This window comes from Pteronotus mesoamericanus, unplaced genomic scaffold (genome assembly GCF_021234165.1).
Source record: "Pteronotus mesoamericanus isolate MK-2021 breed Mesoamerican mustached bat unplaced genomic scaffold, CSHL_Meso_final contig_66, whole genome shotgun sequence".
Lineage (NCBI taxonomy): Eukaryota > Metazoa > Chordata > Mammalia > Chiroptera > Mormoopidae > Pteronotus > Pteronotus mesoamericanus.
Window position 1 is genome coordinate 262,037 of NW_026555230.1, and position 71,636 is coordinate 333,672.

At 44.6% G+C, this 71,636-nt stretch overlaps 1 protein-coding gene, 1 long non-coding RNA gene and 1 pseudogene across 2 annotated transcripts; 1 reads left to right on the forward strand and 2 right to left on the reverse strand.

Annotated features, from left to right (window-relative positions):
- Window positions 1-7,850: 7,850 nt before the first annotated feature.
- Window positions 7,851-8,940, reverse strand: LOC129077414 (melanoma-associated antigen 8-like; annotated as a pseudogene).
- A 5,375-nt stretch (window positions 8,941-14,315) lies between these two features.
- On the forward strand, window positions 14,316-17,124 carry LOC129077424 (uncharacterized). Its single transcript, XR_008529857.1, has 3 exons — window positions 14,316-14,369; window positions 15,144-15,301; window positions 16,854-17,124. It is a non-coding gene; the product is annotated as an uncharacterized LOC129077424 (long non-coding RNA).
- Window positions 17,125-31,909: 14,785 nt separating this feature from the next.
- Window positions 31,910-53,405, reverse strand: GABRQ (gamma-aminobutyric acid type A receptor subunit theta). Its single transcript, XM_054581797.1, has 9 exons — window positions 53,043-53,405; window positions 50,854-50,942; window positions 45,015-45,082; window positions 42,927-43,147; window positions 41,124-41,206; window positions 40,424-40,561; window positions 39,679-39,831; window positions 38,137-38,372; window positions 31,910-37,539 (listed from the first exon to the last, which is right to left on the reverse strand). Exons 1-9 carry the CDS (start codon window positions 53,189-53,191, stop codon window positions 36,757-36,759), a joined length of 1,920 nt encoding a protein of 639 aa, XP_054437772.1. The 5' UTR covers window positions 53,192-53,405; the 3' UTR covers window positions 31,910-36,756.
- Between the last annotated feature and the right edge of the window lie 18,231 nt (window positions 53,406-71,636).

Sequence of the window (71,636 nt, forward strand, 5' to 3'; positions counted from 1 at the left end):
TTCTTATTGGGTTGATGGACATGTTCTAAAACTGACTGTAGTTATGTTTGCACAACTCTACAACATACTCAAAAACACTGAGTTTTATACTTTATTGGATCAATTTTATGGTATGTGAATTGTATCTCAATAAAGCTGCTTGTTTTTAGTATATTTTATTGATTATGCTATTATAGTTGTCCCAATTTCCCCCCCTTTGCCTTGCTCCACTTGGTACCTCTCTTCCCTCCAGTAATTCCACCCCTAGTTCGTGTCCATGGGTTGTGCATATATGTTCTTTGGCTTTTCCATTTCCTGCACTATTCTTGACATCCTCCTGTCTATTTTGTATATACCAATTATGCTTCTTTTTATTTTATTTATTTTATTTTATTTATTTGTTTTTAGAGAGGGGAAAGGAGGGAGAAAGACAGGGAGAGAAACATCAATGTCTGGTTGCCTCTTGAGTGCCTCCTACTGGGGACCTGGCTTGCAACCCGGGCATGTGCCCTGACTGGGAATTGTACCGCAACCCTTTTGTTCACAGGCTGGCACTCGCTACACTGAATCACACCAGCCAGGGCCCAATTTTCCTTCTTAATCCCTGCACCTTAATATTAGTAATATGATGTGACTTATGTAAATTGATGAATGGTTGGGAGTATTAGAAACTTTTCATAAAAAGCTGACTTTTGTATGTTATGAATTCATTACTAATTTAATTCAGTGATACACATCCCCACTGACAGCATAATTCAATTCTGTGAACAGGTGTGCCTTACTCCTGTGACAATAGAGCATGCAGTGACCTTGGTGGCAACTCTAAGTCTACCCCCTACTGTACAGGTGAGGAAACTGAAACCCAGAGAAGGGATGTAATTTGCAATTTAGTAAGTCAGTGGCAGAGCAGTGACTACAATGTGAATCTCCTAACCCCTTGTCCAAGGCATTTACCCCTGGAAAGTTTTTCATTAACTTTATTACTTCTTTTTTCTCCGCTTCCTTCCTGCCCACCCAACCCTCTCTGAAAAACATCTCTTTCAATTATTTGCTTCATGGATTTAAAACAATTATTTTCCTTCCTTCCCTCACTTCCTCCTTTCCCATTTTCCCTTCCTCCCATCACCCCTTTCTCCCCCTGCCCTTCCCTTACTGTTTTATAAAATAGAGCTACCATTTTCTTGGGGAGATAGTTCAACTAGTTCTTTATAGTCTACTGTAATTAAGGCCAGGCTTTCCCTTCAATGCTCATCATTCCTCAAAGTGTCAGATTCATTCTCTGGGGCTTACTTTAGGAGTTCCCTGAGCAGTGAGGATTGCAGAACTGGGAGAGAGTGGGGGAAGATTGTCACACAAGAATGGGGGCTGAAGAGGGTTGTTAAAATCATCATTCCACATGGGTCTGAGGCTATGCACCTTCTAGTTGAGTGCCTTCTTTTCTTAATCTTTTCCTTTCCTTCTCTCCTCAGTGTTGTTGTGTATCTTTGTATTCAAACTGGGGTGTATTCATTTAAATCATTCTGTCTGGTGCTTGGACCAAGGATCACTATTTTTTCGCTTTAATAGCCTATCTTATATTTGCAGCTTTTGTTTATGATTGTTTAGAGGTGACTCATGTCTAGCTGTTGGAATACAGGAAAGAGGAGGCCTTCAGCAGCAAGTGAGATGGGTAGGAGATACGGGAAAACTCATCCATTAATTCCTGAAGTCTTGCCATCGTGTGTGTAGATAGTTCTAAGGAAGCAAATGAAGCCTTAGGTAAGGGTGGGTGCTCTGCAGGATGATATTGCCCCAATAGTAGTGTTTTCTACAACTTGAGGGATGTGTCCTCTTCAGGAAACCAGGTCTGGGTTGACTACCCAGTTCTAATTTTTCTGCTGTCTCTCTGTCAGACATCCTCACTTTTTCTTTCACAGCAACACCAGAACATTACTAAGTCAGATTTCTGTATTTGAAATAAAATCTCAGCAGACTATCGGCTCCAGCAACTTCCTCTTACACACAAAGGGATTTCTTCTTCTTCCCTTTTTTTCCCCAGTGCTTCCGTATGTCTGGTCTATTTCTGTAGTCTTGATATTCAGCCTAGAGATCAGGTCTACTTTTCATTCCTCCTCTCTCTTCCCATTGTTTTCTTTTCACTATTTTGCCTGGAAAATGACTGGAGTGGAGGCTGTGGCTGCAGTGGGTCCAGAATGGATAGAAGTGGAATACTCCAGAGACCTTGCCTTAGTCAAGGATCAGGCCTGACCCTGACCCCCCCCCGCCCCGCACCTCTAGCAACTTTGTTTAGGCAGTAGTTAGAGGCCAGCACGCAGTGGGGACTGGACACAAATGTCCTTAGTTTCCTTTCTGGTGCAAATACTATATCATGACTCTAACCTCTAACTTCTATGGTCTCTTTAGAGGGTGAGGCATTTGTCACTGTGGTACCTGGAAGAAACCTCTGGTAGTGAGGGAATAGCCTAATGAAGGCATCAGGCTCATTTGCTAGCTTTGCACCCTGCAGGCCTTTTCATGTCCAGAGCCTGGGAGGAGTCTGGGACAATCCCAAGGAAACTGCAAGTTCAGCAAGGCTGCAGGATACAGGATCAACTGATGAAAATCAGTCATATTTATACACAACCACAATAAAAAATTAGAAACCAATAATTTAAAACTTACCATTTTAATAGCTCTAAAATGTAATACGTATGTATAAATCTAACCAGACATGCACAGGATCTGTATGCAGAAACTACAAAAGACTGATGAAAAACATCAAGACCTAAATAGAAAGTAAATAAATAGACATACTGTGTTTGTGGAATGGCAGACTTAACATAGTGAAGATGTCAATTCTTACTAAATTGATCTATACATTCAAAGTAATGCCAATCAAAATCCTAGGTATAGTAATCAAGACAGCACAATATTGGCTAAAGGACAGACGCATATATTGATGGAGATGATTAGAGAGTTCAGAAATAGACCCACACAGATGTTGCTACTTGGGTCTTTACAAAGGACTAAGACAATTCAATTGAGAAGTGTTGGTCTTTTAAACAAATGAATTTTGTTTTGTGCTGGTCTCAGTCTATCAATAACAAATGTGGTGGTTGGACTGGCCCTTGTGGTTTGTATTAAGATCGCAAGACACCCTTCAGCAATGACCATTAGGAAACTGAAAAAAAGAAGGTTTATGATTCACAGGAATTCAAAATTACAAAGCACACCTGAAGCCACACAGCAAATTTGGGGAGTATGAGAGAGAGAGAGAGAGAGAGAGAGCAAGAGAGCAAAAGAGAGCGAGCACACAAGCTCACAGGCCTAGGGTTATGCTTTTATTGTGGTTGATAGCTGGAAGGCCGGGGATTTTGAAGACTCACTCTTACTTTTTATTGGTGAATTTAAAACATAAGGATGGAAGTTTAAAGAATGGGAAGAAAAAACAAAACAAGTAGTCCAAGTAGTAAGTTACTGAAATCAACCGAGATCTCTAAAACAAAGGAGCCTCAGCAAGGGGAGGGAAACTGGCTCTTTATCTAGTCCTCTTGTTACTGGACAGAGGCCTGGCCCTCAGTGGGTCTGCCCAGGGCCAGCTGTAGTGTGTGGGTTCTTGACTTCATGTAGGAAAGATTTCACAACACGAGTCCAGGGAACTATGAAGGTACACTTATTAAAGCTGGAGACAGTGAAACAAGGAAGGGCTTAGCATACAAGAAGCAACAGGAGAACCTAGCTGGGCTGCCTTAGCTCACTGGGAGGTTAGAGAAAAGGAGGCTTTGGGGGCAGGCTAAGGAGATTAGCCTGGGACAAGCTGCCAGCTGCCCATTGCCTTAGAGTTTAGGAGACTCCTGTGAAGAAAGAAGTGGGCAGGGAGGCGGGAGAAGAAGAAAAAGGAAATGGCACAGGGTGCTCCCCAGAGGGAGAACACTCATGCTGGGACCTTTGTCTTGAGGCTTTTAACTCTTTCTGGCAGGCAGGAGTCTCAGGGGAGGGTTTCAGCAGAATATTCATCAGTTCTCCAGGTATGCCCTTTCAGGGTGATGGTCTCCGTTGACTTATCAGTGGCAGGGCAGGGGGTCATAAGTCATTCCTGTTTGTTCTGGCATTGCCCACCTGGTTTTGCTGCTTTTCTGGGCCTGGAGCTGAAACACAACTGAGGCTTAGATGTTTTTTCCAGGAAGGAAGGGCCAGGGGAGGAGAGGTTACCCTCGGGTTGAGGTCCTTGTTTTCCCAGTTTTGTCCCCTGCCAGGCCCTTGGGGCCTTCGACCCTGGTGACCATCTGCTCCTAGCTGTAAATTGCTTAGCCATTGGTTTAGCTGTCTGTCTCAGTTTCCCTATTCCACTTGCCAAGGAATTTTCCTAGCTTCTCACTATCCTGTTTCACTCTGGCTGGCAATATGTTTATTCCAGATAGCCTTGTTTGAAGTGGATGCTTCTGCAATCAAAGCTTAAGTCAGATGCTTGCATTAAAAAAAAAGAAAAAAGAAAAAATGTCAGGGCTGACAGTATAGTATTGGAACAATTAGACAGCCACCTGGTGCACTGGCTCTGGGGCCTCCCGGGAGGTGCAGGTCAAGGTCAGTTGCCACCTGTATTCTATGTGGAGCCACCTGGCATGAGCTACAAAGTGATATGCAGACGGTTGCTACTTGTGCTGGTCTTGGAGGTGCCCAGGTGAGGCCAAGCTTCGAAGCAAGTTTGGCTGCCACTAGTGCCAGGCCTGGAGCCACTTAATGAGAGGTTCAGGGCACGCTTAGGCCAGATGCTGTCTGAGAGATTTTAGGGATGTCTGAAGCATGAGCCAAGACAGGTCATTTTTATGGAAAAGTCACTGGGAAACAGCGTGGGTGGGCCCACAAGTTGGATGGTACAGGATCTCCAATATGTCTTTCTTATTAAATAAACATGAATAGTTGCCCTTGAATTCAAAGGCAACTATTCAAAGATGTTCAAAGATGCTGATTTTGGTTTTATTAATTATAGCAAAGAATAGGAAACAGTTCTTGTGTCTATCAGGAAGAGAATGGTTTAATTAACTATGGTATATCAATGCTTTAAAATTTTAGGAAGAAGTTAAAAAGTGAGATAGATTTCTATGTGCTGTTATGAGAAGAACCTGATCCGTTTTATTAAGTGACAAAGGTTAGTGGCAGATCAATATGTATCTAATTTACCGATGTATATTGAATAAAAAACTGTATTTTTATAGTATACTTAACTATGAAAAACCCAATGGAAACCTTTCAAATAATGCACACTAGATTGTTAATTGTGGTGACCTCTGAGCAGGAGGCTGAATTGTGAAACTTTGAAAAAGGAATGTTGTGATTTATCTGTATTTAAATTTTTTTGCAATAAAAACATATCTACTACTACCTTGGTAATTAAAATATTTACATAAACCTAACAATGGAAAAGTGGCTATGTCAAAGTAACTGCTAGTTGATGCAACAGACAAACTCTGAGATTTGAAAAGCTAACACAGCAAAAGTGTGTTTTTGTACACAGAAATTCTGATGCTGCTTGGCATGGGCCCCTTGCTCTAGGTGACCAGGGATCCAGGCTGCTCCATATTGTGGTCCTCCCATCTCAACATGGAGTCGCCGTATTTGCTGGCGAACCGAGGGAGAGATCATGCAACTGGCATACTGGCTCTTAAATGCGTGGATGTGATAAGCAATGCTTTTGCTCGTGTCTCAGTGGCAAAGGGTTGTCACATGTCCCTTCCTAACTACAAGTGGACTGGCAATGTAGTGTGCACCGTGTCCAGGAAGGAGAGCAAGAGAAGAAACAGGTGGGCACTGAAGTCCCTCCCATGCACCATTACATTGTAGGTGCTCATAAGAAAGCAACCACCATAATTGGTTGTGACGACAGCCATCTTCACTGCTTGGAGGATTTCCTGTGGTCAGATTTCTCTTGAAATTCCCTGAACTTTTAAGTGCCTACTATGTGACAGATGCCTTCAAATACAGAACCACATCTAACTGTAAGAGGGTCATGTAAATCTCCGCAGGCAGAGTTCCCCTTTTTCACTCAATAGTGCCTTTCTGCACTTCCTTATGCAATACTGTCTATAATGTGAGTAGGCTGAGAATGTTCTCCTCCCTTTGGACGCATGCGTAAATGTTTAACCTGCGAATCTCTGCTACCCTCCATATGACTGAACTTGCCTGAACACCTGCACAGATGCATTTAGACTCACTGAAAGCCAGGTCTTTCCTGTGGGGCAGGGACCAGACAAGAGACAGAGAGAGGGTGGCTAATTGTTATTTTTTTTCTTTTTAAATTTCACCTAATATGTCCACCAAGGAATCATTTCTTACCTCCTAGGAGAACTCCAGGGAGGGTTTAAAATATTTTTTTAAAGAAATTTGGCTTCAGTCCTCATCTATCATTTATATTGAGGCATTAGTTTCTGACCAGCTAAATAAGTTCTTTAATCCGTGCATGTGTTCCGTTCCCAGCTTCAAATTAGAATCCCATTACAGTCCTACTGCAAGTACCATGGTGGCTTCATAAGTCCTCCGTGTATCTTCAGGTTCTATCGCAAGGCCCAGTAGGTTATAGGCACAATCAGACTCTACTCACAGCCCATCTGGAAAACAGAGAGTGTGTTGGAGGACTCCCAAGGAGAGATGACTAGGTGTCTAAACATCAGGGTCTAAAGTAACACTTTCCACTTAAAGGGCTGTGGCTATCAGACTGGATCGAGGGTGAGCTATGGGAGAGCAAGGGACTCCTGCAGGGAGTAGGAAGCCTCTGTGTCAGGACGAGGGCAGGAGATTCTGTGCAGCCTTCAGAGGAGACAGCAGTGATGAGCAGGTCAGCATACCAGGTTCCAGTGTTGGTCAGGAGGGCACACAGGGGAAGACCAGAGGAAGGTGCAGGCATGCGGGAAAGTGCCGGGACTGGGCAGAAATGCCGGCACCAGGCAGACTCAGCTCTCAACAAACCTCAGACAATCCTCGAACTCTGTTTGATTCTCATTGCCAACTTCCTTCCTTACGCATGCTTTTACTACCTGGGCCTCAGGGTCCGGCCACTTGTTCTCTTGAGAGACGTCATGCATAGTACTGAGAAGAGAAATGAACTGAGAGGTAGAAGGTGGGCCATGGGCTGGGGAGGATGGGAGTACCATGGACTTAGGGGACACCTCATCACTTTCCTTCTATGACTGTGCCTCCAACACTGTCATTCCGTAGGTGGGTATGTCCTGCTTACGCTAGCGTCGCTGCTATGTACACAGGACCTTCCAGAGGACAGAGGCTGAGCGAATGTCTGAGGAATGAATGAACCACTGAGCAGGGGTCATCTTTATTCAGATGAAATGTCTCTACTTTTTCTTTCTTTCTTTCTTTCTTTCTTTCTTTCTTTCTTTCTTTCTTTCTTTCTTTCTTTCTTTCTTTCTTTCTTTCACTAATGAATTAACTAACTAACTAATTTTATTGTTGACACTATTGCAGATGTCTCACATCCCCCCTGCCCAGAATGAACCAAGCATATCCAAGGATACTTAAATAATTTGTTTCAGAATAACAGACGAGAAGGGATAAGAAGCGAGAACTAGCAGCCCTTTGCTTTTATTTCTCTCCTTCTTGACCCCATTGATTGAATTGCTGAGTTCTTTCCTATTTCCACGGAAATGCTGTTCTAATGCCATGTTATCTAGTTCAGGATCACCAACCAGGACAAGTACAAATACATGTGTGACCAATGCCATTCACAAACTTGAGTGGTGAAGCTTATTAAACCTTCTATTAAAAGGAACGGCATATGAAAAGTTCCCAAAGGATAAAAAGATCAAATTCTAAGCCATTACAGAGAACAGAAATCAAATGATGCTGCAGCCCTTATTCCCCCACCTCGCCCTGAGCCTCACTACCTAGAACTGCTCACTCCTCAAACGCAGAGTGGAGAATGAGCCTCGCTTCACACCGAGCAAGCGAAGCTACTGAACATGGGCCTGAGACGTGCCTGGATGCAACTCTGGCTCTGGCCCCCTCTGCCTTATCACTCTCAGACTCTTCAGGCAGAGATGGGAAGGAACTGGGATCCCTGGCATTAACCCTGACCAAAGACTTGAGGGCTTTCAACTTGCTGGTTTCAGCATGGGCCCCGGGACCCCACAGAAACTTGTAGCGTGCAAGATCCCTATTGGGTACCTGCCGGTACACCAGGTACTGTTCCTGCACCCAGACTCTGGGGATGAGCTCCCTGGGCTCCCCATAGATCCAGTGCTCCTTCCCGTCATGCTCCCCCGTGACATCCAGCGCCTCCCAGAATTCCTCCTCAGTGGCACAATCGCCCTCCATGGCGATCACCCACGGAAGTGTGACCAGGAGGCCAGTGTTGGGAAATCTGTGCCCATCGCTCACCATCCCATCACAGGTGAGGCCCAGGGTGGTGACCAGGACATAGGAGTGGTCATTGGGTCCACTTCCTTCACATCAATGCCAACTACAAGCTGCATGCACTGTGAGGCTTGGCTCAAGATCTCAGGGAAGTGGTCCTGGTGCTCTCTGACAATGCGACTCAGCATTTCTGCCTTTGTGGTGGGCTCCTTTGCACAACACTTCAGGAGCAGGAACTCCACCATTTCTGTCATCTTCAACTGCTGGACCTTTTTGACCATGGAATTGGCATCTTCCGGGACCTCCCACCGGCTGGGCACCTCCTCTTCTTGGCTGCTGGAGCCCTCATCTTCAGATTGGCTCCATGGAGGGGCTGCCATGGCACAGCAGGGGAGGGCAGGCACCCTGAGGGCTCTGGAGAGGACTTGGTGTCTTAGCAGCAGCCACCTCCTCCAGGCTGTCTGGAAACAGGACTGAGGGGGAGGAAGCTAAGGAGGAGGGAGACACGGCCTCCTTCTCCCCATCCCCAAACAGCTGCGCCTCCACCAGGCCCTGGGCCTCTCTTGGGTCCTGGTGGTCTTCCTCAAGCTTGCAGAGCTCACGCATCTGATAGCGAGGCATGGTGGCTCTTGGTGGGACAGCTATTGGAGTGTGGGCAGGAGGTGGACGATGGGGACCCACAGGCCTGCGGGAGAGGGGGAGTGAGGGAAGCGTCACCTGAGAAACGCACCCTAGGCGGCCCTGACAAAAGCAACTTACAGGTCCCCTCTTTACCGGTGCTCTTGGGTCTCACAGGGGTCACTCCTGATCAGCCTGTCCACCAAGAACCTGAAGTAGGAAGTGTGATGACTGCTCAGAGTACAGAAGGCAGAGCCCACGGTTCTGGGGCTGACGGTGAGGTATGGAGGTGTCAGGTGCAGCGGGGTCCCCTCTGATCTGGGGTGGGGGGGACCCCAGCGTACATTTTCAGGGTGGGCACCTCGCCTTTACTCCCGGCACTGCCTGGCCTTCCACTGCTCTGTGACCCGAGAATATGTAGCTCAGACCAAAGCCTTAGCCTCCTGGAACCTGGAGCCCCTGTAAGAGGAATCGAAGGGGCACCTCAGCATGCTGATGGCAAGCACAGACCCGGGACCACAGTGCCGACAGGAGTGGTGGTGAACTCTGTGCGGTCCCCTCTGTTCTGGGTGGGTGGTCCCTTCGTTGTGCACTCAGGATCCTCACCTTTCCCCTGCCAGCGCCTGGCCCCTCACCCGCCTCCCGCGGGCCTGAGGCTCAACTCTCAGAATAAGACCACACATCCTTGACCCCGAAGAGAAGAAAATGAGGGGGCTCCACTTCTGGTCACACTTGCCCAGGGCCTCCCATGGGATCAAGAAGAGGTGACCGAAGTTTTGGGTCCATCTGCCTTGGGCTAAGGTTCCAATCGTTTCCTCACCATGACACCCTGCAGGGCCCCGGACAACTCACTCTGCTGAGTGAGCCCACTCTACTTAGGCTTAGGATGCACCTCCGATAGATACCAGAAGAGGAAGAGAGCTGAGCCAAACCATGCACCATTCTGAGTTTCCCCATGGCTGACAGAAGGGGCAGGGTAGGTCTTGGTTCTCATGTGCTCTGGTTCCCCTCATTCTTCACCTTAATTCTTGGCAAGCCCTGGAATCCCGCCCCAGTTGACCTGAGTCCAGACCTTCAGAACACAGCCCCCCGGCCCCGAGAGCGCTGATCTGGAAATGAGAAGGGGCTCCGGCTGGGGTTTTCAAGGCTAACACTCAGAGCAAGGCAGATACCATCTGTGGAGCCCACTTTTGTTCTGAAAAGTGGGACACCCCCACTCCTCCCTCTGGGCCCTCACCTTGATTCTTGGCAGGATGTGGGACTCCTCTCTCTGTTGACCAAGTATATATCCCGGGGACATGGTCCTCTCAGACTAAGGACCTCACCTTCCTGAGAGCTCTGAGGCAAATGGGAACAGGAGCCCCACCTGCTCCAAGTCTGCCCAGGTTCCCCCACGACTGGCAGCAGGGCCTGCGCCCATCTGTTCTGAGTAGAGTCCCCTTAGTCTGTCCACGAGATGCTTGCCTTTCTTCCTGGCTAGGCATGGACAGAACTCCTGTTGACCTGAATTCACCCTGACTAGCTGTCCTCAGTGAGAAACCCTCACAAGAAGCAAGCATGTGGAAAGGGAGAGCATGTCCCACCCAGGCACCCTGCCTGGGGACTCCCGATGGCGAGGACAGGGGACCGATTGCTGCTGTGGGGTCTCTTCTTCTTCTTCTTCTTCTTTTTTTAAAGTAAGCATATTTTATTTAAATAAATCCACCAGTAGGAGAATTCATTGCCTTTACTTAGAAGAAGGCTCTGTAAACTTATCTAAGTTATCTGTGGAGCTCACCAAAATGTCTTGATTGGAAACATCAATATTTCCTCGTCACAGTTGCCAAAAGAACTTTAAAGTCTCAAAATTCTATGTCTCCTTTGGCCTGCTTCTCTCTTGACCCTACCCAGGCTTTATTAATGGCTCACTTCATATCATCATCTCCCTCTTCATAAATTTTCATTAGTGTTACATTTATCTGTGCGGCTCACCAAGGAAGGCTTCAGACCCTTTACAATCCTGGTAAAAACTCGGCCCCTCTTTTCATGAACTGAGGTCATCCCTTCTGGCGAAAGCTCTCAACTTCCTGAGAGCCCCGAGACAAGAGTGAGGTGGAACCACCTCCACAGACCCATGCCAGGGGTTTCCCAGGACTGACAGCAGCACAGAGTGGGTTTCAGGCTCCCCCTTTGTTTGAAGGGTGGTATCCTCAGTTCTCCCCCAAGGAAACCATGTTTACTGGTGGAGGGCCTAGGACCTTTCCTTTCTGCTGAACTGAGAATGCCTACTGCAAGCCAAGGCCACCCTCTTGCAGACACACCTTCACAAGGAGGAAGTGGGGGAGGAGTCTCTTCCTGATAACCTCCAGGCCTCCCAGGGCTGACTGCTGGGGTTTTCCGGTATATGAGAGTGGGGAACGTTTCTGTCTAGGGTGGCACCCTCTCAGCCCTCCCTGCGGGTTCTCACCTTAGAGTCCGTAGGGCCTTGGACCCCTCCCTCCCATCACCTAAGCTACGCCCCTCAGACCAATGCCCTCATCTCCCTGAGATCTCCAAGGTGGACTTCAGGACACATCACATCCACTATCATGCCCTGAGCAACCCAGCTGTGTCAGCAAGGCCTGAGCCAGCCGGTCCCTGTTTCTGCTGGGGTGGGAGGTGACCTCATCTTGCCTCAAAACCCACAATTTGATTACTGGCAGGGCCCGGGACCTCTCCCCTTGTTGCCCTGCATCCAGGCCCGTCAAGGCAATGCCCTCACCTTCCTTTGCCACTCCTCAGGCAGAAGTCTGGAAGCAACGCACACCGACAGCCCTGCCGTGCGGCTTTCCCTGTGCTGATGGCAGGAAGCGGGAACAGTGGAGACCCTTCAAGGTTTGCTAGGGGGCTTCCTAAGTCCTACCTCGGGGCCTCACCTTATGTCCTGGCAGAGCCTGGGCCCCATTCCTCTGCCTACCGGGAGCCTGACCCTTCAGACCTCAGGTGCAAGAGTCCCCTAGTCTTCCCTCAGGGTCCTCACCTTGACTCCTGGCTAGACCTGGGCTTTCCCCTCTACCAACCTGAGGGCCTGCTCCTTCCACCAAGTCCTCATTCTTTCACAAACATGTGCCCAAGTCAGGAGCAAAGCATGTGGTCATCGGGCCTAGGGCCTCCCAGGGTTCACAGCAGGGGTTATGTGGGCTCCTCTCTGCTGTGGGGTCCAGGGTCCCTCAATCCTCCCTTTGTATCCTCACCCTGACAATGGCAGCACCTGGGCCCTCCCTTCTGCTGAGCGCGTCATTCCTCCCCCTGAGTTCCCGAGGCTGACATCAGGTATGGGCTTCGGTAGTGTCTCCTCTGGGTGCTCTTTCACCGTTGGGCCTCCCAAGACTTTCAGCAGGGAAGGCTTCGGGTGGGCTCCCTTCTGTTTAGGGGTCCTCGATCCCCTCCGTCTTCCCTCAGGGTCCTCGCCGTGACTCTGGCAGGTCCTGGGCCTTCCCCCCTGCTCCCCTGAGGCTCTGCTCCTTACACCAAACCCCAGGGCCTCTCAGAAACGGATGCAGAAGTCAGGAAGTGCCACGTGACTCCTGGGCAGTACCTTGCCATCCCCTCTGTGGTCCCGAGGCCCTGCAATTTTCATCAAGTCCCGAGTCCCACTCAGACCTGGGTACATACGGAAGTCAGGAAATGCTGCACTTGGTCATTTGCCATGGAGCGCTCCCATGGCTGACAGCAGAGGTGGGCTTTTATGGGCCCCCCCCTAGGTTGTGGGGTCCAGGGTCCCCTTAGCCGACCTGTGGCTTTGCTCCTTACGCCGAACCCTGCAGTCTCTCACACCTGGATACAGAAGTCAGGAAACCGCTGCCCGTGGATGCCCCACCTGCTCGGCCTCCCAGGACTGATTATTCTGGTGTCCAGGGTCACCTATTGCTCCCTCAATGTCTTTGACTTGACATCAGCAGGACCCCGAGCTCCTGTCCTCTGCTGCCTGAAGCCCAGCTCCTTATACCAAACCCCCAGGGTCTCTCAGAACCAAGCACAGGAAGCAGAAAACACCATGTGTGGTCATTCCCCCATCCAACCCCTCCCACCTTGCTCCCTGAGACCTGCCAGATTGACACCATTCGGGGGGCCAGGGGCCCTCGATCTCCCTCAGGGTCCTCTGTTGACTCCGGTCATGTCCTAGACACACCCTCTGCCGACCTCAGAGGCTGTGCCCTTACACGGAGCCCCCAGAGTGTCAGAACCAGGAGAGGCAGAAGTTATGAATCACCGTTTCTGGTCATCCTGTCCTCTGGGCCTCCCAGGACTGACTGTTGTAGGCTCCAGAGTCCCTTTCTCTTCCCTCCCGGTTCTCACCTTGGGCCCTGGCAGGTTCTGGGAATCTCCCTCTCTGTTAACCGGGAGGCCGGGCCACTCAGACCGAGGCCCTCAATGCCTCGGGACCCCCAGGTCAAGTCTGTGGACATCACATCAGGACACCGCGCCCAGGGATTCCTGGGCTGCCGGCAGAGGCTGAGATGGATTCCGTGGGGTCCCTCAGTCCTCTCTCTGGCTCTCACCTTGATTCCAGGCAGAGCCGGGGCCCCGCCCCCTGCAGACCTGAAGTTGCTCCCCCTCAGACCTTGCCCTGGACTCCCGAGTTCCCTGAGGAGGTGAGGGCGTATAGCTTGTGGGACATAGTACTCATCCAGACAACCCAACCCCGGGACTCTCAGTGCTGACAGCAGGGGCAAACCTGGGTTCTGCGGGGGCAGGGGGTTCAGTCCTCCCTCAGGGTCACACCTTGAATCTCTGCCATACTGGACTCCTTCCCTCTATGGACCAGAAGCAGGCCTCCCAGACGGGGCCCTCACCTCTATCAGACGTCCCGGGCAGAAGTCACTGGACGTCACATCCGGAAAGCATATCTGGCGTCCCCAGTGCTGAGAGCAGGAGTGTAGCTAGGATTCCTGGAGGCGAAAGTACTTTCTTTGGTCCTTGCTTTGATCCTGCAGGAACTGTACCCCAATCTCTGCTCACCTGAGTCTGAGCAAGGCTGTGACTTCCCCACTTCCCTGAGGAAGTGCTCAGCCTTCCCATGTGATGATGTGAGGGGAGGTAAGATTTTTCTCCTCTTGGATACCAGGTCTGCTGGGCTGTAAGGACATGACCCGCCTACGTGAAATGATTTTCTGTGAGGCTGGCTGGGCTATGATGTAGTCCCTGACCAGGTAGGGGAGGATAAAGCCACTGCCACGATTCAGAGAAACAAACCGTGAGTGAAGGGTCACGGCCATGTGTGCTTCCCATCAGTTGGAACCTCCTCGGTCCTGGTGGTTTCCAATCCCTGCAGAGTAGAAGACTGTTCTGGTATATTAGCCAACATTGCTGTCTTGTCCCTAATGACCTTTTCTCATTATCCCTCTTGCCCTTGTGCAGGTGAAGAAGCAGAGACACGTGGAAGAGTGTTTATTCCTCAGGCCGCTAAGCAGGTACTCTGCACCGTGAGGCAGCAGGGCACTCAGCCCCCTCTGTGCCTCTACAGTTACGCCAGTTCTCCCTGGGGGTGCCAGCCACACAGTTCAGGTCTCCTTGTTGTGGTTTTGGGGGAACCTTGATGAGAAAAGGGTCAAGAAACTCAACAGCGGAACCTAGGCATATACCCCAGAAGAAGAAGTGGAAATGGCCAGGCCACAGGGGGACATCCAGCCTCTGTCCAGAATAATCCAAACCCAATGACTAGGGCCACCTTTTGTCACCCATCAGGTGGGCAAAGGTTAAATACAGTGATAGTGCTCGGGGCCGACAAGCGTGTGAGGGCATGGCACCAGTACCGTGGTTGGTAGAGCATGCACGGGTGAGCTTCGGTGGGTGGCCGTTTGCTGGCATGTATCAGCATCTCAGATGTGCATGCCTGTGACCCAGGTGTCCTCCTAACAAGTCTTCAGTCAACGAGTGTTTGTGGTAGTGCCCTTTAGAGTGGCAGAAAGTGCAAAGCAGCCTGTGACTCTTCGTCAGTAGGGGAAACTCAGTAAATCGTAGGGCAGCCAACAATGGGGTACCATGCAGGCAGCCAAAAATAGGATAGGAGAAAATGCAGGCACGTGAAGGAGTGTGCTTGAAGTGCTGCCAATGGCAGAATCATTCTCTGCCCTGTGAAGATGTGCGGGGAAAGAGCCTATGCCTCTGTAGTCGTTTGTCCGGCTGGTCACATCAAAGAGCCGCGGCCCGAGTGGCTTAAACAACAGACAGGTATTGTCTCACAGCTGCAGAGGCTGGAGGTCCGAGATCGAGGTGTCGGCCGAGTTTGCTTCTTCTGAGGACTGAGAGAGAATCTGCCCATCTCGGTCCCCAGGGTTCTGGTGGTCTGCAGGCAAGCTTTGGCATCCCTTGGCTTGTAGATCTCGGCCTTCATCTTCACAAGGTATTCATTCTCTGGCGTGTGTGTCTGTCTGTAAGTTCTCCCTTTAGGTGAGGACAGGACACCAGTCATTGGATGGGGCCTCATTTTAACTTGATTACCTCTGTAAAGCCCTTTTCTTAATGGATACGGTCACAGAAGCAAGAAGGGTGGGGTCCAGAGCACACAGGAAGACAGCCCAGCCAGAGACAGGGAGGGAAGGTAGACAAGCTGGGCACAGGGACTGGCAGGACAGTGGGCTGGGAAGGGAGTGAACACGAGGCAGCTTCGTTCCCCCAGGCGTTGTCTTTGAGAGTGGATGTGTTCTCATAAACACGAGAGGACATAAGAGCTGAGGTGAGGTTTATGTCCTTTAAAGACAGGAGGGGAGAGACAAACGAGAGTGGGTGTGCTCATGGATGGAGGGCAGAGGCAAGGCTCAGGCCCCATGATGATGATGATGATGATGGGCAGCCACCGGTTGTGGCTGTCCTGTTAGGTCGGTGCCAGGTACTCACAACCCCTTGGAGACTGAGGCTCCGCCAGGTACTCTGACCCAGCTGAGTCTCCGGCCCAGGGCCCTGCTCCTCGCACAGCACAGCTTTGTCCTCCAACGAGGAGGAAGGACCTCTGTCCTAGGTACGAGGAAAGGCGGCAAGGGCAGGGGCTCACGCAGTCAGGTTCCCCGTGACCGTGGGTCGTCCGTTCACCCTCGGTGCCACCTTCCTAACTGCAGAGTGGAGTGACAGTGGCGCCACCCCTACCCAGTTATTTGAGGATTCAATTCTAGGATCCGTGGATCACACTCATCCCAGGGCCAGGCATGGGGTCGGGGCGTGCGTACCAGGGGCAGTTGTTCCTGCTCCTGTTTTCCATTTCTCTGAGCTCGGGTGGGTGCCAGGGGTGTCTGCTGACAGTCGATACCCGTGGGGTAGCAAGGGGATAGAGGAGGGTGGTACCCAAAGGGGTCCGGAGGAGATACCTGAGAGGGTTATCTGAGATCACACGGTGTCCCCGGGGCCCAGCTGAGGCTGGATCCCGAGGATTTGCACTCAGCAGCCCTGGGGCACGGGCCAGGGTGCTTGGGGACCTGCAGTGTCTTGCGAGTGGCAGGGCCAGGGAGCTGAGAGTGTTGGGGTGGGTGGGGAGAAGAAGCAAAGCCCAGGGTGGCCATTGCTGGGAGAGGACTAGAGCCCACCCACCCACCCGGGGGTGAAGCCAAAGGTCCCTCCCTCCCTGCTCTGTGCTCCCCTGGCCTCAGTGACCTCCTCTGTAGAACTGACCACACCCTGTCCTGACTTCCTTTCTGTAGCTGTGCCCGCCCTCTTCCCTGAGCCCCCAAAAGACGCCATCTAATGGATGAGGCACTCCCAGCACCAGCCTCTTTCCTTGGGCCTGTCAACTGACTGCGTGGTGATAGGAAGAAGGAGCCAACGCCCTCTGCTCCCCTACCATCCCTGTCAGTGGGGTTCCTGAGTCCCCAGGGGACAGTGGGCGGAGGTCAGCCCACAGGCCATGAGCTTGGAGGGCTGGTGCATGACGCTTACCGACATTGGTGCTTCTGTGTTTTCCGCAGGCCACGTGAGGCCCACGGATCTCCGGGGAGATGAAGTTCTGCTGCCTGTCCTTCCGGCAGCCTTATGCAGGTTTTGTCTTAAATGGGGTCAAGACTCTGGAGACTCGTTGGCGTCCTTTGCTGAGCAGCCACCGGCACTGTACCATCGCCGTCCACATTGCTCACAGGGACTGGGAAGATGCCGCCTGGAGGGAACTGCTGCTGCAGAGGCTGGGGAGGAGCCCTGCTCAGATTCAGGCCTTGCTCCGGGAAGGGGAGAAGTATGGCCGTGGCGTGATAGCCGGCAAGTGGCGACACCCCGAGCACTGCTCAGACATCTCCAGGGGCACCCCCCAGGACCTTGCTCAGGAGTTTTGGGGCTTGTTTTCTTTAGAACCTGTTGCAGTGGGGCTGTGGTTTCTATAAGCAACACACTTTCAAAGGGGCAGCAGGGGGCCCCGGGGCGCCCGGGCTGGGCGTCCGTGGGACAAGTTTCCAGGACCTTGGGTGAACCCTTTTGTCCACCCTGGGCCTCAGTTCCCGTTGGTGGTCTGAGAGGCAGGGACCAGTCCAAGGCGGCATGTGGTGTTGCCTGTGTGTACACGTGTGTGTCTGTGTGCATACGTGTGCCCGCATGCGGGGCCGGCCGCGAGAGACTGCACAGCACACAGAGAGGGCCGGGTGACCTCCAGACTCAGGCGTCACACACCTGCCCCACCCTCACTGCCCATGGGCACCTGAGCAAGTTCCCTCACCCCTCAGTGGTTGAGGTCCCACATCAGCTCCTTTCACCTGGTGACGTGCTTGGGACCCGATGGCCTGTGGGCTCCCCGCGGCAGCCGGGGCCCTTCTGACCTGTACGTGCTGCCCTCAGCAGTCTGCCTGGAACCTGCCTGTTCCTGGGTGGAGTTGTTGAGGACAAGGCCCTGTCCTCTTCATTTCTCTCTCTGCTGCGGCCTCACCCACAATGCCCTGAACAGAGCTGGACTCATCGGAAGTGCTCAGTGAGAGGGACCCAGTTCACTCCGTGTCCGTGTGGTGATATCAGCTTAGTCTCTAGCGGCTGTAACTTTGAATAACCGTTTTCTCTCGCAGGCAGGCCTTGGTCGATGGAAGGAAAAACATCTCTGTGCTTCTCTCTTGGTGCGCAGGGCTCGTTGACATTGGGGAAACTTTGCAGTGCCCGGAAAACTTAGCTCCTGATGAGCTTGTGGAGCTGGAAAATCAAGCTGTACTGACCAACCTGAAGCAGAAGTACCTGACTGCACTTTCAAACCCCAGGTGGTTACTGGAGCCCATACCCAGGACAGGTGGGAAGGATATCTTCCAGGTGGACATCCCAGAGTACCTGATCCCCTCGGGGCAAGAGGACTCCTCACAGGAAGGTTACCGAGAAACCAGCTGACTCCTGACTATGGGGACGCCATCATGCCGCGGACGCAAAAATCAGGCTCAGTCTGAAGCGGCAGCACAGTGGAGAGGGCTGCCCGCCACCTGCTGCTCATGTAGACAGCCTTCTGTGCTCAGATGCAGCGGCTTTTCCTCGGGAGATGCCTCTCTGGGCTCACTGACACTCTCAAGGGCTTTGACCTTCAGGAAAAAAGGAAAGTGTCCCCTGAATATCTTGGTGATGTCACTCATTTAGGTCCCGCTCATTCCTGGGTTGTACAGACAAATATGTTTTAAGAGAACGGGTTAGTGTTCGGGGCTCCCTTACATGTTTTCTCCTCTCTCTTCGTTCTGGTCAAACTCAGAGAACGCTTTAGCAGCAGGCAGGGGATGTTGTGGGAGGGCTGGGAGTGGCCGCTGAATGGTTACCCGAGGGTGACCGGCCAGGGACGGCCTCGTGCACCATGAAGGGGACGTCAGACTTTGAAACACAGCACCTGCCTGTCCTGGCAAGTGATGCTTGCTCTGTTGTAAAAGTGTCCCTTGGCTCATGAAGCCGTGTGTTAGACATGTCACACAGCTACTTTGTGACCAAAGAAAGGATCTGAAATCCAGCTCTGATGGAAAAGTGATGAGTAGTGTTTTGTCTGTTTGTTTGTTTGTTTTGTGGGCAACCTTTTATTTATTTGGGCCCCTTCCAGCAGTTACTAGTGGTTGTTAGCTGTGAGGATGATGGGCTTTCTCCCAGGGGTTGACTGGAACGGCCCATCTTCTGAGCCAGACTGCCCTGGTCAGAGATGGCTGAGCAGATAAGGTGGCCCTAGTTTTATGTGGGTCTCCCTGGAAGGTCCCTGGAAATGGGGCTAGAGACGCACAGCTGCTGGTCAGAAACTTCCTGGCATCACAGGGGAACTCGTGAGGAAAGACCCTCCTGTTTTAAGGTACATGACTATTGTAAGGTGATTCCGCCTTCCCCCCAAGGTCAGGAGCCAGGCAGCTCTCTCTCCTGACCAGCAGGCGAGGCTCAGGGGACCCGATCTTCCTGAGCTTGCTTCAGAGCTCCCTAGCCAGACCCTTGGCTGAGTGTGTGAAAATGAATGAGGACAGTGGGGACAAAAGCCTGTCTCGGGCCAGGATTACTAGCCTCCTGGGGCTCGTCTGACGAGGTGTGTGTAGCATGGAAACAGAAGGGCACGGACTCACAATTCTCATTGTTAATTTAGTTCCATGGAGTTGTGCTTTTCTTCATTGAAGCCGAAAATGGATTTGTGGGTACAAAGTGGTGACTGTTTTCTGTCACTTGGGGGCTTAGGGGCCTGTACTGTCCTTGAATTGCTCACAGAGTGCACACGAGCAATCTGAGGAGCCCTTCTCCTCCCCATCCTCATCAAGGTCTGTGAGTGGGGCCATGACTGAAAGGGCAGCCATCAGGATGGAATAATAGGTGTTGTACAAAGACATCACCGAATCATACAGTGGGCGACCTGGGTGGCTGGCGGGCAGTTCCCCTGTGCCATCGGTTCTGGCAGGAGCCGTGGGCACAAACGTGACATTCCCGGGTGTGCCCTCTCCACTTGGGCCACCTGGCTTACTTGGGCCCTGGACCATGATGGCACTATCAAACTTGTGGACCGCAGACCTGAGAACTTGAATGACCGGATGCCACTGGGTCCCTGAGCACTTGGAGCCTTCTTCTGGGTCTTTGGGTCGGCTGCTTTGCTGCTTTCTTTATGGTTCATTCTTGGGGAGTGTCCTGTAGGGGCCACCTGCTTTTTCCTCTTTGGAGATGTTGCACTGGTCCCTGGCCAAGCTGCAGTAGTCATCCAGTTGCCTTTTCTCTTAATGTTCTCCATGAGCCAAGGCTTGTCTCTTTGGAAGTTGGCATTGTGGTAGATCTGAAACAAAATTAATCATTTTAGTCATTCCGAGAGACAATATATCTGTTTGACACTAACTGGCCTCTCAGAGTCTTAGTCTTTAGTCATGCCTGCAGGTTATCTCTAAGGGGGTGATAGTTTCATATGAAAATCTATACTTTCTTATCTTTTGATAAATACTGTCTCAGGTGAAAAAAGAGTTATCCTTTGAAATGAAACCCTTTCAGTATATCATTCTTCTTCATCTACTGGGAAGATATTCGAGTAACAGAGCATATGATAAATGGGAGGACTTTCCACTTTACCATTAATCTGTTGTTTTCTGGAGAGTGAACTGAATAGTCACTTGGGTGTATTTTGCTGAATCCAGAGAGGTTCATCAGACTGATGAAACTCTTCGGGCTTTCTGATTCGAACATTTTCTCTGTGCCCCTTCGGCAAAGAAGCCTCCCTCTGGAAATCTTCCTCGATGATCACAGTGTTTCCATTTTCATTCCAGTGCACAGACGTGAAGGCGTCATCCTCCACTATCCTCCAAAGCTTTTATGGGAAGGACAGCCCAAGAAGAATGTTGTTTCCTTCTATGTTGGCAGCAACTTGGTTTGAGTTCTGTGGTTGCAGATTGTCTTGGGGGCTTGGATCTTGGCTCCAGGCTTCGTCCCCATGTCCCTCCAAGGCTTCTCTTGGATCCACATTTAGATCCAGGGATTTATCAGCTTGGACCCTTATTGGTGGTACTCTATCCTCAGATGGGGCTGGCTTGGCTTCATCCAGCTCATTAATGTTTGGACTAGCCATGGATCTGCTCTAGAACAAAAAGCATTTGCCACCCAAGATTGTATCAATGAACACTAGGGTCAGAAATGCCTTTGATCACAGCAGAGATGCCCAATATGTACTGTTACCAAAATTTTGAAATCTCGGTTGTGGGGGCATTTGGCTGCTTAAGTCACAGACCTCTATTGGTCACGTGATGTCACAAAAGTTGCTCATACCTGGTCTAGAGAGTGAGCCCAGACCAAGTGTGGAGGACTGGATGGGTGTAGGGTTTCCAGCTTCTCTCTTTTCAGAAAGTACAGAAAAAAATAGGGTTCAGATGGCCAGAAAAGGTTCTTCTCTGCTGCTAGGCACATTGTTGTCCAAGTTAAGAAGTCATGATCCTAGCTCCACTCCCATACCTACAGGTGGGGGAGGCCTGTTGATGGCCTCTTTGATTGCTCAAAGTGAGACCCTTGTTACTCCTAGCTTGGCTTCCACCAGGACTGCTTGGGTCAGATGGGCCCTTGGGGGGCTGTGCCTCCCAGAAGACTGGTGGGCCCAGTCTCAGTTGGTAGTCCCCGCATTGACCACCCCACCACCAGCTTCCTGCTTTTTTCTCTTCCAGCTGCTCCTGCTGGTTGATTGGTCCTCAGATGGGCCTAAACTAAGTCCTGTTTTCTTACCCTGGGTCAAGTTTTCCTTAGAGAAGAGTTGTGCTCCCCGACAGGTGGGAGTGCTCCTCTTGTTCCTCAACTTCGGTGTTACCCCAAGCACCTCAGGCACTGTATTACCCATGATGTTGGTGTATGAATGGACAGTTGCACCCTGTGCTCTGTTGGGCTCTGCTTGAGCTCTGCTTGTTGCCAAATCTCACCCCTCTCTGGATCACACCAGCATTGGCTTTAGTTTCTATTTCTTTTAGTTTTTTAAAAAAATATATACTTATTGATTATGCTATTACAATTGTCCCAATTTTTCCCCTTTGTCTCCCTCTGCCCAGTACCCCCCTTTCCTCCAGCTTTCCACCCCTTAGTTCATGTCCATGGGTTGTGCATATAAGTTCTTAGGCTTCTCCATTTCCTATACTATTCTTAGCTCCCTGTCTATTTGGTACCTACCAATTATGCTTCTCAATCCTTGAACACTTCCCCCCACTCTCCCCCTTCCCCCTCCCAGCTGATGACCCTCCAAATGATCTCCATATCTAGGATTCTGTTCATGTTCTGGTTGTTTGTTTACTTTTTTTTAGATTCAGTTGTTGATACTTGTGAATTTGTTGCCATTTTAATGTTCATAGTTTTGATCTTTTTTAAAAATAAGTCTCTTTAGCATTTCATGTAATAATGGCTTAGTGATGATGAACTTCTTTAGCTTTATCTTGTCTGGGAAGCACTTTATCGGCCCTTCCATTCTAAATGATAGCTTTGCTAATTGAGTCATCTAGGTTGTAGGTCCCTGCTTTCCACTGCTTTGAATAATTCTTGCCAAACCCTTCCAGCCCTCACAAGTTTCTTTTGAGGAATCTTCTGGGAACTCCTTTGTAGGTAATTCTCTGCTTTTTCTCTTGCTGCTTTTAAGGTTCTCTCTTTATCTTTAACCTTTGGCATTTTAATTATGATGTGTCTTGGTGTGGTCCTCTTTAGGTCCAACTTGTTTGGAATTCTCTGTGCTTCCTGGACTTGTGTGTCTATTTCCTTCACCAAATGAGGGAAGTTTTCTTTCATTATTTTTTTCAAATAAGTTTTCAATTTCTAGTTCTTCTCCTTCTCCCTCTGGCATCCTTATGATTCAGATGTTGATATGTTTGGAGATGTTCCAGAGGGTCCTTATACTATCCTTGTTTTCTTGAATTCTTTTTTCTTCTTGCTGTTCTGGTTGAATGCTTATTTCTTCCTTATGTTCCAAATTGTTGATTTGAATCCCATCTTCCTCCCCTCAATTGGTGGTTCCCTGTAGATTTTCCTTTATTTCTCTTAGTGAAACCTTCATTCCTTCCTTTATTTTGTTGCTGTGCTCAATGAGTTCTTTGGGCATCCCAATCACCAATATTTTGAACTCTGCATCTGATAAGTTGGTTATCTCTGTTTTGTTTAGTTCTTTTTCTGGAGTTTTGTTCTGTTCTTTCATTTGTGCCAAATTTCTTTATCTCTTCTCAATTTTGCAGCCTCCCAGTGTTTGTTTCTATTGCTTAGGTAGAACTTCTTTGACTCCCTGTCTTAGTAGCATGGCCTATTGTAGAAAAGGCAAGTGTAAGTTGGGAGGGGGTGGAGCATTAGGTATTCTCCAGGGTAGGGCAACCCACTTCACTGCTTTGTGGCTCTGTGTAGGAGGAGGGCATGGAGAGGGGACAATGCTGCTGCCTGTTTTCTGGAGGTTTGCCTAGGAAGAAGCTGTCTCCTAGCACTCACCCTTTTACCGGTCTCCTCACTTTCTCCTTGTATACTACTTGTGCCCTTCCAGCTGTTTCCCTGGTGATAAATCCCAGAATGGGTGCATTTGTGCACGTTCTAAATACATGTGGGACCTTTAAACAGAGTTTCCTGAAAATCTGGTAGTTTCTTTCACTGTCCCAACCCCTACTGGTTTTTACAGGCAGAAGTTATGGGGATTTATCTTCCTGTCACAGGAACCCTGGGCTGTATGATGTGGCCTGGGGCTGGGATTGCTGGCTCCCAAGGCATCCCTCTTGATTTTTATCCACCACACGTGAATGTGGGACAGTCTGTTGAGCTGCTACCGCTGGTTCTCTGCACCACACCTTGTCTCCCCGCCTCTCTGCCTGTCTCTGTGACTCTGCCCCTCCTAACCATATGGATGAATGTGGCTTCTTTAAATCTTTGGTTGTCAGCTTTTCATGCAGCTCCCTTTTCTGATGGTTCTGGGTATTATTTGTTTTGAGATCTAGTTGTAATTCTTTCTATGTTTGCATGAGGAGGTGAAACTTGTCTACCTATGTCTCCATCTTGACTGGAAGTCTAGTTTCCATTTCTTTCCCATAGGACCTCTCTTCATTCCGTAATATTTGCTCTCTTTGGGACACCTGCATTTGCCTTCTCAAATCACCCTCTTCAGACCCTCAGGTTCAGCCTCCCTCGAGACCTCCTCTATACTTCATTTCCTCTCTTCAATGAGATGGTTGGGCTTTTGCTTTCCCAGACTCCTGGCTTCCCTCTTCCAAATTGGATCTTCTTCAGGGTCCTCACGTTGACTCCAGTCATATCCTAGATGCACCATCTGCTGACCTGAGAGGCTGTGCCCTTACACGGAGCCCCCAGAGTGTCATAACCAGAAGATGTGGAAGTTATAAATCACCGTTTCTGGTCATCCTGCCCTCTGGGCCTCCCAGGACTGACTGTTCCAGAGTCTAGAGTCCCTTTGTCTTCCCTCCTGGTTCTCACCTTGATTCCAGAAAGAGTCAGGGCCCTGCGCACTGTGGACTTGAGGTTGCTCCCCTCAGAACTTGTCCTGAGTTCCCGAGTTCCCTGAAGAGGTTGGGTGGGGGGTGTTACTCAGCCTGAGTCTTGCCTGGGATTCCCCAAAGCTGATAGTAATGCCCAGAGTTAGATTCTGTGTTACCTTCTGTTCTGAGGCTGGTGGATCCTTCATGCCTAACTCAGGAGTCTCCTCACAACTCTTGAAGTGATCACTGCAGTAATGAACCAGACAAATGCTAGATGGGGAGCTGCAGCACCCAGGACCTTAGGGAGGGTCAGAAAAGAAGTCCTGTTTCCCATGACGTCTCTTCACCAGCCTGGCTGACACTTTGGAAACCTTGTGTTCTAAAGGTTTCATTTTTACTGAAGATGCTGAGCAGCAGCAGAAATTTGAGGAAGTCCTGCTAGTTTGCAATTATCTACCTTTGCCTTGTTTATGCTGGTGTTTTCACTTTTTGGTCCTCCTTCATAGAAGTAATACATTTTACATCTCTACCTCGTGTATTTTTAGAATATATATAATAATATGTATGCATTTTTAGAATATATATAAAAATTTCATGAAAGAATACCTACCCGTACTATCTGTGGCTCATTGGTATTCTATTCCTGGTCCATTTTTCCCATTTGATTTAAATAATATTTTTTTTTGACAAACCAATGCATTCACACTAAGGCAGTTTCAGATAGCTATAGCACAGACTCCAGAATAATATACTTCAAATCAACAGCATCTTTGTGCATGTGTGGTCTGAGGGCCTCAGACTTGTGCAATGAAGCAGGAAAGAAGTTTAAATGTTTTCGCCTACCCACCCTATCATCTCCATCTATGCAGGCTAGGGCCCATCCCTATGCCCCTGCTTCCCCAGCCTCCATCCCAAACATAAGTCTTCAGTTTCCACAGGACAGCTCACCACAGTCGTCAGTCTCCCCCAGGGCTTCCTCATGAATTTTTAAAAAAGATTTTCTTGTTGATTTCCACCTCCCCCTGCTTCCTTTTATAGTTTTCTGAGTTTGATTTGGGGAGCAAAAGTCAGTAGTGTGATTTTGGTTGTCATCTTGGCTGTTATAGGTAAGGCACTAAATTCGTAATTCATTAAAGCAGAATCTACATGTTTACAATGTTCTGGTCCCCATCAATGAGTATGATATACTGATTCATTTATTTGGGACTTCTTTTACCTGAACTTGTTAGTAACCTTGCATGTTTATATATATTTATACAGATATATAAAACTATACAGGGTCCAGCAAAAGTGAGACTTGCTTGAGAATGGTTGGTAGGGTGGGTGAATGTCTCACACGAGATGAACAGCAATTTGAACATTTCACCTAAAATGTCATATGGTATGATTGAGTGTGATATTGTTATGTTACAGAATTACATGTTTATGATTTTGTAATAAAATATTTTATAATAAAAAGGGCATTATTTGTGCTGGACCCTGTATAGCTTCATATACAAAGCCTGTCCGGAAAAAGTCCAGCCATTGTTGATATAACGAGAATGGTTTGTGAGATCTCGATGTAACCTGGCAGCCAAGGAGAGTGGACTGGAATGCACATGCATGAACAATGACAATTTCACTGTACTAGTCAGTGAGTGCAGTAGACACCATTGAGTGAGCATGTGTACTGTGTGGCCATTGCATTCAAAATGACTGGGTAGAGCAATGAATCTGCATCAGATTTGATATTAACCTTGAACATTTCTCCAAAGAAACTATTCTGATGATTCAGAAGGCTGCATCTATGGGCAACTACTGCTGATTGGCAGCTTCATCACAGCAATGTGCCTCCTCACACATCACATCTCCTGCAGAGATTTTTTGGTGAAACATCAAATCACCCAGGTGACTCAGTCCCCCTACAACCCAGATTTGGTGCCTTGTGACTTCTGGCTTTTCCCAAAACTAAAATCACCTTTGAAAGGGAAGAGATTTCAGACGGCCATTGAGATTCAGGAAAACATGACAGGACAGGTGACAGCGACTAGGAGAATGGTGTGAGGTCCCAAGGTGCCTACTTTGAAGGGGACTGAGGTGTCATTGTCTTATGTACAATTTTTTTTGTATCTTGCATTTTCTTCAATAAATGCCTTTATTTTTCATAGTACATGGCCAGATACTTTCTGGACAGGCCTCACATGATATGATATGATATACATATGTATGATATATTGGATATGTCAGATATAATATATAGCTTATATATGTCATATATTTTATGATATACATTATTATATGTAAAATAGTTATATAGTTATATATATAGTCACACAGATCTTGTACATTTTTGGTTGACTTCTTCATACATTATCTGGTCACATTCACTTGAATATCCCATGTGCCTACTATACCTTTGAGTTTTCAAAATAGATAATGAGATTGTCACCAAACACTATCTCTTTATTTTCAATATTTATACATCTTACGTATGTGGTATCCACAGCTCTGGCTTTGTGTTCTGGTACAGTTATGACTGGTAGGTATGAGAATATACATCAATGTGTAGTTTCTGATTTTAATGGAGCTGCTTCTAACATTTCACATTTAAGTATGTTTATTGTCTTAGGAAATGAAAGTTAAATCTAATCTTAGTTTGTACTATTAACTCATCTTCGATTTCTTTAAAAGACTTTTTCTTTTTTACCCACTGACATGATCAAATGTTTTTTACTTTCTCTAATTTGTTAATGTAGGGAATTATGATTGAAAGGAGTTTCTAATGTTAAATCATATTTTTACTCTTCAGACACAGACTGTTCATTAAATTTATTGCTTTATTGAATATGCTAATAATCATCAGAAAAATTTCAAGTGGCATCCTACAATATACCTGACCAGTACTCCTCAAAACTGTCAAAGTCATCAGAAATAATGAATGCCTGTGAAACTGTCACAGCCAAGAGTATCCTAAGGAGGCCTGAAGACTAAATGTAATGTGAGAGCCATCATGGGATCTTAAAACAGAAAAAGGACATTAGACAAAAACTAAGGAAATCTGAATAAAGTGTGAATTTTTGTTAATAACATTGTAACACTATTACTTCATTAATTGTGATAAATGTGCCATAATATACCATGCTGATAATAGAGGAAAATGAACGTGGAGCATATGGAAACTCATTGTACTATCTTTGCAAAAATTTTTGTAAATCTAAAACCATCCTAAAGTTAAAAGTTTTAAAAAAAATTTTAAAAGGGAAAATTTAACAAACTAGATAAAAGTGTATGAGAAAACCTACAGCAAACAGTGTACTTGTATCAGAAAAAGTTTAAAGCTTTTAAGTTGAAACTGGGAACTAGAAAAAGATACCTGACATCACCAATTCTTTTCAGTATTATGATAGAAGTACTACTCAGTGCAGTAATGGAAGCAGAAAAATATAAGAAACAAAACTGCCACAGTAGATGATTAGATTGTGTGTGAAGAAAATTCAAAAGACCTAAAGTTAAACTATTGAGTTAATGACACTGTATGTAAAGGTTGCTGGTTTTAACATTAATATATAAAATGTAAACTTTGTTTTAATAGCAACAAACAGTCTGAAAATGAAAGTAAACAAAATGTAATCTGTAATATATCATGCCAAAATATCAAGTAAGAATAATTCTAGCCAAAGAACATTTAAGAACTTTATGAAAAACATAAAAATGCTATTTAGATAAATTAATGAAATTCTATATAAATATAAAATATAATACAATCATGGATATGAAGATTAAATATTGTAAATGTTAGTTCTCCCTAAAATTAATCTATAGACTGACTGCAATCCCAATAAAAAGCCCAAAAGGTTTTGTGGAAGAATGTGTGTATTTATGTGTATTTATGTATAAAACATGACACAGTGTTTCTAAAATTTACATTGATATAAATTAGGCCAAGGCACTCTTGAGATATTAGAAGATAACACAAGTTGTGCTACTGGAAAGAACTGTTAAAATGCTATAGTAATTAAGTTTGTGGTATGGATGCAAGGGTTAACAAATAGACCGATGGAACTGAATAGAGCCCTGAAATAGACATGTTTATATGTGGACTCTTGATTTATGAAAAAGGTGCAATTTCAGAGCAGTGGGGAGAGGACGGTCTTTTACAAATGACAGTTAAACAACTGGAAATCCATATAGAAAACAAAATGCATCAGAATCCCTCCTGTCACTATACAAAAATCAACTACAGAGGGGTTAAAAACCTGCTTTTTAAATTATTATAAAATTTTTCAACCATACATATAAGTATACAGAATAGTAAAATGAACCTTCATATATTCTATCATCTAGAGCAGAGATTTTAAACCTTTTTCATCTCATGGCACATGTAAACTACTTACTAAAATTCTGCAGTTGTAAATCTCTTATCTGGGTCAAGTAGAGCATGAATAATGCTAGAGGGGAAAGGACTGAAATAGTCTGGGGGCATTGGTAAGATCAATAACAAAAAGGATTTGGATGATATGAATTGGGGATAGGAAATGGTAGTTCCTTCTTCTGCTTTGTCTCCGACTTTGACGACCTTGCTACCTTCATGGACCTTTGTTTTCAAAGAGCAGGACCTGGTACTTAGCCATGGATTGGGAGAAAGCTACCTGGGCAAGGGGCCTGTTCATTTCATCTCCCACTACACCTATCTTTTTGATGATCTCTGGAGCTCTGGACAGTATGTCTTGACATACCTGTAGATGTATGACTTGAAAGCATGATTCCAGACACTCATGACAAGGGGATGTTTTGCTCTGGAGGTGTCCTGAAGATCCTGCTGTCTTGCAGAAAACCCTTTATGTAGACCCCCACCACTGGGGCTTGGGTTAATTAATAAAGCAACAGAGGGATCTCTTTCCTTCCTGAGGCCAGAGGTACCTTAAATTGTGAGAGGATAAGAATCACAGAATGATTCCACAGTGGTCAAGGAGCTTCCTAAGATGGCACTGGAAAGCCTCCTCTTCTAGTACATGAACTACCACCTATCTGGGCAGGGTGTGTCACGGAAGTGTCTTAATGAAATCCCTGCACCATCAAAATGGGATTTGAATCTCCTGATTTAGAAAGGCTGCAGTCTCATTCTCTGAATGAAATGTGGGTTAGCTATAAATAGGGCCACAAGTTTGTTGGCTGAGGGAGCCCTGAAGGAGGAAAGAGCCCACGCCATCTCATCAACCCATTAGGAGTTGCTAGCTTCAAAATGGGTCTGCCCCTGCCTCTGCCCCACACACTTCTTTTCAGCTGCTCCCACTATTGACAGGAGTCTCAGAAGAATTCAGAAACCCTGAGATTCCAAAAGAAGTTCACTTGTAGTTTTGCAGAGATTTCACCAAAGGCTTAGAGCAACTTCAGGTCCACTTTGTCCAGTACCAGCTCAGCTATGGCAGGATTAGTTTTCTTCCTCAGTTTTGGTTTTAGTGTTTCAAATTCAGTTAACTTCTCCTTGTAGCTCGAACTGGGTATAAATACTCAGTGGTAAAGGTGGAAAGTTCAAATAAGAAAGGTCTCCCAAACCTGGACACAGCTAGGGACCAGGTTTCAGCTCTTGGCCCCATGATTTCTGGGATTTTGGTAATGCAGGCATTTCAAATAGTAAAGGGCTGTCTTTCCTTTTCCTTGGAGGGAGGGCTGAGGGGAATGATTGCCTGCCTTAAGCTTCTACTAGGCACTGAACCACACTCATACTCATACACCATGAAGATGTGACCTTCAGCTAGTGTAACTGCTCCAGATGGGAGTAGTGGTTATTGGCTCATAGTGGATAGAAGGACAAACTGGAAGATACACTTTCCTTCAGAGACCAGAAAGCCTACTTCAAGAATGACAGACACTCTCACTGATGAAGGGTAACAGTTTGGTATTTTTAATTTACGTTGCTGAGTCATGTGTCAAAGTTAAAGGTGAGAAGTCTACAACAACAGGAGCCCATGAGTACCTCTGAGTGGGAAGAGGAGCAGGTAACTTCTCTGCAAAGATCACCTCTCTTTATAGTTGGGTTGAGCTATAAGTTCTAGCTAATGAGTTTTGAATGTGAGTGATGTGTGTCCTTTCCAACCACTGCAATGTTTAATCACTGGTGTGAGACCCTCTTCCCACTCTTCCTTCACCCTATTACAAAGATTGGAGAAGCACATGTTGATTGAAACCTGTGTCAGCATGTCCCTGAGTGGTTACAATAAGCAGAAACTTCTTTGATGACCTGCATTGGACACAGAGTGTGAGAAGGAAATAAAGATGTTTTTGGGTTAAGTCACTGGGATTTCAGGATTGTTTCCACAGCAACACCCACTTAACCTCTCCTGACCACATCTTATTGTAAGTCTTAGCCTTGCTATTGGAAGAGTTCATATTCACATTCTGGCACTCGTTCCCTGTGTAGTCTCTGAGATGCTTCCAGATCACCAGACAGAAACTCCTTTTAGTATCATGATGAATAGGTCCTTATCCCCTTTTGCTTTTAAATATATCAGTATAAAAATATAACTAAGATTATTAAAAAATAAAACAGACTTGCCTCAGTCCTGTATACCTTACTAATTTCCTTGAGATTCTGGTCAGGACGAGAGCTTGGGAGAGGCCTGGATTGGGTAAGCAGCACCATAGTAGCACAAGGGGCCCCTGAGAGGCCCTGTCATGGCTTAGAGGAAGCTAGGCCAATATAGGAGGCTGGGAAGAGATCTTGTTGAAAGCCTGGAGTGGTTGTGACAAGAGTTATTTCACCCTGAGAGTTAGGAAAGCCATAAAGGGAGAGGGAGATCACATCCTCTCTCTCTCACCCTTTCCCTGAGGGTAATTGCATAATCAATGGGTAGTTAAGTGACAGTTGGACCACCCTAGGGACACAAACTCCACCTGTGGTCACAGGCCATGTTCAGACTTGGTGACTTGTCAGCAAGAACTTAACCAGCAGAAAAGAATTCGGCAACTAGCAAATATTAGGCTCCAGATATACTGTGAAAACTGCCCTTCCCCCAAATGCATTTTCTCCTTTTGTATGTACCTGTTACAACACCAGCTCCCCCATCCCATGGGCAGATCAACAAAGCAGCCCCTGGAGGGTGTGAATGCACAGCTTTCTCCTGGCCTGCTTTGGGCACAAAAGGGACCACAGAGGATCCATTAGGTTAGGATTCTTGTTGCAACTGCAAGGTCGCCATCAAAAGGTGCTTGGAGGTGGGTGGTCTGAAAAATATGGGCTGCAGCAAAGACCTTCAGCACCATCAACATGGGGTTTTAATGTAATTCTGCAAACTTTTAAAAATCTGAGCATAATTCCCTCATCCCAACTTAACAGGGCTTTGTTGCTCTCTATTCTGCACACCCAGATGGGCAAAAGAAATTTTTTTAATGTTTTTTATGAAGATTCCCCCCCAATGGGGATAAATGTCCACATTGTATTTTGGCACCACAATGGCTTGCTATGTTTTAAAATATTTTGTTTCAAATGGTTCATGCAAAGTGGAAATTAATTTCAAATATGATGTTATCATTTCCCATGTGCTTGTAAACCATGGATTCAAATGTCCCAGAGTATGAAGAGGGCAATGCTCAAAGCTGGGGGAAAGTGAAGGTGAGTAATGGAAGCCAGAGGTTTCCTGGGCTCAGATAAAGTGCTCCTCCAAACTCAACAGAGAGGAAACACAATGACTCATAAGCATATTTGCCATTCTATTTATTTATTTTCTCCTTTTGGCTATTTACAAAACTTTATTTTAGCATATTTTTCAGAAGCATAATTTCATGTTTCTTCATGTTATCCTTTTTTAAAGTCAGAAATGGTCCAGTCTTTTTCATGCAAGAATTTACATTTAATAAGGACAAAGGGCACCCGGTTATCTTGTGGGGGTCTTTGCTGCTCTGCACCCTTTTGTGGGTCAGGCCATCCGGGGCATGTGGGTCTTGGTCCTCCTCCTTTCTTGGTTTTTGCTGCCTGGGCCCAGCACCTGTCCTGGAGACACTCATGTGCGTGTGTGTAGTTTTAATTTATTTCATCTGCCTCCAGAATGACACTACCTTGGCCGCCTTTTGAAGATTTCTTTGGCACTGTGGTCAGTTGCACCACACCTGGGCACCTTCAGTTCTGTTGATGACTATTGACCCCAGGGACATAATCTGGCAAGATGGTGGGTGCAAAGTCTCATACACGTTGAATCACCAAAGGTGAACCTGACCAACTGGGGCTATTTCATAATTGAAGTATATGAGGGAGACACTATAACACCCTCCCCCTCCCAACCCTGAAAACCCAACACTGATAATAAAGATTTCATATTGATCACAGGACAATATACAACAAACACGAACACACTGCACTTTGTAGGACAAATCACGATTTCCTTTGATGCTCAGCACCACAGTAGGGTACCATGCAGGTGGACAACTTAGCAAATGCATTCATTAGTTAATAGTTCAGAGGGTTAGCTCTTTTATGTACAGAATAAGGAATGGCCACAGTCTCAGCCAAACACAGGTCTAAATATGCAAAGAGTTTGCAGCCTTGCTATTAACATGATGACATGGATTGTAAGAATACATTTGACAAGCCCTGGTATGACCCAACAGATCCCTGTTATCTCTGAAAAGGCACCCCACAATGGCAGATGGAACAGGTGAGAGCTTGGTAGGAAACACGTCACACATCCCCACAACAAAATGACACTTTGGAGAAATAGATGGTGTCTTTCCCATAGCAATGATGGAGAGGGGACTCTAGGGAGAAAGTTAATATGATAGTCCAAGTGAGTAAAAGAAAGGGAAGGTGAGCAGAGACGTAAAGTGGGGGTTGCTCCATCCCAGACTCAGCAACACTCTTCCTTCTGCCCAAGCTCCAAATATCACCACAAGCACTCTCTGATTGGCTGGGGCTGAGAAAGGCTCCATGGGCTGAACTCCAGGAGTGCCCTGCTAGATGCCCTGGACTTCCAGAGTTACTTGATATGAGATGTGGAGTGGGAGGGGATATAGGCAGCCAGTTAAAGGAGAGTATGCCTGCACCACTGGGGACAGCTGAGGAGGGGGCTCAGCGATGATGCTGAAGACAGAACACACACAGAACATGACAAGAGAAGATCTGGCAATTTTCAGGCTAAAATGGCCAACTTCATGGCAAACTCAGAAGGTTCAATTTTCTGAAAAGGTGTCATTGCCAGACTTCCACCTCACCTTGACACTTAACCTCACACAGTATGAGTCGCAGTAGAGTTCAATACATTGCAGCACATTAGGGCAAGATATTCTTTTAAGGTATACTAATATATCTAGCTACATGGATCTAAAGAGATATTTACAACTGGCTTCTGTACCCTTCTTCAGGGTTTGAAGTCTTCCTGTGCATTGCTGCCAAACACATCTTAAAACCCCTTTCTTGTCCCCTACTTCTCCAGTATCTTTCACCAGTATGACCTCACCCTAAATGAGCTGCTTACTTCCTACAGGGCTGAAAGGCCTTCCAGGATCCTGGAAACCCAAACCCAAACCAGTCAACCAATGTTTAAGCCTTTCTGTAGTCATGGTAGGAGCTTCATATGTAGGGTCATTGCTCTCCCTCTAACCTGGATCTCTCTGTGAGGGGTGTCTAAAAAGAAGCAATCTTAGATATTCCAGTGGCAACTTTCTTGTTCTTGTCTGTCTTACAAGGTTTTTGGTGTGTGTGTGCATACGAGTGTAAATGTGTGTGATTGTGTTTCTGTATATATGTGTGGCTGTGTTTGTGCATGTCTATGTATGTATGTATATAATACTGAGGGTGAGTGCTCAATATGTGTATCCATGTATGTGTGACTGTGTAGGTCTCTGTGGGTGTGAGAGTGTAGGTGACTATATTTATATGATGATTTATAGAAAAGAAGAGGAGAGATGACAAGCTGGGCTATCTAGGCAGTCAGTCCCTGGGGCTCTTTATACTTCTCTCCTTGGTCAGACCTCTCACTCCTTTGACTATCTCTTTCCTTGGAGAAGGTGGAAAGAAGAAGTTCCAAATCCAAGGCTGAAGTTCAGCCAACAATCATCACAGGGTGACTACTAAAGCGCTCCTGCCCCTGAATGGGCCCACCACCACAGTCCATGCCTGCAGCCATCTCCCAGGCACCTTTGGTTCTCTGCATCCAGTTGCTAGCAGCCAATTCCCTGGGCCATTTCCTCACATCACCCACCTGCTTGGGGCTGCTTCCAAAGTAGGCTTATAAGGTGATTGGAATAAAGGGATGAATTATAAAGGCTATAGACAACCATCTCTCCAGTGCTTTAGCTTTCTATATAATACTTCTATCCTCAATGCATCTTCAAGGCATCCCAACCATGTCCTTCCAGGACAGCGCAAAATGCTCTTCACCCCCAGCTTATCCCATGATTGAGCACTTCTTACCTCAAGGCACTAAATTATCACTTCCTAGGACTCTAGGACTACATTCACTTCTTCTGTGTCTTCTATCCAGGAGATAGAACAGATGGGTAGAGGGAGAAAGAAAGGAGTGGATGGGGACTGGGAGACACTGCTCCCTGGAACAGGAATTGAAAAGAAACAGTTAATCAGTCTGGCCAAATAGCTCCCCCTTCCTTATGTGGGAACAGGCCAAAGGAATTCTGGTGATTCTAGAAGAGCCACCAACAAGAAATACATATGCTTTCAGGTGTATTTCCTTTCACACCTATTCAAATCAGATAAATAAACATAGGTATGCACACATGCACTTAGACACACACAGATTACACCCATGTGTATATGCACAAGCACACACATACATAACTCACAAGTTTACATATTCTTTCACAGGGGTGTGCACAAACATATATGTATCCACACATTGTTATATAGACACTCTTATACACAGCAATAGGGATTTACACTGATAAACATAGCTATACAGTTTCTTAAATAGTTGTATGTGCACACAGAACCACCTGGATACACACACACACACACACACACACACACACAGCCTGGTATACACAGAAACACAGTGAAAAGGGGAGGTGGCTGAGGGATTTTAGGGAAGGCTGCCTAGGGAGGAAGGAGGCCCATAGGCTGAGTGCTTGGCAAATCTTGTTCCCCCATGGCTTCCATCAATGAGGTGGCATTGCTTGGCAAGTTGGAGCACAAGCTAATTCTTATTTCCCTTAGGAGCCCACTGGGTGGGCAGTGCCAATATTCCACATGTTCAGATCACACTGGTCACTGGCCTCTTCCTGCAGACATATTGCAGGTGCTATAGAATGAGGTCTTGTGCCTGGCAGAACCTGATGGGGCACCTGAAAGGGGAGGGGTAAAAAAGGGTGTGCCTCAATTGAGAGAGTTAAGAGGACAAGAAGAAGGAAGAGCAAGTGGGGTGGCTCTACCATTTACTGGCTGCATGTCCTCAAAGCTCCATTTTTCCCTTGGAACACTGAAGACAATGTGCTTCGCCTTCCTTGGCTCACAGAGCCCTGTGAGGGTCTGACGATGTGATGGATCAGTGAGCTCATTGACACTATGCACTGGACAAATAGAAAGGATTAGTATAGAGATTCACAACAGTTGTTCATTTGCTATTCTAGATCAGATGGTGAAGTAGCAAGTCAGAACTTTTCTAACCCTAGTCTTTGTTCTTCAAATGCTTGCTCTAGTGATCAACTCAGCATCTGACCTATACACATGTACTAACTCCCTATTGCCAAGTGTTCTGAAGCAGAAATATAGGCAGGAGAAGTCCCAGTCCTTCCAAAGATGCCAATTCAATTAGGATAATCTCCAAACTGACATCACTCACCTCCTGAAAGCTCCTGTTAGAAAAATTCTCTCACTTACCGTAACATCTTGCTCAGCACCCCTAACTACTAACCTACATTCTACTCCCAACCTCGTGCTACAACAACACATTCTTAAGATACAACAGAAAAATAGTGGGGCAAAGTCACTTTCAAAATTCAATTTTCCTAGAGCTAGTCCCTTGCACTTCCAAGCCACAGCTGTTCCCCTATCCCATGTACCCTAGCCCAATCCAGCTGACTTTCTTCCCGAAAACCCTAGCAGGTGAGCAAGGACCTTAATCCCTAGCAGGAAAAAACAGAAGAAAAAAAGTAATGAAAAAAAAATCAGCACTTCAGGGGGACAGAACAGCCCCCAGAAATGTTTGTGTGCAAGACTCAGCTCTTTCTTTTGTCCCTCAGTCTGGCTCCTCTCTGTCCTCTCAACATTTCCAGGGACTTCTCTGTGCTGATTAGATGTTAGAAGTCTTTGAAAAGGTGACAGTCTTCTAGCAGAAAAGGAAAATCACTGAGCTTTTTACCTCCAACTCCTCCTCAATCCCTTTCCTTCAAGCAAGAACACATTCTTTCCAACTACTCTCCACCTCATGTTTATAAGGAGAAAGGTAGAATTGATTTGACTGTCCAAATAACCAAAAATAGAATGAACAAGGAAGGCAAAATAAAACAAACAAACAAAAAAAACTTCTGAAAGGAGCACAGCACAATGTCCCTGCTGCTCTGGGGTACTATCGGACTAAATGGCATTGTATGGCCAGTAAACAACGTTAAACACTACAAAGGCAATAGGAAAGATGATCCGGGACCATTTATCAACCTTAGAGACGTAGTCAGGGTCAAAGAGATCGTACAAAAACCTTTCACTGAAGGAGTACCCAGGGCTCGGGGGGCAACTATCACCAGACTCTGAATTACTGTCCTCGTCTTGATCAAAGCCCATGAAATTGTCACCATCACGGCCCCAGGTAGTGTCATCATCACGCTGGAATTGCATCCTAAGGTCAGGGTAACCGCATTCAACTTTGACATCATTAGGCATGTTAAGGAATTCCTCAGGTCTTCTAGGGATCCTATCAGGGTTGCAGTGCGCTTCTTGTATACACCTCTGGCTGTGGACATGCAGGGCCTCCTCTGAGGTGGAAGAGAGGTCATTCAGGCTTTCTCTGATAGCCAACCAGGACTGGCCTGATAGAGAAGACAGTGAGCTGAGGCTTTCTGAGGTGGCCAGTGGGGCCTGCTCTGGGATGAAGGTCAAAGAATTGAGGCTTTCTGGACTTGCCTGGCAAGCCTGCATTGGTCTAGAGGGAGGAGAGCCACTTTTACCTTTGATGTTAACCTGATCATCCTTTGAGGAGACAGTAGATAGACTCATGAAGTCAGTAGATTCAAATCCTACATGTATAAGCACTTTTGGGGAGGGAGGAGGGACGGGTCCTTCTTCATCAGCACTTGTAATGTGATTGTTGATCTCTTCTACTGACAGAATCTCCTCTTCTTGGGGTCTCTGGTGCACACGGGGCTAAAGAACAGGACCAAGAGGCTATTAGCACATAAGAGAAGTTCCTGATGGCTGCCACATCTGTGTTACCCTGGGACAGCTGCTCCCTCTGAAGTATTGTGTGGTGGACAGAGACAAGGCTTCATCAGGTAGGTGGGATTTGGTTCCCTGAGAAGGAAGGGGTGGTGCTGAACATTAACGTAACACCAGCAGCAAAAGTCTCAGCATGGCTTTGGGAGTCAGAAGATCAAAGAAAGGAAGGCCAGCCACTATGGTGTTTGTTTCTTTTTTTCAGTCTCCCTGTGCTGCCTTTCTCTCTGGCTTCATTGCTTGCCACTGGAAGCATGTTAAGCAGACTGGATTTGAAAGCCAAAGGTCTGGGTAAATCTAGCCCTGCCACTTACTAGCCTTGTGACTTTGAACAATGATTCAACTTATAGAGGAGTGATGACAAATTTTTCTACTTCTTTGTTATCTGGGGGTGTGTGTGTGTATGTGTATGTACGTGGGACAGGAATTACTGAAAAATGTGAAAGGGTCAAGTGGTAAGCTTAGGTTAAAGAAGTATTCAGGGAAAGCTGATTATTACTCAAAATGTCAAACCTGCAGCCTCAATACCTGGTAGTGATAGCGGTTCATAATTCTTCGGGCTCTCCTATGTTGTCTATGACGGTGCCGAGTTCCTCCTCGGCTGTAGAAAAGATAGTTGATGAAGACATATTCCAGCAAGGACAGGAACACAAAGAAGAAGCATGCAACCATATAGATGTCGATGGCCTTGATACAAGAAAATTGGGGGAGTTTATCCCGCAGATGTGAATTGATGGCGTTCAGGATGAGCATTGAAGTCAGACCTATAAACAACATGGCACAGGTGACTGAAGTTCTTGGCAAGCCGTTGGGCTCACATCATACAGGAAGGGAGCAAAGGCCAATCTGGGGCAGGGAGGGCCCTCAGCAAAAAAAAAAAGGCCTTCAGTTTTCTAGGCCCGGGGGCCTTTGCTCTTTGTTGCCCCTCCTCCATCTTTACACCCAGACTGTGCTTTGATGGTTTAGTGACTTCCCATTGCTCTTAGGATCAAGTAAAAGATCTCCAGCTATGGTTTCACAGTGATTTATATCTCCAGACCCATTTTGCCCTATAATGCCTCTTTCTCCTTTGTCTTCTAGTCCATGGGCATTTCTTCAGTCTCTCAATACTAAATGAGATTGTGTCCCTGGAAGGTTTTTTGAGTCCTAAAATATTACAGGAATATAAAGTTTTAGTGTAGCATGTGCTCCTAAAGAAGGAGGCTGAGGAGTCTGCCTCAAAGATGGTGAAGGAGAAACCAGATGCGGATCTGAGACACACTGTATTCTTCAGGGTGGAGCTAGATAAACTTAGGAGCTGATTTCTCAGGTCTCTCCTTGGTGCTGCTCAGAAACCTTTGGTCGTTCCCATTGCTTAGATGAAATCCCAACTGCTTAAACTGCATTTTTAAGGTCTTCCAAGTCATCCTAGGCTTTCTTTCTGCTACTCTCTCCACTTCCCCAGCTCCAGCCCCAAGCACCCTATAATTTAGCCCCAAAGAGGTCCTGAAATTATAGGGCCCCTGTGCCTTTAGTCAAGCTATTTCCTCTTTTAGGGAATGCCAAGTCTTGTGTCTCTGCTTCATACAAGTCTAGAAAACCCAGTTCCTGCAACATTTTTTCCTGATGCAGCTGTAGCCAACAAGACCTGGGTCACTTCCTCCTGAACTCCAGTGGCATCTGTGTAAACATTCCACTAGATACTCATTGAATGCAGCTCCTCTGGAACCTGTCTGCTGCCCAGTAGGACATTTTGCTATGTTGCTTAATCACTGTTTGTTGTATTGCATTTGTGATTTGTATTTGACATGCCCATTCATTTATGTATCCAGAAAATAATGAATTCTGGTACTTTGGGCCCAACATATGAAGATTCCAGCCCTGATTTTTTTTTCACATTGGTCTCCAATGTTATTCTCCCTTCTGGGGATTGGCTAAGTACCTGTACAAATGCCTGTTGGGTAAGACCCATCTTGTTTCCTTGCCAGTGCAGTCACATACTGCTCATAGTACTTTTACTCTCAATTTTTTTTCTGAGTGGGATGACCCAAGTTCCTCTTTGAGTTGGGGGTTGGGGAGGATAATACCTACCGACTGTCACCCTGGTTACAGAGAATTTGTAGTTCATCCAAAATGTTATCCAAGAGCCAGTAGTGATGAGGACAGTAGGCCAATAGATCTGCACAAGATAGCTGAGAATTCCCCTCTGGACCAGAAACCGCAGTATCAGGCGTACATAGGAACCTGGTAGGGAGACATTCTGGTATCAGGATGGCAAGGTTAAAAAGATTTTGAGGGTAAAATAGAGAATAGAGGAAGAGAAACCAATGAGAAGTTCAGCCTCTAATATTCCAGCCTGAGCAGTCTGCCAAACTGACCACATTTGCTGCCTTAAGGCCGGTGACAATGGCATGTGTCAGTAGACTCATATGGCATAGCAAGCCTGCTTTCTCCTTCCTTCCTTCCTTCCTTGCTCCATGTCAACTGAAGTTTTGAAATTGGAGAGACATGACATGTTTCAAAGCTGCAAAGAGATGGAGGGTGAGAGGCTGGCACTGAGAGGAGGCTTGCTTTTATCAACAAGAGCATGAATCCTTTACACCTGTAGAGTGTTAAACCTGGTCAAGTGCTTCCACACCCATTTCCTTATTTGCAGAGGGTAAGCAACTGGGACTTTATGAAGGAGGTTTTGGAAACTTCCAGAACCAGGAGGAAATAATAAAGGAGGCAGTGCAGACTGCAGAAGTCCAAGGCAGAGGTCTCAAGGAGTTTATCAGGGTTAAAAAAAAAAAAGACAGGAGACAGAGACAGGAGACAAGAAAGGGATCAAACCCACCTGTGTAGAAACGTTCCTGTTTGCTAGTTACTGTCTTTCCAAGGAGGGTGAACTGAGGAATGTGTAGCTTCTCAGTCCCCTGGATGGCATTATCATCACCTTCCCAGTATAACATGATATCTTCAACTGTGTAGCCATCTGGGAGATAGAGAGAAACAGAGTCAGTCAGTCTCAGAAAATAGGCATAGGCAGATTTCACATCAGTACAGTCTGTGGAATTCAAAGGATGGTTAGAGCCTTCACTTTTAGGGGTTCTTTTATGTTTTGCTGTGTCTGAGCATGGGGGTGGGAGGCACTTGGAAAGAGAACTGTCAGTTTGAGATTTATAGCCAGGAAGGAAAGCACAGCAAATATGTGTGCTCCTACCCACTAGCTTGTGCACAATTTCCCAGTAGCAGGGTACAATTTCCCCATGGGACTATTTATACTCTACAGGCCACCTTCTCCCAGATTCTTTCTATCTATCTATCTATCTATCTATCTATCTATCTATCTATCTATCTATCTATCTATCTAATTTATCTATATCTATCATCTGTCATCATCATCATCATCATCTATCTATCTATCTAGTAGAAGAGAAAAGGGAAGGGAGAGAGTGGGGGAGATATGCCATCCCCCTCACTATTAAGTCTGTTTTTGGTTTCCTGATGATCATAGCCACAGTTAAGGAAGAAGGGGCCACCGGAGATGGACGTACAGCTCTCCACCTCCAGCTTGCAGGTCTGCTTGTCCAGAGGGAAGTTCTGCAGATTCATAGAGCAAGCTGCTGTGGTGGTGAGTCTACAAAGAAAAAGCAAAAGGAAGGGAAAAGTGAGTCTAGCCCAGCCAAGCAACCATTCCTGAGAACACTGCAGGGATAGGAAGGGAAGGTTACCCAAAGAACTGACACATCCAACACCTTCCTGTACTGACTGCATTAGAGCTGGGCCCTTCTTCCCTCTCTCCATCTCTTCTTTTTACCTTCCTTTCTTCATAGAGGAAAGATGCGTTGCAGTTGTGTAGGGAGGAAAGAGGAAAATTTTACGTGACAAAGAAACCAAGAGATCTGGCAGGATTTGAACAAAGAACACATGTGTGGCATGACAGGAGACATCAAGATGTCAGAATGAGAAGGGCTCTTGAGATTGAATGCAGAGAAAGAAAGATGGCTTTCTTGCAGAAGAAACAATTAGGCTGTCAAGAGCAGCTCCACATCTGCTGTGCAGTGGTCATATGCAGTCCTCAGGTATGAATGTGGGCAGTGGCTCAGGCCCATCTTTGGCCATGGAAGCTGCTCTCACCTCACAGTGCTCTCATCTCTGTGTATCTGCCTACGGGGGTACTGTGTACTAGCACAATGCCAGTGAGTATAAATGGGTAGGAGGGATTAGCTTATTTGAGATGGGACATGAAGTGTTGGACAACGGCTTCAAGTTGCCATGTGTTGGGTTTGTGAGAGGAACCTAAGAAGGAGGAGTCTTGGAGAAGCCAGGGAAATGGGAGAAGTTACTGTGCAAAGAGGATAATTTTAAAAGCTCTGTACAGCCTCATGTGGGGGGCTCTGCCCCACCCCACATCTTGTCCTCCCCAGCTGCTGACCTCAGCCTAGTGGCTTTAAACCATTGAAGTGATTTCCATTTTGCACAGTAGGTGGTGTGTGTGTCCCTTCTGTGAATCCTCCATACAGCACTACTCAACTGAGGTCCCCTTTAAATGAAATGTGTGACCGCTGTCCTCTTCCCTGCAAGCTTGTTGTTCTCAGCCTCCAGCACCTTTGTCCATGGGAAAGTGGATGGATAAGGAAGAGGGAAACATGAGACAGAGCAGGGGCATCCTAGAGAAAGAGACCCAGAGATAGAGCTGAACCCTGGCAACTACCTCTTGGAGAAATTTTCTGAGCTAAATTTCTCTGTCACACTTGTCTTAAGAGATGGTTTGTAAGAGGTGATGCTATGAGAAGAACCTTGGTGGCTATCTGCTATGCTATAAATAGATCAGTGAGGAGTTCCAGCATGCACACATTCTGTGTGTACAGGGCTATAGACAACAGACCCATACTGCACACCCCTGGGTCCCTACCTGATGCAAATATGAGCAGCGGCAGAGATCGGTCCCCCTCCCTCACTGCATGAGCTTTAGAACTTATCTGTCTCCCTTCATCACTTCATGGGAGAGAAAAGACACAAAGATAAATAACAGAACGTATAAAGTACTAAGGCAGAGGGAGAGCTCTTTGAGTTGAGAGAATCAAGGAGGATTTCTTGACAAAGAGAATGATTGGCCAAGATTTAGACTCACAGAAAGGGCCCTTCCAGACAGAAGCAACGGCAGAAGTCAAGGAGTGGGGACAAAACAGCCAAGGATGCCTGTAGGAAACTGAGTAGGATGAGTGAGGGAACAGTGCAAGACAGGTCTGAAAAGCAAAGGGATCCTCTGTGTGTCCCTTAGAGTGTGTTCATGGGATACTCAGTGTGAAGGAGGAAGCCTTCCAGAAGGGTCCTCAGGCCCCCAGAGAACTCACCGGAGGCCGTACTGCACCGTTCCATCTGGATGAAGCTGAAACATGCGATTTTCCACAGTCATTTCATGCACAAAGGCATCCTTGCTATTTAGAAAGTAGCAATCGGGGACCCACAACTTCTCAAGCATCCGATAGTCCAGAGTCAGGTTCAGGTTGGTCTCATAGTATGCTAAACGTGGATCTTTCCAGGTCTGATGAAAAAATACTGTGATAGTATAGTCCTAGGGAGAGAAAGGTAAATCTCAATTGTAAGTGAGGTTGTCCAGCTCCCTGTTCTCAGAGAGTGTGTGTATGTATGCAGTGTAAGAAATACATTATAACTATAGATGAGTAATGAAACATATGTAAGCATGTTAAATGTTAACTATTTTTTGTTTTTCGATTATAGTTGTCTCCATTTTCCCTGATTACTCTCCCCTGCCCTACTCACCCCCCAACTCCCATATTCAATCCTCCCCCCATCCCCCATTGTCCTTGTCCATGGGTCCTTTATACATGTTCCTTGACTTGACCCTTCCCTTTCCTTTCCCCGTTATTGTCTTCCCCACTCCCCTCTGGCCACGTCAGTTTGTTCTTTGTTTCCATGTCTCTGGTTCTATTTTTCTTGCTTGTTTGTTTTGTTGATTAGGTTTCACTTATAGGTGAGATCATATGGTATTTGTCTTTCACTGCTTGGCTTAGTTAATTTAGCATAATGCTCTCCAGTTCCATCCATGCTTCCGCAAAGAGTTCTTTTTTCTGCTGTGTAGTATTCCATTGTGTGAATGTACCATGGTTTTTTGATCCACTCATTTACTGATGGCACTTAGGCTATTTCCAGCACTTGGCTATTGTAAATAACACTGCTATGAACATTAGGGTCCATGCATTCTTTTGAATTGGTGTTTCAGGATTCTTAGGGTATAATCCCAGCAGTGGAATAATAAAATGAACCTCTGGTAATTAAAATTCAGGTTAAGAAATACAACATTACCAAGAACTTTCAAGCTTCAATGCATCTCTTTTAGAACATATTTCCCATACCTCCCAGCAATAACTATTTAAATCTTATATTTAAATGACAATTCCCTTGCTTTTTGTTAGAGTTTTATTGTCTATGCATGTATTTGTAGGAAACATATTGCTTAGTTGGACCTATTTTAAGATTTTTTTCCCCAATGGAATCATCCTATTATGTATTCATAATTTTCTTCCTTCACTCAACATTGTATTTGTGATATTCAGGTTGATGTGTGTAAATAAAACTTGTTCACTTGCATTGCCTGCATATTAGATAATATTTCCTAATGTAAATATACTATGTATATTATTGTGTGAATACACCATTCATACCCAAATCACCATAAGAACTATGAAGTGAAAGTTCCACATTACACCCCTCTCCAAGAGCAGATGGGAGCTTCTAATGCTCCTGCCTCGCCATCATTGGTGTTGTCTGACTTTTGATTTTTGTCCATCTGGTAGGCATATAATAGGGTCTCATTGTGGTCTTATTTTGCATTTCCCTGCTTAATAACAAATTCAAGCATCTTTTCATATTTTTATCTGCTACTTGATTATCTTCACAAAAATGAAGCTCCTGTTCAAATGTTCTGATCATTTTATTTGAATTTTAATATTCTTATTAATCCACAGGGGTTATGTGTATTTCCCATATCAGCCCTTTGTGTTGAAAATATCTTAGTCCACTCTGACTTATCCTTTCACATTTGTTATACTGGTTTTGTTTGTTTGTTTTGCAAAAGAGAAGTTCCAGAAGCTTTGGCTAAACAGAATTTTAATTTAGTTGAAGTTACCAGTGTTTATTTTTATGTTTTGTGTTTTCTGTGGTTTTTAAAAAGTTCTTTGCTACCATAAAGGTGCAAAGTCAGTATCCTATATTATCTTTTAGAAACTTCATAAGCCTTTCAGGTCTAGAATCCATCTGGGTTTATTTATTTTTTATTCCAGGTGGTTGTGGTTTCCAAAACCTACTGTGTTTCTCCATGTGAGCTCTATTGCAGGTCAGAACAACTGGAGTTAGCTTATGACCCTGCCCCTTGTTGCATGTACTTTGTCCCGTCTTATAAATGGAGTTGACACACTCACCATGGTCATTTCTGAGATGTGGTCAATACTGGAGATATACATAGATATTCCCACGGGCACAGGAGCACCTAAAATACAGGAAGACCACTATTACATGCAGGGTAGGTAAAGGGTAGGAGTGTGGACTTAGGAGCCAGACTGCCTGGGTTTGAACCATTTTGACACTTACTAGCCGTGTATCCTTGAATAAGTTACCTAACTTCTTTGAGCCTTAGTTTCCTTATGGGTAAAAGGAGGGTCATCTCTCCTCACTGATCTCATAGTTAATGCAGGCTAAGTACTTAGAGCAGAGCCTGGCCCTTGACACACTAAAAGGAAGAAATTAGGGCAATATAAAGAGAAAATAAGGTAATGAAGCACTCTAGTTCTAAATGATTTCCTGATTAAAACTCAGGAGCACTGAGCCCCAAAACAAGACCTGAGATTTGGGGTGTGTATGAACATATTTGTGTGAGTACATGTGGGTGTCCATGTGTGAGGGAATATGTTTTTGTGTGAATGAGTGTGTGGGCTGTACACATTAGTTTATGTAAACATGTTCACATGTATGAGTAAATATGTGTGGTCATGTGCAAGTGAATGTGTCAGTGTGTACATAAGTGTATGTAAGCATGTCTCTGTGTGAGAGAATGCATGAGCATGATTGTGTCCTTCAGTGTGTTGTGTGGGAGTAAATGTGAGCACAGGTACAACTGTGTAGGCATGTTGTGTGGGAGTGAATCTATGAGTGGATTCATCTGCAAATGAATGTGTTTGTGTGTGAGTGAGTGAATGTGAGACTATGAGTGAGTGTATGTGAGCTTGTCAATGTGCAAAGAAATGTGTGCGTATGAGTGTATTTGGGAGTTTATCTGTGTGTGTGAATGTGTGTGTATACATGTCAAGTATATATGTCATATATATGAGTGAATCTGCTTGTATTCATGTGAGTGAATGCAAGAACATATTTATGGGATCACATATAATGCATGTGAGTAAATATGTAAGCACATGAAATCATGTAGGCATGATGTATGCAAGTCAATGCAGGAATGTATTCCTGTGCAAGTGAATATTTGAGCATTTCTGCATTTGTGAACTTGTCTGTAAGTAAATGAATTTGAATTTTCATGTATGTGAGAATGTTTGTATGTGAGTGAATATATGACCATGTACATATACGAGTGGATGTGAACATGTTTTCATTATGATTATTTAAATATTAAATATTTAAATTTTTTGGAGGGAGTGCATGTGTGAGCATTTCTGTAAGTATAAGTGTATTCACGTGGATATGTGAGTGAGGGTATGTGTGTTTGTGAGCCAGTGACTCTATGAGCACCTTTCTGGGTGAATGAATGTGTGCCCATGTGCGTGTATTAGAGTGTACTGTGTGGGAGTGAATATGTAGGTTGTCTATGTGAGCCTGTTCATGTGTTAGCATATTTTTCAGCAGGCCATGTCTGAGCAAATACATGGTTATGTTTGTGTGTGTAAAGTTGTGTTTACATGAGTGTATGTATGTTTGTATTGAGTAAATGTGTATTCACATGCATGAGCATGCTCATGTGTGAGCATATTATGTACCTGTGTGAGGGAATGTGTGCGTACTTGTGTGAACATATTTGCATATGTGAGCTGATGTGTCTTTATGTGAGGGAATGTTTGAGAATGTAAGTGAACTTATGAGTGTGTGATTGTATGTGTTTGTGTGAATGAGTGAGCATGTTCATTGTTGAATATGTGAATGTGTTTGTGTGTGACCTTGCCATATGCAAGAGATCAGTGTAATAAGTGATCACACTTATATACTCATACTCTTCATATATATGTGAGTGTATGAGTGAGTGTATGTAAGCACAGTTATGTACTTGAGTGAATGTGTGAGCATATCTGTATGAGTGTATGTGTGTTTGTGTGTGAGTAAATGTGTGACCATGCCAATATGCAGGTGAGTCTATGAACATATTCATGTGTTAGTATGTTACTGTGCAGGTAAGAGTGAATTAGGAACATGTTAATGTGTGTGTGCATGCAAATGTCTATGTATGTTAATGCATGAACATGCTCATGTGTGAAGATTTTTGTGCAAATTAGTAAATATGTAGACACATTTGTGTGTGTAAATGGGTATGCTTGTGTAAATGAGTGATGCATGAGCCTATTTGTATGCAAGCATGTTAATGTGGGAGTATGTATATTTGAATGCCTAAGTTCATGTGTGTGAATGTCCAAGCATGTGTGTGAGTAAATTTGTGAGTGTGATTGTGGATGTGAGCATGTTTGTGTGTGAGGGCATGTGTGGCCACGTTCATGTGAATATATGACTGTGTGAGCATGTTTGTGTGTGTATAAGTGTGTGAGCATATGTGAATTGTATGTGCATGTGAGTGAATGTCAGTGTGTGTATATGTGTGAGTAAATCTGTGAGTGTATTGAAAAGTGTTTGTGTGTAGTAATATGTGTGTGAACAAATGTGTGTGTGTTTCTGCCTCCCAGCTTTCTTTTTCAGGCCTAGATATGAGTGCTGCCCACTCAAATGTGAGCTGAGATGTGAAAATATTGACTAAACTATAAGGTCCTGTGGAAAAATACATTTTTATTGTTTCCTCATTGGCTCAAAGCTGCCTTCACCCAGCTCCACAGCTAAGCCATTATTCTATGTGCATTACATCACACTGCTGCTATGGAAACACACATGATGCTTGTAATTCAACCTGCTGGCTTCACCGCAGGCTGACTGCCCAGAAGCTGAGCGGCAAAGTGGGAAATGTGTAATTCCTAACCCAGTGCTTCAAAAAGCAGTGCTATTGGGAATCAGTGTATGAATGGCAGCTGAGAAGTAAATGGGGCTCTATGTGAGGGCATAGCCCAGACTCCAGCATTCAGAGTTACTGTGAATAATCCCTAGCAAAATGCTCTGTAGTGACAGGGGTTTGTAGAAACAAAGTTACTTATTACAGCCTTTTGGGTTTCCTACATGACATCAGAGGATGAAAGCTGTGTTAGGCAGGTATTATGCCCCAGAGAGGCCAGGCAGCCATCCCCTCACACCTCACTGTACTGTTAGATTTCTCATTCTAGACCATTAGTGCCACTCAGGCAATCCTAACCCTCACAGAGCATAGCCCTGCCCAAGGGCTTCCAGTTAAAGGGGCAAGTGGGAGCTGAAATGGAATCACTAAGCCGTGTGTCTTGGCTCAGGGATGTAGCCTGGAGGAAGGGGACCTGGGATCTTTTTAAAGTTTATCCACATAGAGGGGACACCTTATGTGCTAGCAGGGGTTCAAGATAAGAGCTTAGCTAAAGTATCCCACATCCCTAAAAGCATAACAAAAGGGAGCAAGAAGCTTCCGGATAAGGTGTCTAAAAGCTCTCTGGGTTGATGGCCTTAGCCTCATATCCCATTGCTGTCCCTCCTGATGGGCTCAGGAAGTCAGGAAAAGTGGGAGGGGGTAACCACTTCCCTCACTCTGGGAAACTGTGCTGCCTCAACTCCTCTTCTTCCCTAGAATCCATCAGAATGCCAGAGGAAGACAAATAAATAAAGGAATGACGATGGTGTCCCATTTTTTCTTCACTTCACATCTATGTCATGCCAGTTGCTGGGCCAGATGAAGTCCTCAGGGACCTGCCTTTGGCAACATGGGATTCCACTTCTCTTGCCCAGAAAGAAGCAAGTTTGTTAACTTTCCCTGACTCCTCCTCCTTCTCTTCATCCCCCTCCTCTTCTCAAAGGCATAATATGGCTCCCTATTGAACCTGACCACAGTTACGTGTGACCTCTGTATGTGGGGGTGTGTGTGGCTTTGAAATTCAATTTCACCTTAGACACAGAAGGGAATCTGACTCTGTCTAGTGGGAGGCTTTATAGGTTGTCCTGGGTTCATCCAACCCTGAATCCCCTGGCCCAGCTATCACATTGATGTCTCTCCCCCCACCCTCAATATAAGAGCCCTAGATTTAGAGCCTAGAGTCTCCTTCTGTCTAAATGCTAGAAGGCCCTGTGTTGTCTTGGTCCTCCCACTTTCATCCACTCTTTTGCCAAATCAGGGGCCCATCTTTTCTCATATGGCCTAGTCTGCATGCTCATAAAGCTTAGTGTAACCCAAGAGGCTAGACATCGGATGTAAACAAATCCTAATTAGCTCAAAATACGGTTGCAAGGAGCCTTGGAGTATTGTGAACAAGCCACACCTGACAATCTTCAGCGGTTGGTCCTTGCCCCTGCTCCCTCCCCTGGCCCTGGGTGCTTGCAGAAATGGCATCTTGAAACAGTTTGGTGTACTTAAATGGCTGTTGGTAAGCCTTTGCTGAGAAACAAGAGAACGAGGAAAATAGAACATGTGGTAACTATTCCCTTGACATTCACTGGTGCTTGGTGCAACTGATTCAAAACCAGTGTCATGCAATGGGATGCTGACTGTGCCCTAACATTTGAATTCCCACATTGAAAGAGCTTGCCTTCTCTCTCCACTCCTGCTTCCCAGTCCCAGTGCACACTCACCTTGGATCCTGGGGCTGCACCTTCTGCCCTCATGGAAGGAGCACACAACAAAAGGATCGCTAGTGAAGTGTTCCCCCTCCAAGTTTAATCCAGGGTGACCACGTTGGTTTTCAAGGTGTCTCCCCAGGAAAATCACAGCTGCCCCGCCACTGGTCTAATGCAAGGGAAAGTCCTCACAGTTGTGTGCCCTTTAGGGTGGAGCTATTATGTGTTCAAAAGATCTCTATTCATATGTACAAATTGAATAATTAGCATTTATTAACACATTGGAGTGTGAGGGGTCTACTTCTAACACCTGAAGAAGTAGAGTGCTCTCTGTGACTTAGCCACTCACTCTGTTTTTTATCTCCTCTGTTCCTTTGAGAAGAAATGTTACTAACTGCTATTTAATGCACCCTTTCTTTTTTTTGTCCTTGTTCTAGGTTTCCTGAGTGTTCCCTGGGACAGAGGATGCTACTCCTATTCTGTGGGTTGCCTGTCCCTTAAAGGCCCTGTGATCTAGGCCAGTTGCCCTTTCCAAGGCGGGAGGTTAGGTAGAGATACAGGGAGAAACTGATATATTGGCTTCCTGGAGGTTCACTTTCCTTGCCATTTCTCATCTCTGCGCTTGAGATCTGAGTGCTAGGCTAAGGAGTTTGGATTTCATTTGGCAGTTAAATAAAGGCATCAAAAGTTCCTGTGGTGAGCCCTGGCCAGGTGGAACAGCAAATCAATGTTTCTTTCTCTTTCTCTCTCTCTCCCTCTTTAAAATCAGTCAATACAAAAAAAAAATTTTAAATGTTCCTGAGGGGATCAGGCTGGATTTATAAAAATCACGCTGTCTGCAGTGTGTTAAAGGAAATGAACTTGGTGGGAGCTAAAGGTTTGGGGTAGAATGGTTGAAGTAGATAAGTCAGAGAAGAACATGCCCTTAGTTTTGAACTAGCTGAATAGAGAGAGTGTTCAGGGTGCCCAGAATATATGCTCAAGTAGAACATGTGCCTTCCCCATATAGGGGGCAGAAACCTCTAGCTTGGGAAGCATGGCCTGTGTTTTGTCTGGCAAACCCATTTCTGGGGTTAGCACTTTTTCAGCCACAGCAGGAAGTGCACTTCAAGCTTGCTCTGTGCCATTGTAATGGAGTGTGTGTGTGTGTGTGTGTGTGTGTGTGTGTGTGTGTATGTGTAGGGTAGAGACGTGGGGAAATTCCAGGGGTAGAACAAAAGGCCTGGGAGTTCTCCCTGTAGGTCTCCATAGGGGAGAGGTATTAAGTGTTCACCTAGGAGAGTGCCACTGGTCAACTTACTAAGTGGGGCTGGCTTATTGCTCTGTTTCACCTAACACAAAGACCTCCTTTGTCTGGATGTGTCTTACCTCCAAAATTTGGTCTCAGACGGGCATCATATTGTGATAACACCCTGTCCAAAATCTTGTGAACCACAGCTTCATTTGCACAATTTTTGCTAAAACAGAGAAGTCATCGGTAAATGTCACATTGTTTCTCAAAGAACAAAGACCAAAGAGCACACCAGGCATCAACTTGCCAGTGCCTTCCCTTCTCCTACACACACGCAGACATGTACAGTCATACATGTACGTACCTTTCCCTGCTCCCCTTCCTCCCCACAGTGAGTCAGCCAGAAAAGAAGCAGTGACGCAGACTCCTCTTTCCCCCTCCCCCTCCACAGCTTTCATCCAGAGGATGGGACACACAGATTGGATCCTGGTTACCAGGCAGGATTCTGGGTGGGGAAAAGGGGAGCCTGTAGGAAATATGGGGAGGGGATGGAGTAGGGAGGTAGGAGCCCTCAAATAAATGCATTACTTCAACCCCCTAAGGAGCCCCACCTTAACATCAGCCTGGATACAGTTTTCTGGGTTGGTGGGGATCCTTTCAGGGACACCTAATTGCCCCAGGAAAGGTCATTTTCTATCCTCAGTGCCCTCCTGAGCTAAGCCAACCAGTTTACATTCTCTGGCCCAGTCACATTTCCCCTACCTGGATTAGGGCTGGGCATTTTGTTGTCACATCTATGTGAACCTTCTTTTTGTGTACCTGTTTTTAAGACTCGGCATATGGCATATGACATAGAGTCAGGGCCCAGCTCATGTAGCAGAGATTTATGACCCTCACCCAGACAAACCATTTCAGATTCTTGAGGCTCAGGTCTGTCTGCAAAAAGACTTGGATTCTGGGAGCAGGCATCTCTCTGGCTAAGCATGTGCTTCCAGCCAGATGTGTCTTGGGTGAGCATATGCAAGTGAACCTAGCTCAGCCCCACAGAGTTGGCCTTTCCAGAAGTCTCTGACGTGCTCACCCAATTCACCTAGATCTTTGGTGGATCTCTTTTCCCCAAGAGGAACTTGTGAATTAGAAAGCCCTGGGTATTGTTATGGTTCTTAGAATCTTTGACGCAATGACCAAGGAATGTCAGCCCCTGTAAATCTCAGTGTGTGTGTGTGTGTGTGTGTGTGTGTGTGTGTGTGAGAGAGAGAGAGCGCGCACGAGAGAGAGCGTGTGCGCATGTTCAGTAGCATAGTCTGGTATGTTGTGTGGGGTGAGGCCATTGCAGAGTTGTCTGCTGGAACCTTGCCCAACTACCCTCCCTTGTTTTGTGAATATATGTTCATTTCTAGTTTACCATTAAAAAACTATTTCCAATCATCTTTAATGACAAAATTTCACTTTGTATCATTCCAAAGTGGACACACAAATTATTCCCAAATTAAAGTAATGCATTCCCACCTATTTAGGACCACACATTACCCATATGCCAGCACTCAGGTTCCTTGGCAACCGCAAATACACATTTCTGTGTGATCTACATGTAAAGGTTGACTGTTAAATACCTCTTCACATATTTGCAGACCTAAATAGGCTTGAAATCAAACACAGAAAAACCCCCCAAACAAAACCAAAACCCTGAATCTTCAAATGTTTTCACAGGAGTGTGTGCAAAAGTGCATCCCTCTTAGACCACCCGGTTATACCCTTATACAGCCACCAATGGCACTGTCTGGGCTCCTGTGAGATTGAGTCAGTCATTTCTATCTGCGGCATCAGAAAAGCTCCTCGACGCTCAACACGCACACACAACACACACGCGCGCGCCTCAGGGAACAGACTAAAATGCGCACTCAAACAGGTGTCTCTACTGTTTATGCTTTGAGAATTGCCCATCACCCTGTACTACCTCCATTCCAATCCCACAGATGCCAAAAGACATGGCTGGGAAAGAGCTGCCCATGGCTTTAGTCCCTGGTGATGGATAGCAGACCCTTGGGGTGAGGGCATCCTCTCCCCACCCCTGGGGCTGCAGTTTGGGTACACGCAGGGCTCTATCAGGCGCCACAGTAACAGGTGGGCTCTAGCATAAGCTTCCATTTCAATCGGTCATCCCCACTCCCACCCAACTCCCCTCCGGGGACCGGCAAGCAGGGCCCAAGTGCCAGAGCTCTGCGATCCCGGGTCTAAGTCTCCCCCAACCCGCTCTGTCCAAGAGGTTTGAGGTCCCCCTCCCGACTCTGTTGCCTCTCTGCCCACCCTGGTGGCACCGGCTTACCAATTGAAGACGTTCTGGACGACTTCGGGCACAGTAGAGGAGAGCTCGAAGTGGAATTCCGGGAGGGGAGTAGTGTCGTAGCCCTCCGAGAGCCAGGTTCTGATGAGTAACAGGAGCACAGCGGCTCGCAGCATCCCTCGGATTCCCATGGCCGCAGAGCTCTGGGGGCCAGAGAGAGCGCGAGAGAGCTGACTGCTACCGGAGATGAGGAAGGGGTGGGGGCAGTGCAGGGCGAGAGGAAGCTCGGGGGTCGCTAGGAATCGCCTCTAAGGAGACAATAACGAGTGTACTGGGAGCAGGGATGGAGGGAGGAGCAGCCCCCGCAGCTCTGCGGCACGCAGCGCCCCTTGGACGCGCTTGGCAGCAGTGATGGAGCCCTCCTTCTTCGGCCCCTTCTGGCTGCGACTGGGCATCCAGCTGGAAGCTCGACTGGCTCCACCCACTCAGACGGCAGCAAGACCAAACCAATCCTGCAGGCTCCAAGAGCCGCACTAAAAGACGCACACCCTTGCCTCCTCCCGCAGCTTGCGCGCCGCCAGGCAGCAACCCCTTCTCCCCCTCCCCTCCCCACTCCCACCTCCTTCAGGCCTCTGCAGTCTTCCCCAGGCCAGCCTTTGACAGACAGGGGCGGAGCCAGGCCAGAGGAAGGGTAGGGCTGGGCGCTGATCTGCGGCTGGGGGCACTGGCTTGGTCCCGATTTCCCTCTCTGCAAAAATATAAAATGTACGTTTGTTTTGGAAAAGGGTGTGTTCAAGAGCTTTTTGTGTGTTTGTGGTGAAGGGAATGAGGTGATTTGGCTGGTCTGGCTGAATATGCGTTCTGAGAAAGCTGGACACATTTGGGAATCAGGAGGTATCTGACTGATGTTCATTTCCAACGTGCCTTGCCTCTGTGGAGAGGACGGTGTTCACCAATGGATTTTATGACACACCTTTGGCCATAACAGGAGTGCCCCTCTATAAGGATGGAAATTGAGCTCCAGGAGCCTGAGAGTTTTTTTTTTAATTGTTGTTCAGGTAAAGTTGTCTCCATTTTCTTGAAGACTTTAATTTCCCAGAGTACTCTTGACCCCAAGTTTGGGTTCCAGGGGCAAAACTCAGGTAATTGGAAGGGTTTACCAACTGGGATCACCCTGATTTGTGACTCTGTCCCATAGCCAGGGCATGGAGAGTTGAAGTAAGAGTCCATGGTTGACACCGTGGAAGGGGAAAGAAGGCAAAAGCCAGTAGTATTTCAGATGTTCAAGGGAGTTAGACCCTGGAGAGCAGGTCATGACGATGCTCCTAAATTCTGGCTCCATTTTGTGGAAAAGCTCTTATTCTTTCCACTAGTTCAAATACTGTCCTATGAAACAGAAGAATCTCATTGGATAAGGATAATTCTCCACTCAATCTCCTTTGTCCTTTCCATCTCAGACCCATGACAAAGCAAACTCAGAAGGAGGTCCCTCAGAGCTCATGAACCAGAAGGGCAATCAAGAGGTAGACCTCAGTCATGCTCACTAGTGCTGAACCTCCTAAGCAATGAGAAGGATTGCAATGAAAATAAGTTTGTAGTTCACTCGTGGTTAATTAGAACACTCACAGAAATATAGCCCTCTTCCTTTTTCCCTCAGTAGTTAGCGAAGTGAGTTGGGATTTCTGTGCCCAGAAGAGATTTATTTGCCTAGTTGGCTGAGGTTCCCCACAGCTAAGGGTTTAACTCTTTATCCCTGCTTTCTTAACCATTTTAGAAACAAACTTGAAAAATCTTATAGTTCTCTGCCTTCCTTTAATAAGCAGAGCACCCTCACACTTTCTTATCCCTCTCTTTCCCCTGCCATTGCAGCAAATACTCTCTTTCCCACATGGATGCAGAAATAAAAAAGCATGGTGGGACCTATATGTCACCTACTATCATATACAGGAGTGGATCAATCGAACCGACTCCTACTGCTATTAGTTCTGTCCCCATTGTCCCTGGTCTCCCAGGCATCTTTGCAGAGAAAATCCCTGCTTTATAAAAGTGGAAGGGCCATTCCAGGTCACTTCCCCGCCAAACATCTTGATTATAATATGAGGAAACTAACACCAAGAGAAGGAAAAGGGGAAAAGGAATTAACCAAATACAGAAAACTAACATAACCATGGAAATCCAAACTAGAATCCCCTTTTACAGGTTTGCCTATTTCCAGACATAATGTTTTTTCATTTAAAAAATTTTATGACTTAATTTGAGCCACAATGATGACATACACTGTGAAGCAAGATTTCAAATGTTACCCCCCATTAAAATAAAAAAAATTATTGTATTTTTCCATTACCATTTAGTCCCCTTATTTTCCCCTCTCCCCAGCAATTGCCACACTGTTGTAAGTGTCTATGGATCCTTTTTCTTTTTTCCTCAATCCCTCCACCCCCTAACTTCCCCCACACTAGCTGTCATCCTGTTCTCCATCTATGAATCTGTCCCCATTTTCCTTGTTAATTCAGCTTGTTCATTAGATCCCACATATGAATGAAATCATATGGTATTTATCTTTCTCTGATTGGCTTATTTCATTTAGCATAATGTTCTCCAGGTCCATCCTTACTGTCAAAAAGAGTAAAAGTTTCTTCTCTTTTTATGGCTGAGTAGTGTTCCATTGTGTAAATGTCCTATAGTTGTTTTATTCACTCATCTATTGATGGTCACTTGGGCTGCTTCCATATCTTGGCTATTGTAAATAATGTTGCAGTGAACATAGCTGTTCTTATGTTTTTTCGAATTAGTATTTTGGGTTCCTTTGGATATATTTCCAGAACTGGAGTCACTAGGTAAGGCAGATTAATTTTTATTTTTTTGAGGTATTTCCATATTACTTTACACAGTGCCTGCACCAATCTGCATTCTCACCAACAGTGAAAAATGCTTCCCCTTTCTCCACATCTTCACCAGCACTTGTTTGTTGGTTTGTTGGTGATAGCCATTTTGACAGATGTGAGATGGCATCTTATTGTGGTTTTAATTTGCATTTCTCTGATTATTAGTGATGTTGAGCATCTTTTCATATGTCTATTGGCCATCTGTATGTATTCTTTGGAGAAGTGTCTATTCAGGCATTTTGCCCACTCTTTAATTGGGCTGTTTGTGTTTTTTGGTGTTGAATTTTGTAAATACTTTATAAATTTTGCATATTTTAAAAAGATTCTATTTATTTATTTTTAGACAGAAGAAAAGGGAGGGAGAAAGAGAGGGAGAAAAACATCAATGTGTGGCTGCCTCCCGCGCATTCCCACTGGGGACTGGCCCATAACCAAGGCATGTGCTCTGCCTGGGAATCAAACCAGCGACCCTTTGGTTGGTAGGCTGGCACTCAATCCACTGAGCCACACCAGCCAGGGCATAAATTTTGCATATTAATTCCCTATCAGATGTATCAGTGAATATGTTCTCCCATTCTATGGGTTGTCTGTTTATTTGGTTGATGATTTCCCTTGCTGTGCAAAAATTTTTTAGTTTGATGTAGTCCCATTTGTTTATTTTTTCTTTTGTTTCCCTTGGCTGGGGAGATATAGCCTATAAAAATTTGCTATGAGAAATGTCCGAAATCCTAGAAGAAAACATAGGAAACAAAATCTCGGACATTCAATTTTTTTTTTTTTTCAAATGTGATTCAGCTTTGACTGGGAGTTCCGACAACGGCCAGCAGGTGAAGTAGATTTATTTAGATGCAGTATGTTTCTGCACCTTGGAATCAAATTCCACAGGAAATGGGTCACTCATTTGTTAGGGAAAACAAGCCTGAAGCTTAAAGTTTTATTCTTAGGTACCCTTGAGGCTGCAGAGATTGCCAAAAAGTTGATGATGATGATAAATTCACTTCCAGGACCTTACATCCCATAGGGCCCTCACAAGAAATATTGCCCAAAAAAACAACAAAAAAATACAAAAATGTACTTGTTAAACTTTTGTCTAGTTAATTTATTAGAACATCCACAAATATCCAAATTGAGTGGACTTAAACCTGGATATGGGATCATGGTGTAGGGGAAAGAGCACTGATCTGGAAGTTAGCCCATTTGTCTTCTGGCTCTAGGTCTACCACATAACTGTGAATATTCCAGTTTGGCTGCAATGCAGAGTAAGCTTCAAGTTAAACAAGACGTAAGAGAGGTGAGAGCCAAGCTATTAGGCAGAACCTGGCTTAGTGAGTACCGCAAACACAGTTCACAATAAATAAATAAAGCAAGGATAAATCTTTGTACTTAATTGTACAGAGTAAGAAATTTGGATTTTATTTAGAGTCAACCATAAGTATTTGAAATGTTTGTACAGGGAGTGACTTAATTGTGTGGTGTCTTGGAAAAATCCATGGTTATTTTGGAAAGGAAGAACTGGAAGGGAGACTGAGGATAATGAGAAAAGTTAGGAGCTTGTCATATAACTTTGCTTCTGGTAATGGCAGCCTAGGTGATTTGGACTAACTGTCCCAATGAGTTTGGGTAAATAAACTGGATAAAATATAGGAAGAAATTATCTTCATAAAAAGCTAAAAATAATAAGAATAATCTAGAGATTCAACAAAATCCCTATCAAAATTCCAAAGGCATTCCTTTTGTAGAACTAGAACAAACAATCCTAAAATTCATACAGAACCACAAAAGACCCCCAAATAGCCAAAGCAATTTTGAAAAAGAAGAAAAAAGCTGGAGGCATCACAATTCTTGATTTCATCCTTTATTATAAAGCTACAATAAACAAAATAGTATGGTACTTTCATAAAAATAGACATGTAGACACATAGAACAGAATTGAGAGGCCAGGAAAAAGCCAAGCATATAAAGTCAACTAATATTTGACAAGGAAACCAAGAAGGGTCAGTAGAAAAAAGGATAGTATCTTTAATAAATGGTGTTGGCCATACACAAAAATAAACTCAAGATGGATAAAAGACTTAAATATAAGTAACAACACAATAAAAGTCCTAGAGGAGAACACTGGCAGGAAACTCTCAGTTATCCCAAGAACAGCAACTTTTTCACTGATATGTCTCCTAAAGCAAGGGACGTAAAGGAAAGAATGAACAAGTGGGACCTCATCCAAATAAGAAGCTTCTGCATGGCTAAAGAAAACATCAGCAAAATGAAAAGAGAGTCAAACGTATGGGAAAATATATTTGCTAATTATACATCAGATAGAGGTTTAATCTCCAAAATATATAAAGAACTCACAGGACTCCACTCCAAGAGAACAAATAAATGATCCAATCAAAAAATAGGCAAAGGACCTGGGCAGACGTTTTTCTAAGGAAGGGATACAGAGGGTCCAGAGACATTTGAGAGGATGTTCGGCATCACTAGCCATCAGAGAAATGCAGATCCAAACCACCATGAAGTACCACCTCACACCAGTCAGAATGGCCATCATAAACAGATCAACAAACAACTGGTGCTGGCAAGGCTGTGGAGAAAAGGGAACCCTAGTACACTGCTGGAGGGAATGCAGACTGGTGCAGCCACTGTGCAAAACAGTGTGGAATTTCCTCAAAAAGCTGAATATAGAACTGCCTTTTGATCCAGTGATTCCCCTGTTGGGACTATACCCTAAGAACACCAAAACGCCAATACAAAAGAACCTATGCACCCCAATGTTCATAGCAGCACAATTGACGATAGCCAAGTGTTGGAAGCAACCTAAATGCCCATCAGTAGATGATTGGATCAAAAAATTATGGTACATTTACATAATGGAATACTACACAGCAGAAAGAAAAAAAGAACTACTACACTTCGTGACAGCATGGATGGAACTGGAGAGCATTATGCTAAGTGAAATAAGCCAGGGGGCGAAAGACAAATACCATATGATCTCACCTATAAGTGGAACCTAACCAACACAACAAAGATGCAAGGAAAATAAGACCAGCAACACTGAAAGAAAAAGAAACCAACAGAGACAAGAAGGAAGGAGGGAGGGGTGGGCGAGGAAAAGGAAGGGAAGGGGCAAGTCAAGGAACATATATAGCAAGGATTCATGGACAAAACCAAAGTGGGGAAGGGAGAAGGAGAGGGGGAGGGGGCAGGGGAAAGTGGTGGGGGGAAGGCAGAGACAAATGTATTTGAAAAAATAAATAAATTATTAAAAAAATTAAAAAAATTAATGGTGTTGGGAAAACCATTTAGAGGGTAGCAGAAATGGGTAGATGTTGACCAAAGGGTGCAAACTTTCAGCTATAAGATGAGTAAATTTTGGGGATATAATGTACAACATGATGACTATAAGTAACAATAATGCATTATATACTTAGAAGTTGTTAAAAGAGTAGACCTTAAAAATTATTGCCATACACACACAAAGTAATTATATATATATGAAATCATCATGTTGTACACCTTAAATATACATATATGTCAATAATATCTCAATAAAACTGGAAAAAACCCCCCAAATAATGGGCTAAATCTAGAACACAAGAATCCAAAAGGAAGGTCTAGCACTAGAAGCCACTTTTTCCCTGAGGGCATTTGATGAATCAGAAGAGTTGTGAAACTGAGCTCTGTTTCTGGTGGTCTCATGAACAAAGGAGACAAAGTTGAAGCATAAGGCTCAAACAGGCAGAAGGTTTGATAAACTGAGACTCTGAGTAGTTACCCTTTAGGATAATGGTGAACCTGAAGTAACCAGCCCTTGCATGGACTTGCAGCCTAGGTACCCATCATCTGAATGTCCCAGGAATCTGAAGCCCTGAATGTAAAATGGCCTGAATTAAAGTGGCCTTGGATAAGCAGTGTCACCAGGTATTTGTCAGAAGCAAATGAACGTTTGAGGTCAGTCCACAATTAGAAGTTTACAAGAAAGTACTGTTATATTAGACCTGAAATCATTCTTACAAATAATTTTTAAATAATATGTCAGCACATAGTAAAAAAATAACTAAACACACAAGAAAAACACATTGTGAGTTACAGTCAGCAGAAAAAATAGATGGCACAAACAAATTCACTAAGATTTCAGATACTAGAATTGAGACACAGACTATGACTATGATTCACCATCTTTCAAAAAATAAAGAAAAGCTTGGAAACATCTTCAGGGAACAGAAAATGTGATATAACCAATTTGAAAAGGAACCAAATAGAGAACTAGAACTGAAAAATATAACAGTGAAAACTGAGCCCTGACTGGTGTGGCTCCATTGGTTGGGCATCATCCCACAAAGCAAAAAGGTCACCAGTTTGATTTCTGGTGAGGGCGCATGCCTGGGTTGCAGGCCAGTCCTGGATGGTGAACATGCAAGAGACAACTGATCGATGTTTCTCTCACATGTCAATGTTTCTCTCCCTCTCTCTCTCCCTCCCTTCCCCCCTCTAAAAATAAATAAAAAAATATTTTTAAAAAACAACAAAAATTGATAATTTAATAGATGGATGGGTTTAACAGAAAACAAACACAACTGAAGAGAGAGTTGTTGAAGTAACAAGATATTGTCCACAATTCTCCCTGGAGAAACAAATTATATGGGAAAAAAGTAGAAAAGAGACACAAGGAATAGAGTGAGAAGATCTAACATAGATTTAACTAAAGTTCCAGAAAGAGAGGTGAGAGAAAAAAGGAAGATGATAGCTGAAAATTTGAATCCACAAGTTTCAGAAGCCCAATGAATCTTACATAGGGTAAATAAGAATAATTCCAGTCCTAGAGACATCATAGTGAAAGTGTGGAAGATCAAAGACAAAAAAAAAAACCAATCCAAAACTATGATAATAGTCCAGGTTAGAGATTATGTGGTTCCAAGTGAGGGCACAAGCAGGAGAGATTGAGACAAAAGGATGGAAGTTAGACCCTGGCCTTTAAAATTCATTTTATTCAATTTTTCCATGAAATACAATTTAATAAAGATAGTATCTATTTCATTGTCAATTAATAAAATACATTTGTTAAAAATATGATTATTTATAGAAACCTGACATGTAGGAGCCCTTCCCAGTTGTGCTTGGAAGACCATCTTCCTATATTTCCCTTATCTCATAGACCATGAAAGAGGCCAGCCTTCTTCATGGGTCTGAAATGCTGGTTGCAGCTGAGTTTTAAGGCTGGAGAAATGTCCTTATGTAAGGCTTTTTAAGGGTAAGCAGAATGAAAGTGAATTTTTGTAGAAAGGCTTCCTTTTGCTTACCTTCCCCTCACAAACTTTCACTCTGTTTCTAAAGAAAAGTATATAAAATGAATTATTCTGTGTTTCCCAGGCTGTCTTACTACACCCTTACTACAGGCTTGACCATGTACACTCACTCACTGGGGTATCTAATGATGGACTGCAGTTCCATCACAACTGGGTAAATATGCATTGAACTATATTTTCTCAAAAAAACTATATTTTGAGAGCATTAACTTCTCACTTGTTACTAGAGCTGTTCATATAAAGACTGACTAACTCAATGAACAACTGTCTTAAGCTGAAAACAGCTGTCTATAATGTCTTCTAAGAGGAATTTCAAGTGTTTTTGATTAGACTCCTTCCTGAGTTTCTTGTATTCGAGGAAAAAGCATTCTTATAAACACTCTGGAGCCTCCTCCCTAAAAACTGTCTCTCCAAGAGAAGACATTGTGAAGATATGAAAGCTTTCTTTATCGCATAATCTCAAACCACTCAGAAAGTTGTCCAGCTTCATTTGTGGCATGCAATATATCAACACCAATTCTGACCAAATGTTATTGATAGATGAGTTGCTGGAGTTTTTATTCTGAGTTTGCAGGGTTTCTCTTCACTTTTTCTGGGCAGTTACAATTTGTGTAGGCCACATATTTCCCCCCAAAGTTTGCAGAAATCTGCCTTTTAATATATAGCTTCTTCAAACAGTATCTCCCTCCGTTAGCTTGGAAGGCCAGTAATAGGAAGAATGCTTCACTAACTCTAGAGGTTTTCTCTCAGGTACTGGTTGTAGGATAGTGTGCTGAAAGGGCATTTGACTACAAATCTGAAGATCTAGATTGAACATCATCACCAGCTACCTAGACCTGTGTCACTGCCTCTGAACCTTAGTTCTCTCATATGAAATATGGGGTGGTAATAATTCCTAATTGTTAACGGAACAATTGGGACACAGACGAATCCTTGTCCATCCCAATTTTCTAGCTCTGCGCCTTAACCTCTCATGTTTCTTAACCCCTCAGCCCCATCAGGTTTCTCATGAACTCCATCTGTAAAAACTGTCATTACCACTGTTAGCCACTAGGTGTCCTCAGCTTTCTTCTTCTAATTGTGGACTGACCCTTTCTATTTGTCTAACTGTTTACCTGAATCCAGGAGAGCTAGGCTGACATTTATGAAAAGAATATTTTTCAGAAGCTCAGTAAAACAGAGAGGGAATAAGCACAGGGAGCAGGGATCTTTCCAGGGAGGAGGTTTTAGTGCACAGATGGATGGACCTCTACTTCTGCACTAGAGTCCTAGCTGCCAATAGCTACTCTGCTCCTTAGTGAGGTTGCAGCTGGCTGGCCTTGGGAACCCCTGCTTCTGTTCCCAGGGGGTGATAAGCAGGGATCCTGTGCAAATGGTGAATGGATGGCTCCTGGAGTTGTGCAGGGCGCAGCCTGTGTGACCATATGAGGTGCCCCTGATTATAAGGGCTCCTTTCTTATGTGACTCTCAGAGCCTTCCTGGATGTCAGAGGGCCTGTTGCAGTCGTGAATCAGTCCTCAATTCCTTTTCAGTTCCACTTTCCTCACCCCTACATTTGGCTCCCAATTATTGTATGCTTGTGTCCTTAGCCATGTTCTCTCTGCTCCTCCCTTGAGCTAAGTTCTACCAGACCAGAGGGGTTTTCTCTTATGATCTCTTTACATTTATGGTAACAGCAATAATTCATAATAAGGCATTTAAGCTGTCAGAAGCTCTTTCAGCAACCCTTAGCTCCCTAAATTTCTCAAAACAGTCCCCTGCTCCATAATCTCTGAGACAGTTGATAGAGCTCACCAAGTATTCCAGGTGCTGCCTGTACTCCCCAGCCCCCTTTCATTTACCTGGGGCTGTGTGACTAGTTCTAGATAATGTAATGCAAACATAACTGGTGCATATCATTTCCAAGATGTGGCATTTAAGAGCCAGTGTATGACCCATAAACTTTCTCTTCCCTTGCCTTGGTGATATCAAAGACAGGGGGAACCTAGATCCTGAGTCTTTGGGTGAAAGAGAGAGCTGATGACTTGCATTTGATATTGTGTGAGCTTGAAATCAAGCTTTTTTATGATAAGTTGCTGAAATTGGGGACTAATTTATTATTTCAGCAATACCTGGCATATCTTGATGAATAAGCCCTATCTATAGGACTCCCCCCAATATATGCCATTATTATAAAGGCCCATGGATAATTCTTTTTGCATGTTTAACAAGTAGCTTGAATACAAAATACCCCAAGATTACTTTATCCCCCTGAAAATATGGTCCTTTTTGGGTATTCTTAATCTCTGTGAACTGATATTCAGTTGTGACCTGATAGTGACTTAGAAGTCATCCATGCCATATCCTTTTATCTCTCCACCCTCGTATTCATTTATTAATTCATTCCCTATTTATTGAGTACCTATTATGTGCCAGCTACTTTCCTGAGAACTTGGGCATAATAGTAGGAAAAACAACAACAACAACAACAACAACAAAACAGCCAAAAATCCTTGCCATCATGGAGCTTACATTCTATGAGGGGAGGGTAGACAACACACAAGTGAAATGAGTAAAATATCTTGTCTGTTAGATGATGATAAGTGCAACAAAGAAAAATAAACCAGAGAAGTGGGGGGTAAAGAATTCTGGATAAATGGGATTGTGGTGATTGGAAGATGAGGATGTTATTTTAAATAAGGTGATCAGGTAAGGGCTCATTATGAAGGTGACATTAGAACAAAAATACCTGAAAGAGGTCTTTTTGCAAGCAGTGCAGACATCTGCAGGAAGAGGATCCAAGGAGAGAGGACAGCAAGGGGGAAAGACCTGAAGGTAGAAGCATGCTTTGTGTATTCAAAGAAGAACAAGAAGTCCAGTAAGGCTGGAAGAAGATGAGTGAAGGAGAGAGAAATAGGAGATGAGATTAGAGTGTAAGCAGGGAAGACATCATTTAGGGCCTTGTAAACCATTGTACAAACTTTGACTTTTCTATGGACTGAGTTTGGAAGCCAATGGCAGATTTTGGACACAGGAGTGACACCATAATACTTATATTTTAGAGGTATCACTTTAACCACTGTGTGGGGAATAGACTGTAGGGAGCCAGGGCAAAAGCAGGGAGACCAGTTGGGAAGCTACTGCAATAACCCAGGTGGAAGATGATAGGTTCAAACCAAGATAGTAGTAGTAGAAGTATTGAGAAGTGATCAGATTCTGGATATCCTTTCAAGGCAGAAAAAAGGATTCCCTGACAAAGGTAATCCTTTGTCCAAAGGATTGGATGTAGGATGTGAAAAAAAGCAGGAGTCAAAAAGGACACCAAGAATTTTGGTGGAACCAGTTGGGATAACGGACTTGCCATTTATGGAACTGTGTAAGGTTTTGGGAAGAAGTTAAGGTACATGGGAAACTAAGGATCTAGTTTTGAACATTAGAAGTTTGCCTGACTATTAGGTACCTAAGTTATAATGTTGAGTAAAAATTTAAATATATGATATTCCCCCTTTTCTGGCCAGTGCATTCATACCCATACTTCAAGACCCAGCCCAGCTGGTGTGAACTTTTTCTCAACTGGCCAGGCAGAGATAATGACTCCTTCTGTTATGCTCCAGGGGCACTTTTGACAGTCCTCTAGAATAGCACTTTACTCCTGTATTGTCATTATTCCTCTCATCTCTATTTCACGAAAGACTGGGAGCTCCTGCAGTCTGGATTCTGTTTCTTACTCATCTAGTGACTACCTGGAAACCAGTCCACAGTCTGCCTTATAGTGAGCATTGAAGAGATGTATTTTGAATGAAGCACCTCAGAAATGAAGAGAGGAGAATATTTCCAAAGTCAGAGTCCATGGAGGATGAGGACTTGGAAGTCACCATCATATTCACTGGTCAGTGGGCTCAAAGGTGACTCTTCGGTGAGCAGAAGTCTAAGTGCCACATGTTGAGGAGTCAGGTTTTTCTATGTGGCCTTATTTGGCTTTCATTTTGATGGAAGTAGTCCAGATTTGTACCTCTAACTGTACCTCAAAGAGGGTATCCTCTTCCCAAGAAGAGTTCTAACTCTGTCAGTGGGTGGAATTTACAGGCACATAGATTTTGGCTTAGACTTAGTTCTAATGAAGGGAATTTAAGAGTCAGATAGATTTAAGGGCTCAAATCCCAGTTCTGTTACTCACCATCCATATGACCGTGGACAAGCCACTTTCTCTATCTGATTTTTAGTTTTCTCATCTGTAGAATTTGAGGATTAAGTGGGCAATTAAGTGAGATCGACATGGTAAAGCACCTGGAGTACTTACTGACACAGTAATTATTAGGAAAAGTAGTTAAAAAAAGACAATATTCAAGAAAAGCAGAAGATGCATTGAGCTCCCCATTACAGGAGATGTGCAAGGACAGGCTATATGACTACTTGGCAGCAATATTATGGAGATAATACTAATTTAGATTGAACCAAATGAAAATTGAGATTATTCCCAGTCTTGAGTTTTATAACTCTGAGAATATCAAACAATAAAATTGCAGACACAAAGATAGTTACTGAGACTACTTGGCTAACAGTAGAGTGCTCATGCTCAGATGAGGTCTTTCTGGAGCAACTGGCCTACAGGTATGTGACATCCAGGGGCATCTATGTATCCATCAGGGTGTTTTTTTTTGCGGGGGCTGGTACTGTCTCAGATTTGAAAGTACATTGCCAGCTGTGCTGCCTGCTGCTGCATACATAGCATCTTGCCTCAGCACTATATTTTCCTCCAATAATCAAATAAGCCCCTAGAGTGACTGTATGTTCATTTTACTCCTTGACTCAGTCAACTGGGGCTTTCCATACTACTCTCTCATTTACTCCTTGCAGTTTTATCAGGATTGACTCCTATTTGGGAGAGAGTATTGCAGGAACTGGTACAGGGAGAGTATTTCTCGATTATCTTGGCTTTTCTGTGTAGCTCTCCATATCTTCTTTGATATGACCTTTGAGACTATCTCCATGATGCTTTTTCCTACCGTGTCCTCCTCATGTCACTGCTCCCACCTCCAGCTCTGAATTTCATGCCTGACTTGGACTCTTACAATAGGCTTCTAATTACTTTTCCCCTTTGATGTTTATTACCTCTTTAACCTATTCTGCATTCAAACGACTTGCTATATGATTTCAACCTACCTTTCTATCTCTCCCCTCCCCATCCTTCCTGTTATGCATATCCAACGTCCATCTGCTATTGGCTTTCCCTGTGCAACCCCGTCTTGGTAGATATTCAATTTACCACCTTCATCTGTCAAAATCCAATCTACCTTTTAAGCCCAAGACCACATACCCTGTTCCCCAAAGACACCTATTAAGGCTTTGACTATGAGTTCACTGTGTGCTTTCATTGTGTCCTGATCACATAGTGCCTTTTATTAGAGCTCTGTGTGTGCATGGCTTATTCCTCTTAAAGTCTGTGAACTTCATTTCTCTTATCATTATCTTCATTATCTCCATGTCTCTTCTCATTTTTAAAAGAAACTCTTTCTGCCCACCATGATGTCTCTCCTGAATCCCTATTTCATTTTTTTAACTTTATTTTTCAAATACATTTGTCTCCATTTCCCACCATGACTTTCCCCTGCCCCACCCACCCCCACCTGCTGCCCTCAATCCTCTCCACTTTGGCTTTGTCCAGGGGTCATTTATACATGTTCCTTGATTTGACCTTTCCTCTTCCTTTCCCTGTTACCTGCTTCCTCTTTCCCTCTTGTTAATGTCAGTTTCTTTTTCCTTTCAATGTTGCTGGTTATATTTTTCTTGCTTGTTTGTTTTGTTGATTAGGTTCCACTTATAGGTAAGATCATATGGTATTTGTCTTTCACCCCCTGGCTTATTTCACTTAGCATAATTCCCTCCAGGTCCATCCATGCTGTCCTGAAAGGTAGTAGCTTGCTCTTTCTTTCTGCTGTGTAGTATTCCATTCTTTAGATGTACCATAGTTTTTTGATCCTCTCATTTATGGATGGCACTTAGGTTGCTTCCAGCACTTGGCTATTGTAAATTGTGCTGCTATGAACATTGGGGTGCATAGGTTTTTTTGAATTGGTGTTTTGGGATTCTTAGGGAATAATCCCAGCACTGGAATGGCTGGGTCAAAATGCAGTTCCATGTTTGGTTTTTTGAGGAAATTCCATACTGTGTTCCACCATGGTTGCATCAGTCTGCATTCCCACCAGCAGTGTACTAGGGTTCCCTTTTCTCCACAACCTCTCCAGCACCTGTTGTTTGTTGATTTGTTTGTGATGGCCATTCTGACTGGTGTGAACTGGTATTGCATTGTGGTTTTAATTTGCAATTCTCTGATGGCTAGTGATGCTGACCATTCTTTCATATGTTTCTGGGCCCTGTGTATGTCTTCCTTGGCGAAGTGTTTGTTCAGGTCTTCTGCCCATTTTTTAATTGGATTGTTTGTCTTCCTGGAGTGGAGGCATATGAGTTCTTTATATATTTTGGAGATCAAACCCTTGTCCAAGGTATCATTGGCAAATATATTTTCCCCTACTGTTGGCACCCTTTTCATTTTGCCAATGTTTTCCTTTGCCATGCGGAAACTTCTTATTTTGATGAAGTCCCATTTGTTTATTCTTTCCTTCATGTCCCCTGCTTTCAGGGCTTTATCAATGAAAATATTGCTGTGTGGAATATCTGAGTTTCCTGTTTATGTTCTCCTCTAGGACTTTTATGGTGTAGTGACTTATATTTAAGTCTTTTATCTATCTTGAATTTATTTTTGTGTATAGTGTAAGTTGGTGGCCAAATTTCAATTTCTTGCATGTAGCTGTCCAGCTCTCCAAACACCATTTGTTGAAGAGGCTATTTTTACTCCATTTTATGCTTCTGCCCCCTTTGTCGAATATTAATTGACCATAGAGACATAAGTTTATTCCTGGGCTCTCTATTCTGTTTCATTGATCTATGTGGCTTTTCTTAAGCCAGCACCAGACTGTTTGAGTACAGAGGCCTTGCCATGTAGTTTGATGTCAGGTATTGTGATCCCTCTACTTTGTTCTTCCTTCTCAAAATTGCTACAGCTATTTAGGGTCATTTATGGTTCCATATAAATTTTTGAAATGTCTGTTCTATATCTGTGAAACATGTCATTGGTATTTTAATAGAGATTCCACTGAATGTATAAATTGCTTTGGATAGTATGGACATTTTGATGACCTTAGATCTTCCAATCCATGAACATGGTATATGCTTTCATTTATTTGTCTTCCTTAATTTCTTTCTTCAATGTTGTTTAGTTTTCTGAGTACAAGTCTTTCACCTCCTTGGTTAAGTTTATTCCTAGGTATTTTATTTTTTTTTTGTTACTACAGCAAATGGGATTTTTATTTTAGTGATTTCTGAGTCTGATATTTCATTGTTGTGTACAAAAAATTCCCTTGATTTCTGAATATTGACTTTATATCCTTCTGTTATGAAAAATTCACCAATTAGGTCAAGTAAGTTTTTGGTGGAGTCCATAGGGTTTTCTATGTACTCTATCATGTCAGTTTTACTTTCTCCTTTCCAATTTGGATGCCTTTTATTTCTTTTTCTTGTCTACTGCTGTGGCTAGTTCTTCTAATACTATGTTGAATAGAAGTGGTGAAAGCGGCCATCCTTGTCTTGTTCCCGATCTCGCTGGAAAAGCTTTTCACTTTTGCCCATTGAGTATGATGTTGGCTGTAGGTTTTTCGAACATGGCCTTTATTATGTTGAGGTATGCCTCCTTTATTCCAACTTTGCTGAATGTTTTGATTATAAATGGATGCTGTACCTTATCAAATGCTTTTTCCACATTTATTGGTTTCATGTGATTTTTCTTTCATTTATGTGATGTATTACATTTATTGACCTGTGAATGTTGAAGTTTCCTTGCATCCCTTGGATGAATCCCACTTGATCATGGTGGATGATCTTTCTAATGTATTGCTGGATATTGTTTGCCAATATTTTGTTGAGGATTTTTATTTATTTTTTTAAATTTTATTTTAATTTATTTTTTCAAATACATTTGTCTCTGCCAACCCCCCACGACTTTCCCTTGCCCCCTTCCTCCTTCCCTCCCTCAGCTCTTCCCCTTTGGTTTTGTCCATGAGTCCTTGCTATATGTTCCTCGACTTGTCCCTTCCCTTCCTTGTCACCACCCCCCTCCCTCCTTCCCTCTTGTCTCTGTTGATTTCTTTTCCTTTCAATGTTGCTGGTCTTATTTTCCTTGCATCTTTGTTGTGTTGGTTAGGTTCCACTTATAGGTGAGATCATATGGTATTTGTCTTTCGCCCCCTGGCTTATTTCACTTAGCATAATGCTCTCCAGTTCCATCCATGCTGTCGCGAAGTATAGTAGTTCTTTTTTTCTTTCTGCTGCGTAGTATTCCATTGTGTATATGTACCATCGTTTTTTGATCCAATCATCTACTGATGGGCATTTAGGTTGCTTCCAACACTTGGCTATTGTCAATTGTGCTGCTATGAACATTGGGGTGCATAGGTTCTTTTCTATTGGTGTTTCGGTGTTCTTAGGGTATAGTCTCAGCAGGGGAATCACTGGATCATAAGGCAGTTCCATTTTCAGCTTTTTGAGAAAATTCCACACTGCTTTCCACAGTGGCAGCACCAGTCTGCATTCCCACCAACAGTGTACTAGGGTTCCCTTTTGTCCACAGCCTCACCAGCACCTGTTGTTTGTTGATCTGTTTATGATGGCAATTCTGACTGGTGTGAGGTGGTACCTCATGGTGGTTTTGATCTGCATTTCTCTGATAGCTAGTGATGCTGAGCATCCTTTCAAATGCCTCTGGGCCCTCTGTATCTCCTCCTTGGAAAAGCGTCTGCCCAGGTCCTTTGCCCATTTTTGGATTGGATTGTTTGTCTTCTTGGAGTGGAGTCGAGTGAGTTCTTTATAAATCTTGGAGATCAAACCTCTATCTGATGTATCATTAGCGAATATACTTCCCCATACGGTTGGCTCCCTTTCCATTTTGTTGATGTTTTCTTTAGCCGTGCATAAGCTTCTTATTTTGATGAGGTCCCACTTGTTTATTCTTTCCTTTATGTCCCTTGCTTTAGGAGACATATCACTGAAAAAATGGCTGCGTGGGATATCTGAGAGTTTCCTGCCAATGTTCTCCTCTAGGACTTTCATGGTGTTGTGATTTATATTTAAGTCTTTTATCCATCTTGAGGTTATTTTTGTGTATGGTGTCAGCTGATGATCCAATTTCAATGTTTTGCATGTAGCCATCCAGCTCTCCCACCACCACTTGTTGAAGAGGCTGTTATTGCTCCATTGTATGCTTCTGCCCCCTTTGTCAAATATTAGATGCCCATAGAGACCTGGGCTTATTTCTGGGCTTTCTATTCTTTTCCACTGGTCTATGGGTCTGTTCTTGTGCCAGTACCAGATTGTTTTGAGTATAGTGGCTTTGTAGTAGAGTTTGATGTTCGGTATTGTGATCCCTCTTACTTTGTGTTTCTTTCTCAAAATTGCTGCAGTTATTTGGGGTCATTTATGGTTCCATATACATTTTTGAAATGTCTGTTTTTTTTTGTGAAATACATCATTGGTATCTTAATAGGGATTGTGTTGAATCTATAAATTGCTTTGGGTAGCATGGACATTTTGATGATATTACTGCTTCCAATCCATGAGCACGGTATATGCTTCCATTTATTTGTGTCTTCCTTAATTTCTTTTTTCAATGTTGTATAGTTTTCTGCATAGAGGTCTTTTATGTCTTTGGTTAAATTTATGCCTAGGTACTTTATTTTTCTGTTGCTATATCAAATGGTATTTTTTTTTCTGATTTCTTCTTCTTCTATTGCATTGCTGGTGTACAAAAAGGCCTTTGATTTCTGAGTGTTGACTTTCTATCCTGCTGTTTTGCCAAATTCACTTAATAGGTTTAGGAGTTTTTTTGGTAGAGTCTACAGGGTTCTCTATGTACACTATCATGTCATCTGCAAACAATGATAGCTTTATTTCCTCCTTTCCTATTTGGATGCCTTCTATCTCTTTCTCTTGTCTGACCGCTGTGGCTAGGACTTCCAATACGATGTTGAAAAGAAGCGGTGAGAGCGGACATCCTTCTCATGTTCCCGATCTTAGTGGGAAAGCTTTCAGTTTTTGCCCATTGAGTATGATATTGGCTGTAGGTTTTTCATATATGGCCTTTATTACGTTGAGGAATGCCCCATTTATTCCCATTTTGCTGAGTGTTTTGATCATAAATGGGGGCTGTACCTTATCAAATGCTTTTTCTGCATCTATCGAGATGATCATTTCGTTTTTGTCTGTTCTTTTATTTATGTGATGTATCATGTTTACTGATTTGCATATATGGAACCATCCCTGCATCTCTGGGATCAATCCCACTTGATCGTGGTGGATAATCTTTTTCATGTATTGCTGGATGCGATTTGCCAATATTTTGTTGAGGATTTTAGCATCTATGT

Excerpts from the sequence above, each read along its gene's own strand:
- GABRQ (XM_054581797.1), bottom strand. The coding sequence starts at position 53,191 with ATGGGAATCCGAGGGATGCTGCGAGCCGCTGTGCTCCTGTTACTCATC. Across the intron at positions 43,148-45,014 it reads ACATCTCAGAAATGACCATG|GACTATACTATCACAGTATT; the intron begins GTGAGTGTGTCA and ends TTCTCTCCCTAG. Across the intron at positions 41,207-42,926 it reads ACGGTGCAGTACGGCCTCCG|ACTCACCACCACAGCAGCTT; the intron begins GTGAGTTCTCTG and ends TTTTCTTTGTAG.